Source organism: Sus scrofa, chromosome 2 (genome assembly GCF_000003025.6).
Source record: "Sus scrofa isolate TJ Tabasco breed Duroc chromosome 2, Sscrofa11.1, whole genome shotgun sequence".
NCBI lineage: Eukaryota > Metazoa > Chordata > Mammalia > Artiodactyla > Suidae > Sus > Sus scrofa.
The window spans coordinates 74,616,372-74,685,563 of NC_010444.4; the positions used below are offsets into that span (position 1 = coordinate 74,616,372).

Below are 69,192 nucleotides of genomic sequence, written 5' to 3' on the forward strand. Positions count from 1 at the left end.
GGAACTCCATAAGTGTTTCTAACATAAAGGAGGTGTAGACCCAATTTACAAATAATAAATATACAGTATCATATTATAAATTCTATATAGTCACTTGAATCTCAAAATAGGTTTTTGTTGATTTTTGCCAAATTCTTGTATCCAGAGCCAACCTGTGATTGCAAATATTGGGATAAGTGTGGTTCTGACATGAACATTGGTGATATTTTTGTTTATGTTAATAAGTAACATGAAAGTAATGACATGTTGGAATTTCACTTGCTCATTGACAATATGAATATCTTCTTTGGTGAATCAGATACCAATTTTTGAATACTGGAAAACATCTTTCCCTTTGTGTGTGTGTGTGTGTGTGTGCGCGCACATGCAAACGTGCTATTCACAACCTAAAAATGATAGACATGACACATTTTGAAATTTAATCTGGGATGTGAGAGCGATCTGGCTATGACATCTGTCACTACATTCATCACCAGGGTTGAATTTTAATCAGCATTATTAACTTTTCCCCATCACTTTTCTTTTTGTCTTTTTTTTTGGGGGCCGCACCCGCAGCATATGGAGGTTCCCAGGCTAGGGGTTGAATCAGAGCTGTACCACAGCTCACAGCAATGCCAGATCCTTCACCCACTGAGTAAGACCAGGGACTGAACCTGTGTCCTCATGGATATTAGTCAGATTCATTTCTGCTGAGCCCTGACGGGAACTCCCCCCATCACTTTTTAAAGCATGCTATGACCCACTGCCTGTTTATGTAAATAAAGTTTTATTGGCACGTAGCCACACCCATTTGGTTAGTCTGGTCTGTGGCTGCTCTCTAGGTACAACCACAGGGTTAACTACCTACAGTGGAGACTGTAGGGTCCACAAAGAAAATATTGACTAGCTGCTCCTTTACCAAAAATATTTTCTGACAATCAAAAACACAATAAATCTGGAGTTCCCACTGTGGTGCAGTGAGTTAAGAATCTGACCACAGTGGCTCAGGTCCCTTCAGGGGTGCGGGTTCTATCCCTGACCTGGTGCAGTGGATTAAAACGACCTTGCAGTATTGCTACAGATGTTATGTAGATTGAGGCTGCAGCTTGAATTCAATCCCTGGGCCAGAAACTTCCATGTGCTGCCGGTGTGGCCATAAAAATAAAAGCAAATAAATAAACCCACAATAAATCTATTCCTCACTGGTAGCATTTGCCAATTTCCATGGTGTAAATACTCCTACCAGGGCCCATTTCAATCTATCAATGTGATATAAGTGACACAAAGTTGAAAAGATACAGAAAGTAGCTCCCCTTCATGTACTATTTCCACTAAAGAGATACAATAACAAAAATAGCTCCCTTGTGGCACAGAAGGATCTGGTCATCACTGCAGTGGCTCAGGTTACTGCTGTGGCAGGGTTTGATCTCTGGCCCTAGAGCTTCCACAAGCCGCAGGCAAGCCGAAAAAAAGAAAAAGGAAAAGGAAAAGAAAGTCTAAGCAAATAAAAAACATATATAAGGGTAAAATATAATTAAGATATGGTATTTTAAGTACATATTACCTTTTAAAAAAAATTGGGGAGATCCCACTGTGGCTCAGTGGTTAATGAATCAGACTAGGAACCACAAGGTTGAGGGTTCAATCCCTGGCCTTGTTCAGTGGGTTAAGGATCTGGCATTGCCATGAGCTGTGGGGCTTGAATCCTGCGTTGCTGTGGCTGTGGCGTAGGCTGGCAGCTACAGCTCCGATTGGACCCCTAGCCTGGGAACCTCCATATGCTGCGGGAGCAGCCCTAGAAAAAAAAGCAAAAAGACAAATATATATATATATATATATATATATATATATATATATATATATATATATATATATATATAAAATTGGGGTCATTCCCGTAACCTCAAATTAATTATTTCAGAGTGAAAAATTCATTTGCATTTAGCACATTCACAATGTTTGTGACCATCAGCTCTACTTTCAAAACACTATCATCACCCCAAAATGAAACCCAATACTCACTAAGCAATTGTTCCCCATTCCTGGCCCCCAGGCCCTGGCACCTGCAATTCTACATTCTGTCTCTATGGATCTAACTCCTCTAAGGACCTCACATGAGTAGAATAAAACAGTCTTTGTTCCTCAGTGTCTGGCTTATCTCACTGAGCATCATACATTCAGGTCCATACATGTTGCAGCAGGTGTCAGAATTTCTTTTTTAGGGGTGGATAATATTCCATTCTGTGTATAGACCACATTTTGTTTATCCATTCTTCCATTGATGGACACTTGGGTTGCTTCCACCTTTTGGTGCTTTCAATAGGAGTGTATAAGTACCTGTTTGAGTCCCTGCTTTCAATTCTTTTGGTATATACCCAGAAGTGGAATTGCTGAAATGTATGGTAGCTCTGACTAATTTTTTAAGGAACTGCCATATTTTCCTTTTTTTTTTTTTACTTTTAATTTTGAAATAATTGTAGACTCACATAAAAGTTGCAAAAAACACTATGGACAGTTCCCCTACACTCTTCTATACTCAGCTTCCCCCAAATATGTAATATCCTACATAGCTAGAGAACAATATTGAAATCAGGGAATTCACACTGGTAAGATGGACATTATTCTGATTCCACCAGCTTTTACATGTACTCATTCTTCTGATATGTGTGTAGCTTTATGAAAATTTGTCACATGTTTAGGTTCCTGGGACCATCACCATAATCAAGATACAGAACATTTCCATCACTCCAAAGAAAGCCCCTCATAGTCACAACCTTCCCCAAACCTTCACCTGTGGCCATCTCCAATCTGTTCTCCATCACTACAATTTGTCATTAAAAGAATGTCATATAGGGAGTTTCCGGTGACTCAGTGGATTAAGGACCCAGCATTGTCACTGCTGTGATGCTAGCTACTGCTGTGGTGCAGGTCACTGCTGTGGCATGGGTTCATTTCCTGGCCCAGGAACTTCTGCATGTCTCAGGCACAAACAAAAAAAAAAAAAATATATATATATATATATATACATATATGGAATGAAACACTATGTCACTTTTGAGACTGCCTTCTTTTGGTGATTGCAAGGTTTTTTTTTTGTCTTTTTTTTTGCTATTTCTTGGGCCTCTCCCGCAGCATATGGAGGTTCCTAGGCTAGGGGTCGAATCGGAGCTGTAGCCACCAGCCTACGCCAGAGCCACAGCAATGCAGGATCTGAGCCACGTCTGCGACCTACACTGCTGCTCAGGGCAACGCCACATCATTAACCCACTGAGCAAGGGCAGGGACCAAACCCGCAACCTCATGGTTCCTAGTCGGATTCGTTAACCACTGCGCCATGACGGGAACTCCGATTGTAAGGGTTTTAAGATTAATCCAAGTTGGTGCATGTATCTACAGTTCATTTTGTTGTTGCTGTTGTTACTGAGTGGCATTCCATTATGTGGACTTAATCTACATTTCCTTTCTTCCTTTTTTTTTTTTTTTTTTTTTTTGGTCTTTTGTCCTTTTAGGGCAGAACCAGTGGCATATGGAGGTCCCCAGGCTAGGGCTCTAATTGGAGCTGTTGTTGCTGGCCTATGCCAGGGCCACAGCAATGCCAGATCCAAGTTACACCACACTCACAGCAACGCCGGATCCTTAACCCACTGAGCAAGGTCAGGGATCAAACCCACAACCTCATGGTTCCTAATTGGATTTGTTTCCACTGTGCCATGACAAGAACTCTTCCACATTTTCTTAATTCCTTCAATTTACAATTTGTTTATCAATTCACCCATTGAAGGACATTTGGGTTGTTTCCAGTTTGGGGTCTATTACAAACAAAGCTTTTAGAAGTTCCCTCTTTTGCTCAGCCAGTTAATAATCCAACATAGTGTCTGTGAGAATGCTGATTGGATCCCTGCCTCATTCAATGGGTTAAGGAACCCACATGGCCCACAAGCTGCAGCACAGGCCGGCAGCTGTAACTCCAGTTCACCTGCTAGCCCAGATGCAGGTGCAGCCATAAAAAGAATAAATAAACAAATAAATAAATAAAGCTTTTATGAACTTTCATGTTCACATTGTTTGTTTGTTTTTTGTTACCCTGCCACATACGTTCCCTGGCCAGGTATCAGATCCAAGCTTCAGTTGGAAACTTCACCTTAGCTGCAGAAACACTGGATCCTTTAACCCACTGCGCTAGGCTGGGGATCGGACCTGCATTCTGGTACTGCAGAGACACCACTGCTGGGTCATATATGTGTTTAACTTTCTAAGAAACTGCCAAGTCATTGTCTGAAGGGGCTGCACCATTTTTCCATCCCCACTAGCAACATACAAAAGTTCTGATTGCTCTGCATCCTTGTCAGAGGTTGGTTATTATCAGCCTTTTATTTTTATTCTAGTCACTCAAACAAGCATGTGGTAGTGTCTCATTGTGGTGTTTTGTTTTGTTTTGTTTTTCCTTAATTTTACCTTTTTGTCTAAGCTTGTGGCATGTGGAAGTTCCCAGGTCAGAGACTGAACCTGAACCACAGCAGCGACCCAAGCCTTGGCAGTGACAAGACAGGATCCTTAACCCACTGAGCGAGGCCAGGGATCAAACCTGAGTCCTCATGGATTCTAGTTGAGTTCATTACTGCTGAGCCACGACTGAAACTCCCATTTTCATTTTATAAAAATTATGTCATAGGAGTTCCTGCTATAGCACAGTGGGTTAAGGGATTGGCTGTTGTCTCTGCAGTGGTGAGGGTTCCACCTCTGGCCCAAGAACTTCCATATGCCATGGGTGCATCCAAAAAAAAGAGAGAAAGAGGAGAGTCTTCTGTAACTTTTTGTCATCTGTGAGTTTACTGCTGCCAAATATTTCTTTCAGGACTATACTGGAACATATTTTTTCCCTGTCTCTGCCACATCCATGGCTTGTGGAAATTCCTGGGTCAGGGACTGAACCCATGGCCCCACCAGCGACCCCCACCACTATAACAACAATGCTGGAAACTTAACCCACTGAGCCAACAGGGAACTTCATGTTTTTCTATTTTTTTTCCATCAATGGATATTTGTGTAGTTTCCAGATTTTTGCCACAGAGAACATTAGTGTATGTGTCTCCTGATTTTACAAGGTCAAGAATTTCCTAGGGTGCATGCCCAGGGATCAAATTGCTGGGGTGTAGAGAGTCTAAGTAGAGCTAAACTGCAGATCTGAAGGGGTCAGATTGGCCGTTCTTTCAGTTAACCCATTGCCCAGGTGAGAGAGATAAAGTTCAGGGTGCATTTAGAGATAGGCAGGGTGTACACGTGTGATATTAATAATAAATTGTGCCTGAACAAGATAAATGTCGCTTTGGATTGAATCTATCAACAAAGTTATTAAAAATTTATTTCCAGGGAGTGGGGGAGAGTTAAGAGACACCCAAGTCTCTGGGCCCAGGGGACAGATGTACTAAGAAAGATGTGATTGGAACCAATGATAAACAGAGGTAGGTAATAGGGAGAGACTGCTGAGCAAAATGTACTCACTAGTCAGGATAGATAAGGGGCTGGAGGGCCAGAGTCTGTGCTGTAATTGCAACAATAAAAGCTCATATCCTCTAACAAGTGCTGGGAATCAGGTGATTAGCAGGAAACTTGTTTGCCAAGGACAGGAACACCCATTTCATTCCTTCAAGTAGCAGGTGTTATGAGGCTTCCACTATCCAAGGAGCCAGACTGGGAGAGAAAGAAACAAATCCAGTACCTCCCTTGTCTTCAAAATATTCATAACTACACCTTCTGCAGCTCAATACCCAAAAAACCCAATGACCCCATCAAAAAATGGGCCAAAGATCTAAACAGACAATTCTCCAAAGAAGACATCCAGATGGCCAAAAAACACATGAAAAGATGTTCAACATCACTCATTATGAGAGAAATGCAAACCAAAACCACTATGAGGTACCACCTTACACCAGCCAGAATGGCCATCATCAAAAAGGCTACCAACAATAAGTACTGGAGAGGGTGTGGAGAAAAAGGAACCCTAGTACACTATTGGGGGGATTGTAAATTGATGCAACCACTGTGGAAAACAGTATGGAGATTCCTCAGAAAACTAAAAATAGAACTCCCATTTGATCCAGCAATCCCACTCCTGGGCATCCACCCAGAGAAAACCATGACTCGAAAAGACACATGTACTCCAATGTTCTTTGCAGCACTATTTGCAATAGCCAAGACATGGAAACAACCTAAATGCCCATCAACAGAGGAGTGGATCAAGAATATGTGGTACACATACACAATGGAATATTACTCAGCCATTAAAATGAACGAAATACCAGCATTTTTAGCAACATGGATGGACCTAGAAATTATCATGCTAAGTGAAGTCAGCCATACAATGAGACACCAACATCAAATGCTTTCACTGACATGTGGAATCTGAAAAAAGGACAGACTGAACTTCTTTGCAGAAGAGATACTGACTCACAGACTTTGAAAAACTTATGGTCTCTGGAGGAGACAGTTTGGGGGGTTGGGGGAGGTGCTGGGGTTGTGGGATGGAAATCCTATAAAATTGGATTGTGATGATCATTGTACAACTACAAATGTAATAAATTCATTGAATAATGAAAAAATATTTGGGGGATAAAAATAAATAAAATAAAATAAAATAAAATAAAAATATTCATAACTAGATGGGAAGTCACAGTGAGAGGGCAGGGATGCGAATCAGAATGCAGCAAGGGGAAATTCCCTGGTGGCCCAGCAGATTAAGGGCCTGGCATTGTCACTGCTGTGGGTCTGGTTACTGCTGTGGCTTTGGTTCCACCCCTGGCCAAACAAACGAAAATGCAACTAATTTATTGTTCTACAAGAAGGGCAGTCCCCCAAATACATGTGATGGAATACCATACAGCAAGGAAAAATATAAATTACTGTTACATGTTATCACATGGATGAACTGGGAAAGTGAAAGTATCATGGTAAGTAAAAGAAGTTGGACACAAGAGTACATACAGTACAATTCCATTTCCACAAAGCTCTCTAAACACGCAAAACTAATCTCTGAGGATAGAAATCAAAATCTAGGTAGCGGTGGGCTGTAGCCAGCTTGTCCTGGCTCATAGATGGCTATTTTTACCATCCTTTCCAATTTCATGGCAGCTGGAAATCAGTCTCGGTGGGAATACATACACCATAGAAAAGGACAAACACTACAGATTACAAAGCAGCCTCTCCCTGTAAATAAATAAATAAATCTCTCATTTCACAAGCCCATTGTTAAACATTTACCAGCACACTGCTGCTTTGTGGAGCAAGGGGGATTCACTGAACAGGACACTGAGAAAACTTTCTGGAGTTCAGAGTGATGGCAATGTCCTGTATCTCCGGACTTACTGCTGTGGCTCAGCAAAAACAAACCTGACCAGTATTCATGAGGATGTGGGTTCAATCCCTAGCCTCGCTCAGTGGGTTAAGGATCTGGCATTGCTGTGAGCTGTGGTGTAGGTCACAGAAGTGGCTCAGATCTTGCATTACTGTGGCTGTGGATGTGGCTGGCAGCTGTAGCTCCGATTTGACCTCTGGCCTGGAAACTTCCATATGCTGCAGGTGCAGCACTTAAAAGAAAAAAAAAATGTGTTTATTGTATATGTGTTTTGTATTATATGTTATAGCTCAATAAAGAAGACCACATATATATATACACACATATATATGGCCTAAGAAAAAATAGTAGAGAAATCACTTTGCAGAACAGAAGGAAGTTGGAAACGCCCAGATCTGGGAAAGGTCATGGCATTATTTGAAGTTAGAGGAGCATTCTGCATTTTGGGGGAGTGAGTACCAGCAATGAAAGGCAAAACTTTTAAAAGCACTGAGATTGTAGAAATGCAAGAGCAGGTGAATCTGGGATCAGTTTTCATCACTAGAAAGCCATAGTAACATCTTTGCATTTTTAGAGCATTGTTACATTTTGCAATTATATATGTTTAGATTATCTATTTTTTAAACATTGTATCTCTCAGTGTCCAGTGCAGTGTCTAACACATAAAGGAGGAGCAAATTAACTGGTAGGGTTTTTTTTTTTTCTCTTTCCCGCAGAACCAGGGGCATGTGGAGGTTCCCAGGCTAGGGGTCAAACCAGAGCTACAGCTGCCGGCCTATGCCACAGCCACAGCAATGCAGGATCTGAGCTGCATCTGCAACCTACACCACAGTTCACAGCAACACCAGATCCTTAACCCACTGAGTGAGACCAGAGATCAAACACGAAACCTCATGGTTCCTAGTCAGATTTGTTTACGCTGCTGCGCCACAATGGGAACTCCCAAGTTGACTGTTAAAAGAATGACTGCAGGGTGGCTGGACAGGAAATGGGCAGGACTTACCCAGGGCAACAAGAGCACCTTGGCTGGACCTAGAAGAGGCTGACTGAAACTTTCTCTCTCCATTTCTTTCCATATGAAGATGCACCCCACCATGAAATGCACACAAGTGCTCAGAGAAGTGACCAAAAAAAAAAAAAAAAAAAAAAAAAAAAGGCAATGTGGTGGGTTTTTCATAAAGTCGACTTTTTCCTATTTAAGTGATTATTCTTTATTCTGTGCCATGTACTACCTCCCTTTTTCCTTAAATTGGTGTTAAAGTGACCTTTCTTTTTTTTTTTTTTTTTTGTCTTTTTGCTATTTCTTGGGCCGCTCCCGCAGCATATGGAGATTCCAAGGCTAGGGGTTGAATCGGAGCTGTAGCCACCGGCATACACCAGAGCCACAGCAACTCAGGATCCGAGCCGCGTCTGCAACCTACACCACAGCTCACGGCAACACCGGATCATTAACCCACTGAGCAAGGGCAGGGACCGAACCCGCAACCTCATGGTTCCTAGTCGGATTCGTTAACCACTGCGCCACGACGGGAACTCCTAAAGTGACCTTTCTCATAAAATGGTGTAGCCACTGTGGAAAACAGTATGATGGTTTCTAAAAAAATTAAACATAAGAGTTATTTTATGGCATATCAGGTTAAGGATACAGCATCATCACTGCAGTGGCTTGGGTCACTGCTGTGATGCAGCTTCAATTCCCCACCCAAGGGCATGTCCACATGTGGCCCAAAAAATAAAAAATAAATAAACGGAGTTCCCGTCGTGGCGCAGTGGTTAACGAATCCGACTAGGAACCATGAGGTTGCGGGTTTGATCCCTGCCCTTGCTCAGTGGGTTAACGATCCGGTGTTGCCGTGAGCTGTGGTGTAGGTTGCAGACGCGGCTCGGATCCCGCGTTGCTGTGGTTCTGGGTAGGCCGGTGGCTACAGCTCCGATTCGACCCCTAGCCTGGGAACCTCCATATGCCGTGGGAGCGGCCCAAGACCAAGAAATAGCAAAAAGACCAAAAAAAAAAAAAATTAAAAAAAAACATAGAATCACCAAATGATATTCAAAAGAGTTGCAAGCAAAGATTTAAAGAGAAATTGATACACTCACCTTCATAGCAGCACTGTTCATAAGAGCCAAAAGGTGGAAACTCGCAAATGTCCATTAACAGATAAGATAAACAATGTAGGGTCCAACCATACAACAGTGTATTATTCAGCCTTAAAAAGGGAGGAAATTCTGACACACACCACAACATGGATGAACCTTGAGAACATGATGCTGAGTGAAATAAGTCTGTCACAAAAGGACAAATACCTTATCATTCCACTTACAGGAGGTCCCTAGAGCAGTTGAATTCATAGAGACAGAAGGAAGAGTGGTGGTCTAGGGGAGTAGAATGGGGAGTTGGTGTTCAATAAGGGGGACGGATTTTCCGTTTGGGAAGAAGATAAAGTTCTGGAGATGGATGGTGGGAAAGGTTGCATAACAGTGTGAATATAGTTACTGCCACTAAACTACACATTTACAATTGGTAAAATGGTAAATTTTATGTTACATATATTTATAACAACAAAAGTTTTTTAATGACCTCTCTTTTATGAGTGAATGATAGTAATTGGTAGTATGAGTTAATTGCTGGGGGGATGTGGGGGTCCGTATTGGCAAAAAGCCTTTAGTTGACTCTTAGGTCAACTTAAGTCTCCTATTTTTGAAGGTTTTACTGGTTCATGTAGTTCCAGTCTGTCACCTGTAAAGCTCTAGGGGTCTGACCGCCCCTCCTCCACTGCCGCTCCACCCCCAACACCTGTCTGTCGCATTGTCCCTCTCGCCCCACTCCCGGAGCTTGCGCAAAAGCTGTGTGGGGGGAGGCGAGCTAATACGCATGCTCCAGGCCTGGCCTCAACTAAGTCTCCGCCTATTTCCCCCTTCGGGAGGCGGCCTTAGAGTGGTGCGCACGCACCGCGGTGAGGGGTGGGATCTGGCTCGATTCCTAGGAGCTGGCTCTCGCGATAGGCCGGCCCGCGATCTCGTCACTCTCCCTCCTCTCCCCTCCCTCGGCCTCCCCGGCTCCGGCTGCAGCGTCAGCCTCGGCCAGACTTTGGTGGCCGCGCCGGCCCAGATCCCTTGACTTCAGTCCCGGTGCCCTTTGGCGCCCCTCGGCCCCGATCCGCAGCGCCGATCATCCTCCCCGCCCCGGCGCCGGCCTAGGCCGCGGCCACAGCCCCGGGCTCAAGTCGGCGTCGCCTGCTCCCGGCCCGCCCCCTATGGGCCCCGGCTAGAGGCGCCGCCGCCGCCGCCGCCGGCCCGCGGAGCCCCGATGCTGGCCCGGAGGAAGCCGGTGCTGCCGGCGCTCACCATCAACCCCGCCATCGCCGAGGGCCCGTCCCCCACCAGCGAGGGCGCCTCCGAGTGAGTGGGATGGGCCGGGGCCGGGGAGAGGACAGGATTGGGGGGGGGGGGTCCCAGAATAGCGAGATCGGGGAGAGAGGGTCCCTGAGAGGAGAGCTGAGCGGCTCTGAGGATCGACGTTGGCGGAAGGGGGTCCCTGAGTTGCGAAATAGGGCTGGAGGGGGGTTCTTACTGGGAGAAGATAGGATGAGGGGGTCTCTGCGTATTGAATCGGTCCCTACCAGGAAAAGGCTGGGGTTCGGGCCTTTTTGATATAGCGAAGCCAGGGTGATGGTGGGAGGGTTCCTGGGAGGTGAGAATGGATTAGGGGTTCCTAGTAGTGAAGTCAGAGTAAAGGGGAGGAGTCCCTGGGTAATGAGGTGGAGGTGGGGGGAGGTTCTTGCAGGCCCAGAATGGGGCGAATGGGATTCCAGAGAGGAGAGGATGGGGCGGGAGAGTGGGATCCCTTGAGACGAGCATGGGGTATGGAAGTCCAGGAAGGGGGCAAGGGGGTGTCTGAGAAATGAGGATGGGGGAGGGATCTTTGAGGGCTGAGAGGGTCTCTGAGGGATCTGGGGGGAAGGGACCTGAGAAGATCCTGCTGGTGGTGGGTGGGGCGCCTGAGCCTGGGGAAAGTGGTGAGGAAGCCTGGAGGAGGCTTAGAGGCTGGGAGAGCAAGGAGTGAGGGGCATTTGGAGGGGCAGGGTGTGAGGAGAACTGGGAGCCATTCAGGGAAGAAGTCTGGGGCCTGCCAGGACCCCTGAAAGCAGGTGAGCAGAGACTCTGAATCAAATGGATTCGCAAAACCTTGAGAAGCTGGAGAAATGCAGGCGGTTTGAGGCAATTGAGTGAGACAGGAGGACTTTGGGGCAGCAGGTGGGATCAGAGAAAGGAACATCAAGGCCTTAGGGGTTACCTGATGGCAGAGTATTGTGTGAGGTCACATGCCAGAGTGGCTCCAGAGCATGTCCGTCTGACCTCCCCACTCCTATTCTCCATGCTGGAGCAGAGCAGGACAGTCTGAGAGGCCACTGGCTAGGGTGCCTGTGCTGTGCTTGCCATATGACCCCCAAGAACCAGGTATGATGTGGGGATGGCACATTTGGTGCCTCTCAGGTATTTGGCCTCCTACGACCAGATGAAGGACCAGATGAAGGAAGCACACCGTGATGCATGCATGTGTGAGTTCACAGCTTTCTCTGTCCCCGAGGGCGTGGCTCAGTGTGGGGACATGTTCCTTATTCCCCCCCAAAGTCCACTTATTCAAAAAAAAAAGCACAAGAGCTCCTTTATCATATTCTCTTCTTTTTGTTTTACACAATTTCTGATTCCCATCCCTTTAAGAATTTGCCCCATAGAGGAAGCCAGCCATCGGAATTCCAGGGTTTTTTTTTAAATAACCACAGTTGAGTTGCCATTAAATTTAAAATGGATTAATCAGCTAACTCCAGAATGCATTTTAGATGTCAGAGGGGAGTACCAGAGACCTTCCATGGTCTGGCCACAGAAGCTGCCTCTTCAGCCCTATGGTGGCACATATATTCATTTCTTTGCCTTCCTCTGTACAACGGCGTCTTTTCCATTCCTTCTTCTCCCAGGTCTTCATTCACCAAGCATTCTGAGAACACCTGCTGGGCCCTGGTTCTGGTTCAGGGGGTCCCTACCGTGAGCACAGGCTCTGCAGGCAGGAAGGACACAGGTGTGATTCCGGGCTCTGCCACTTCCTTGCATTGTGACCCTCAGGCAGGTTACTCTGAGCCTCTTCCCTCCTGTGTGGGCTGAGGCTACAAGAGACTCACCTCCCAGGAGGATGATGAGCATTAAGCTAAATGGGTAAAGCCCTGGTACCTGCTCAGGATGTGTCACCCGGTTCCCTCTCTCCCAGCGACCTCTTCAAGGTACCAGTGTTGGTGACATCACCCAGCAGCAGGTCATCTTACTCCTGTGTGCCCTTCTTTAAGTGGTAGGCCAGTTATGATTGAACTTGAGGATTGGGAGGCTCCTGTTAGAATTCCAGTCTCCCCCTTCATCCCCTGCTTAAATTCCCCCTAAAGGGCTCCTCCAGGTGAGTGGTCAACCTTGGCTTAAATGCCCTGGAGAATGGTGCCTGGAGACCTCCAGAGGTGGCCTATGCTCCTTTGGAGACTTTTCTCAGAGCTGCACTCACTCTAAGTGAGTAGAGCCCCTGGTCACAGCCAGCACTTGAAATGTGGTTTGCTCAAATCCAGGGAAGCCGTAAGTATAATATGCATTCTACATTAAGATCACCTGATATATATTTTTTTAATGTGGCTAGAAAATTTTAAATTGCACACATGGCATATGTTCTATTTCTTTGGGGCAGCCCTGGGCTAGTCCTTGTGTGCACTGAGCTAGTGTCTACCTGCCTGTTATAAGGAGCAGCTTTTTTACTCTAGGATTTGGTTCAAAGTCAAGGCACTTGTGGAGTTCCCATCATGGCTCAGTGGTTAGCGAATCTGACTAGGAACCGTGAGGTTGTGGGTTCGATCTCTGGCCTTGCTCAGTGGGTTAAGGATCCAGCATTGCCATGAGCTGTGGTGTAGGTCACAGACGAGGCTCAGATCCCGCGTTGCTGTGGCTCTGGCGTAGGCCAGCGGCTACAACTCCAATTGGACTCCTAGCCTAGGAACCTCCATATGCCACAGGTGTGGCCCTAGAAGAGACAAAAAAATAAATAAATAAAGACAAGTCAAGGCACTTGTGGAAATAGCTTGCTGTCAAAATTTTCTTGGAAAGTTCCTTGAATCACCCAATAAAGTGCAATATACATGGTTGGTTTTTAATAACCAGCTCTAGGAATGCATGTGCATCTAAATGCCTACTGTTTACAATAACACTCAGGATATAACAAGAGCATGCTGGTTGAGCAAATGCCTTGGAATTGTCCACGCTGTTTAGTTTCTGCTCCTCTCCCTCCCCCCTCCAGTGCCTGTGTAATTCATATAAATTCGAGGCATGGATGCTGCAGCCTCTGTCATCTACCTGTTGGTTCTAGTTCTTTGCTCTGAGGCCACTCACAAGAGTGTGCTCCTCCCTCCTTGTGAAAGGCAGGTGTCCTGGCCTGGGCCTCCACTCCCCAACCCCTGGGCTTGTCTCCTCACTTCACTCACCTCCTTCCCATGTGGTCTGGAGCCCTTGTGTCAGACAGCTGGGTTCCTGGGTCTGATACCAGGGCCATTGAACTAGAGATAGTCCTTTTTTTTTTTTTTTTTTTTTTTTTTTTTTGGTCCAAGCCTGCATGTGGAAATTCCTCAGCTAGGGATTGAACCCACACCCCAAGCTGCTATAGTGACAATGCCAGATCCTTAACCTCCTGCACCACAAGGTTACTCTATCATAGCACTGGTCCTTGAGGTCCTGAGGTCTCCTAACCTTTATGAGCAGGGAGAGGGGCAGCTTCCCCAGTTCTCAGGGATTTCAGCTGTGTGTCTGCAGGTGGTCTTTCTTTCCTGCTGCATCTTGGGCCCCTCAAGCACAAGAATCAGGTCTGTCCACCTCCCAGCTACAAACCCAGGGCCCAGCATGCAGTGGCCACACAGAGACCTCCACTTGGGCTGAGTCATCTCTCGGGTAGCTTGAACGCCCTTGGCTAACCCTTGCCCTTGGGGTCTCTACAGAGCAAACTTGGTGGATCTCCAGAAGAAGCTAGAGGAGCTAGAACTCGACGAGCAGCAGAAGAAGCGGCTAGAAGCCTTTCTCACCCAGAAGGCCAAGGTCGGGGAGCTCAAGGACGATGACTTTGAAAGGATCTCGGAGCTGGGAGCCGGGAACGGCGGAGTGGTCACCAAGGTCCAGCACAGACCCTCAGGCCTCATCATGGCAAGAAAGGTGAGAGGCAACTGGCGGCAGGGTGAGGGCTCTGTCCCTGTGCTGTGTACACAGGTGGGAGTGGTGGGAGCAGTTCCCCTGGAGAGAAGGGTTCAGGCCTCTGCTTTCTGATTGGCTTCCAGGCTCAGAGGCCCTCCCCCCTAGCCAGGGGTTCTGGTTAGACTATGGCAATGCTGGCTTGCCTCATGCAGCCGCTTCCCTTTGATTCTGACTGCCCTCTGCCTTCCAGGATGGCTTAAATTGAGATTTCCAGAAACACTGGCTGGAGGAAAGGTAGCAAGTGGAGTTTTCAGGAAGAAAGCAGGAGAATCAAATCCCCTTAGACCCAGCACCACCCTGACGTCACAACCTGCCGACCAAGACTAGCTGCTGGATGCGGTAGTCACATTGAGGGGTTCCCTTGGCAACGGGAACCCAAACCACCTTGATTAGCCAGAGTTCTCCAGAGAAACAGAAGCACTAGGGGTGTGTGGTGGGGGAGATGGAGGTATTTTAAAGCATTGGCTCCTGCAATTGTGGGGCTGGCAGGCCTGAAATCTGTAGGACAGGCTGGTGGGCTATAGACCCAGGAAAGGGCTGGTGCAAAGACAGTCTAGAGGCAGAATCCTCTCTTTTTTGGGGATCTCAGTCTTTTAAGGCCTTCAGTTGATTGGACAAGGCCCACCCACTTATGGAGGGTTATCTCCTTTACTCAAAGTCTGATGATTTCCACATTAAATCACATCCAAAAAAAAAGTGTGATTTCTAGATTGACATTTAACCCAACAGTTGGGTAATGTGGCCTTGCCAAGTGGACACATCACATCAACCACCACCACCGGTTCAGTGCAGAGCCCAGAACTGAGAAGCCCCCTCATTGGAGCTCCTGTGCCACAGTGCAGCCTCCCCATTACACGCTGGTGGCAGGGTGGGTCCCTGAGAGGTGTCAGGAGTGGAGGAGAGGAGGTCACCACTTGGGGATAGTGGCTTCTATACATGTAACAGGGGGCCAGAACTTTGACACGTTATTCAGCTCATATAGATGTGTTCCTTCAGACATGGAAAGCCCCCTCTTTCCGGAAGCCCATCGCCCTGTAGTTCCCAACTGCATCCTTAGAAACCTCACTGCCCTGGCCCTGGGTGGCTCTGCACAGGACCTGCCTTTCCCGGGGTTTAGCGCTGCCTCAATTCCTCCTGTCCCAGAGCCCCGCCCTCCCCCCCAAACCTCCAGCCACATGCTTTCTATTTCTGTCTGCTTACCACAGGCTGCCTTTTCAAAACCAGAGCAGCCCCAGAAATCTCTGGTCTGCCACCGCCTGAAGCACAGGGAATGGAAGGGCGGATGAGAGGCTTAGATGGTGACAGGGGGACTCAGGAACAGAGCACCCGTCAGAGTTCTCAACAGGGTCAGGGGGTTCTCAGGCTGGCTGGGACTTTTCTAGGTGGCCACCTGCATGCCTTGTGTAAACACAAATCTGGGGGTTTGTCTATAGCTTTCTGAAAGCCTGTGAAGTACGGCTTCGGGGTTTAAAGCTTGGGGGCCAGATGAGTCCTGGAGTCTGGTTAGCAGTGCTGCCCTACTGTCAGTGTCCCGGCCTTGGTATAGCCCCCGGTCACAGAAGACGTCATCCCTAGGGGAAGCTGGAGGCAGGGTGCATAGCTGTTCTTGGAACTTTCCTGAACTTCTATAATTCTTTAAAAAAAAAAAAAGTTCTTTTCTTTTTAAATGATCCAAAAACCAGGGCAGGGCGGATCCCAGATTTTGTTTCCCAACAGTCATAACCTCCTTCAGTCACCTGTGCCCTGTGTGGCTGCACGTGGGAACAGAGTAGGCACCCACCTGCCCAACGTTGAATGCGTTAAACACAGAGGCCACCCACCCAGCTGTCTTGCAGGTCAAGGCCATCATTCCCCAGTGGCTTGGGAGCCCTCCGCCAGTCTGCAGGGGTTTGGGGCTCCCAGAGTGCCAGTTCACCCGGGAGGCCTGTTTGCCTGTATTCAACTGAGAACATGGGTGGGAAAATGGACGTGACAGAGTGGTTTTTGAGGAACAGTGCGCTCCATCCTTCCTCCACTAGCCTGGGTGGAATTCCAAATTCCATGCATTCCAGGAGGGTGTGAGCTTATCAGATCTCCAGACACAGCCTGCCACAGGTGTGAGGGTGAGGGTGAAGCTGAAGCTTCTGGAAGGCTGGTCCAGATCCTGCTGTGTGCCATTGTCCCTCCGGCCCCTCTGATGGGCTGGGGATCATCCTGACCAGTATGACATGAGCAGTGAGACCAGTTTCCTAAGGCCTGACAGAACCGGTCTCCATTTTCGTAGTCACACCTGTTTATAAATGTTGTCTTGACTCCAGGGTGGCATCCTGACTCCTCTGGCATCCTTGTGGGAGCCCTGGGGGCACAGCCTCTGTGTCACTGGGGCCAGGAGGGTTTGCGAAGAAATCCCTGAGTTGGTTGCCCCTCAGGGGTCCCCCGACTTCCCTGGGCTTAAAGCAGGGGAACGGCCTTGAGTTCGTGTCCCTCCCCTCGGCACCTTCTTGATTTCAGAATAGAGGTTATAAACCTGCCCAAGGCCACGTCTTAGCTGCCTTCTTTCAAGTGATAGCCCTGAATCAAAGCCAGGGCTAAAACCTTGACCCCAGTTCTCACTCTCAGGACCAGCAGCTCTGTTTCACAGTGAGAAACAGGCTGAGCTGGGTCATTGGGTTGGGTTTGAACTCTCTTGGGTCTGCCTTTTGCAGTTGACCTTGGCCCACTAGACACTATCAGGGCTTCTTCTCCACAGTCCCTTTTCTTCTTTTCCTAGTTTGTGCTCCCCTCCCCTATTCCATCAGCCATTGGAGCTTGCAGGGCCCAGGTAGTGACATGGAAAGAGCTAGGGTTTTTGTGTTCCGTGAGCCTGGCCCCAATCCTACCTGATCACTCACCAGCTGTGTGCCCCTGAGAAGGTGAGGTCCCGTCTCTGAACCTAAACTTGCTAGTGAGCGCAGGGGGGCAATTCTCCCACAGCATCGGGGTCGTCATCAGGGCCAATTCCAAGCACCTCTGCTTGGGAACATGGCCCTCATCCCGTTTCTGCTTTTTTTCCACATAATTTCAGTGGTGGTTCCTGGTGTGGTTCCCAGTCGATCCAGAAGGCTCACTTTACAAGCCGCAGGTATAACAGACCCATTGAAGTTGAGCTTATGTGCCGGCTGCCCCAGCATCCTCCTTTTACCATATCTTTCTCAAAAGCCTCTGATTTCCTTTGGCCTTCATTCATGTTAAGGCCCTGATTCCAGACTTCCAGGACTCCTAGGATTCATCCAGTTCCACCCAGTCTTGTCCACCCCCACTCCTGCTTCTCTAATTCTCCACCCTCCTCGCTCACTAGTCATTCATTGACAGCTCCTTTAAGGTTCTCATCAAGGGAGTTCCCATCGTAGCTCAGTGGAAACAAATCTGACTAGTATCCATGAGGACGCAGGTTCAACCCCTGGCCTTCCTCAGTGGGTTAAGGATCCAGCGTTGCCATGAGCTGTGGTGTAGGTCGCAGATGCAGCTTGGACAAAAAAAAGAGTTCTCATCAAGGACTTGCCCTGCAGCTCTCAGCATAAAGTTCTCCGTTGAGAGCTGCATCATCTATGATGGCAGTCCCTGGTCAGATGTGGCCGCCGAGCCCTTGAAAGTTGGTTAGCATGAACTGAAGCGTGCTGTACCTGCAGAAACGTAAGCCAGGTTTTAAGAGCTCTGTATGAAAAAACTCATTAATATTTTTAAGCTGATCTCACATCAAAACAGTAAATTTTTGATACATTGCACCTAGTTTACACGGAATACATGGAGTTCCCATTGTGGCTCAGCAGTAACGAACCCAACTAGTGTCCATGAGGACAGGAGTTTGATCCCTGGCCTCTCAGTGAGTTAAGGATCCTGCATTGCGGAGATCTGTGGTATAGATCACAGATGCAGCTTGGATCTGGCGTTGCTGTGGCTGTGGTGTAGGCCAGCAGCTGTAGTTCCAATTCAAACCCTAGCCTGGGAGCTTCCATATTTTTGAACTGCATTTTAGGTGCAGCCCTTAAAAAAAAAAAACAAAAACAGAATACATCAAAAATGCATGTCACCTGTCTATACTCTTAATGCAGCAGCTGGAGGATTCAAAATTAAACTGGGGGCTCAGGCTGTGTTTTTGTTGGGCCTTACTGGTCCTGCCCACAGTCTGCCTCACTGCGCCCTTCTTCCCAGCTTCCAGGGTAAACCTGCCACGCTGCACACAGTCGCCAGCACTCCCCTTTCAGCCCCCCACCTCACCCTTTCCAAGTTTGCTGCATGCACTTGCTGAGTGTCCGTCCCTTCATAGGTACGGGCCACTGGAGAAGCAAGCATCTGGGGTCCTGGTGTGATCCTCTGTCTTGTGGGGGGTGGCTGTTGGGGAGGTGTGGTATCCCGGGGTTCAAGGTTCTACTGGCTGGGTCAGGTGGGGAACCTTCAAGTGGGGAGGGGGGTCGTGAGGCTTGGACTGGGGGCAGCAAGGGCACCAGACACTGTTTTACCTGGATCTGCTGCAGTTCTCAAGTTTTTGAGGGTCACAGGCATGGGCCCCACGCATACCCTGTGCCCCCCTGAAATCGGTACGCGCCCCTCCAACAGAAAGTGCTTCGTCCTACTGCCTGGAACACCCGCCCCATCTTGTTCATCTAGCTGAGTCCTCCCTGTCCTTCAAGGCCCAGCCTCAGTGTCCTCTAAGCCCAGGATCACCTGAGCCCTGTGATTCCTCTGTCAACACCTCCGCTACCCTGTTTTACCCCAGTCTCATCCCCTCCTAATGGCTTGTCTCCTCCAAGCAGGGCCATCTTTCTTGTCTTTCTATCATTGGCCCTGCGTGTAATCAATTCTACAAAAATACTGATCCGCCTCTCCCACAAAGGGGTGGAAATCACACCCTTTTCTTATCACGACAGCTGGAGCACCTAGGACATGGGCCCACAGCATTGGCTCTCCCGCTGTGTGGTGGATCTTGGCCTATTTGGGGTTTGTGGTTGGGTGTTGCTCTTGATGCTGTGTCAGCTGTCTTTTTCTTCACCACTCTGGACACTCCTTTCCTTTCTCACCTTTTCTAAATGTTATGATGAATTTAGTGACAATGTCCTCTGTCAACTTGAACCCAAGCTAGGATTGTAGGGCAGCAACTGAACGCTCTTTGTTGTCTCTAGGCTGGAGGAGGCAGGGCTACAGAAAACCCACCCCTGATGAGGGGCAGAGGCGAAGAGGTCACCCCGTCTGACAAGACATTACCTGGTCTGCTCCTGGGAAAGGCTTGCATTTTGTATGAGTTGGTGGGAAGAAAACTCTTAACAGAGAGGTTTCCCTGTAACAAAGTGAAAAACATTGCTTCTGGTGATCCTTTTTTCAAAACCAGTTTTATTGAGATGTAACTCACATGTCATACAGTTGATCCTTTAAGTATTTAGCTATGTATTTATTTTATTTATTTATTTTTGTGTTTCCATGGCATATGGAGGTTCCCAGGCTAGGGGTTGAATCAGAGCTGCAGCTGCTGGCCTACGCCACAGCCTCAGCAACACAGGATCCGAGCCACATCTGTGGCCTACATCACAGATCACAGCAATGCCATACCCACTGAGTGAGGCCAGGGATCGAACTCACATCCTCGTGGATACTAGTTGGATTCATTTCCACTGTGCCACGGGGAAACTCGCCTTTTAAGTATTTAATTTGGTGGTTTTTAGTATATTCACAGTACAGTGCATCTGTTACCACCATCAATTTTAGAATAGTCCATCACCCCCAAAATATGCCCCATCCCTATTAGCAGTTACTCCCCTGTCCCCCAGCCCCTGGCAACCAGGAATCCACTCTCTGTGTCTATGGATGTCCCTGTTCTGGATGTTTCCCATCTGTGGAATCACACACTGTGTGTCCTTCTGTGTCTGCTTCTCTCACTAGGCATTGTCTTCTCAAAGTCTGTCCACATGGTAGCGAGTGTCGGTGCTTCTCTCCATTTCAGGGCCGAGTGGTGTCCACAGTGTGGTAGGACCACACTTTGTGTATCCGTCACCCACTAGGGACACCTGGGCTGCTGCCTCACTTTAGCTGTTGTGAATCCTGGTGCAGTGAACCTTCACGTGGGCGTCTCCGTGTGGGTGTGTGTTCTCTGTTCTCAGGGAGATAGACACCCCTGGTTTCCACCCCCTCAGCATCCCAGTCCTGAACCTGCTTCTCTCTCCCTTGCAGCTGATCCACTTGGAGATCAAGCCGGCCATCCGGAACCAGATCATCCGCGAGCTGCAGGTACTGCACGAGTGTAACTCCCCCTACATCGTGGGCTTCTATGGGGCCTTCTACAGTGACGGGGAGATCAGTATCTGCATGGAGCACATGGTGAGTTGCCTCGGGGCCCCAGGCGGCCCTGTCCCCCAGCCACGGCATGCAATTAGGGGGTGTGAGGGGGCAGAAGTCACGCAAGACAAGGAGAGGAAGTCAGCTTGCCTGTGACTCTGAAGGCCTCCGTCCTGTTCCCTAGGGGACCCTGGTGGACAGAGTTGGTGCAGCATGGCCATGTATGTGTATAGGTTCCTCTGTTCCTTAAACACCAGACACCCTCCTCCCAGTTTTGCTTTTTCCCTGGATTCACGGTGGTCATCGTCCTCTCTTGGCACAGAGCTGGCTCCATGTTTTTCCCCTCTGTCTAGCACTCTGGCGGCCCTGTGTACCTGTCAGGTGATCTGGTAAACGCTCTTGGAAGACACTGCGGTTGTTTCCAGTCTCCGCCGCGTTACAGATAATGCTGCTTCGAAAGTCCTTGTCCCTGAGCAAGCACAGCTGGGGCCTGAGGCCTGCCAGTGGGGTACACGAGGAAACACTTTCAGTTGCTCTTTCCTACGTGCCCTCCAATGCGTGCCTGGTCTGGGGAGCCAGGTCCGTACCCCAGCTTAGCCCCGTGGAATCAGACCTCTGTGGTGGAGGGCAAGCGCCTTTCTTTTTAAAACCACAGTTCGTTCTGATGTGCCCCCTTGTTAAGGAACTTTGGTCTTGAGGCTCAAAAATGGGTGGGATCGGGTATAACGAAAGCAGAAGTGGTCAGAGCCGAAGGCCCCCCGAAGGAAATGCCACCGGCCTTCAGGTAGGGCCCTGCCCTCGACTGGCTGTCCAGGCCCAGGCCCTCGGGGACCTTGCAAAACCAGGATGCCATGAGGCTTTCGGCGGGTGGCTTCGGTTACGCCTTAAATACGCTGCCCCCCTCTGACAGTTTTGTAACGAAGGCAGGAAATGGATTTGAGCAAGCGCCCACAAGGAATGCATGTGAGCGGGAGGGAGGGCTTCCCCCATCTGCCTCGCCCCCATCTGGCCACATGATCCCCGCCTGCCAGTGCCCCCTGGGAGCCTGTTCCTCACCTGGGAGAGGGCAGTCATATCTGCCTGTGTACCTGGCAACCACTGTGCAAACGAGAAAAGGATATGAAGTCACCGTGGTCTGAGGGGAGCCTCATCTCTACTGTAATCCCCTCCTCCCTCACTCCCTCCTCCCTGTCCCTCTCCCTCCTCCCTTCCTCTTCCCTCCTCCTCCTCTCTGGTGCTTCAGCCACCCCCACCTGTTCTCCCTGAATATCCTGAGAGTTTGGAGGCTCCTCTTTCCCTTGCAGAAAAGAGGCAGTGTCACAACCCCACCCCCTCCCCTCCGTTATTGTTGGTGGGGGTAGAGCGTCAGTTCCGGGTGAGGATGCAGGGGAAATGTGAGTCTCTTTGCTCTGTTCATCCTCTAAAGCTTCCTGATTGGACTTTGCTGGTTCGCTTTTTTTTTTTTTCTTTTTTTCTTTCTTTAGGGCCATACCTGTGGCATATGGCAGTTCCCAGGCTAGGAACCGAATCAGAGCTGCAGCTGCCGGCCTACACCACAGCCACAGCAACGCCAGATTTAAGCCAAATCTTCAACCTACACCACTGTTCATGGCAATGCCAGATCCCTAACCCACTGAGTGAAGCCAGGGATGGAACCCGAATCCTCATGGATAATAGTCAGGTTCGTTACTGCTGAGCCAGGACGGAACTTGTAGATTGGACCCAGACGCAAAGACATGGGCCGGGGTGTGCCTGGGCTCCTCGATTTGTGCTAATGGATTACAATCCACAGAGGTGAGCCTTAAGGAGGGGTAGGAGGGCGTGAGGAGGACAAAACAATGAGGAAGCAGCAAGAGGGTCCTACATCACTGCCATTTCTCAGTTTCTGCTATCCTGACATCCCACATGGTTGGCCTCCTGCTTAGTCATACTACCCCTGTTTAGGCTGAGGTTTCATCTCTTCTCGGGGGTTGTGTGAGAATTGGCACTTGTTTCTGACTGGGTAGATTCCAGCTGCAGCTTGTGAGAAAGACCCCTGACTGGTGACAGGCAGCCCCGATTCAACACAGAAGGCCAGAGTCACCTGGCCAGCACATGAAACAGCAAGCTGGCGGCTTCCTGGCGCCTAAACCTGTTACCGGGGACACTAGGGCCTGGACCATCGGCCAGTGGGTGTCTCAGGGCTAGAGCAGCTGACTGAGCCCTCAGAGGCACCTCTGGGTATTTCTTGGGCTCTAGTCAAATCCACGGAAGAATGCACTCCCTTGTTCTGTAATAATGAAAAATCAGGCATGTCCGTCAGCAAAGGGGGAGGTAAGGGCCGCTTTCCAGAGGAGAAATGGCACCGGCATGTATGCACCAAATGTGAGCCTCCCCTAGGAGGAAAGTATGCATAATGTGAGCCCATAGAGAGACAGACAGACAGACAGACAGGCTTAGAGCTGTATTTCTCTATGTACCTGAATGTGTATGCAAGTGCACAGAAGGATCTGGAAGAATGTTAAGTCATTCTTCAGGGGAGGCAAGTGGGATTGCTGTGAGATGAGAGTGTAATTTGTCTGCATTTGAATTTTGTACGAAAAATGTCTTCCCATGCTCCCTGCTCAAGGAAAGGAGGGCTTCAAGGACGTTTAGAGGACACACGCGCGAAATGAAAGTGTGTGGTTGTGCGTAAGGAGTGAGATCCTGACTCAGAGACCTCGCTATGATGCCTCCCATACCACATCCTGTCCCCGTGTCTTCTTAGCTGTGGTCCAGAGGTCCTCCACTGGGCGCCGCCTGAGCCGTCTGTGGTTATCATAACTAGGGAGATGCCAGTGAGGCACAGATGCTGCCCCACACACCATAGTGCCCAGGATGTGTCCCCAACAGAGAATGACCCACCCTGATAGCCACAGTGTGGGGGGCAGGCGGGGGGGCTGTCGTGGAAAAGAACAGCACTGTCCTGTGTTCTGAGTCGACTTGAGACCCCAGCCTGGGGCCTGGCCCACCCTAGCCTCTCTGTAGACATTCTCCCTGAATGAATCCAGCAAACATATCGCAACTCTCCAGAACACGAAGAATGAAAGGAGCTGTGTTTGGGAGCCGAGATCACTCATACTTTTTTATAAATGCTTTTCTGGCTGGTAAAACAAAAAATGAGAAGAAAAGGAATTCCCATCTGCCCTGCACTCAGCTTGGGGCTGGGCTGGGCTGGGCCGGGCTGGGCTGACCCGGCCACCCCTGCCACCTGTGTGCAGCCCCTTGCCCTCAGTCTGGAGCTATTCAGGAGTCCCACACAGGTTCCTAAAGCATCAGAGGGCCTGTGTCTTCTAGAACTCCTACCACAGCACTTCTCCCTGAGCATAGATGAGGCAGAGTGCCAGGGAGGGAAGGCCAGGAGTCCCTATGCTGCAGGCTTCTCCCCCTCCCTCAAGTGAAGTGAGAGGCCCCCTGAGGCAGCTGGTGGCCACAAAGTCCTAGAGAATACAGGGGCACTGGGGCTGCCTGGCCACAAGTTCAGGTTCTAACCACTTCTGCCTCCCCTAAGCCTCAGCTCCAGTCCTAGGGACACCTAGGATGCTATGAGGGTGTCTTGGGCTGGTCTTGGTGCTTTGGCGACACCCTAGGTTTTGGTCTCCAGGTTACTGCCAGGCGACCTTGCACAAGACACTTGGTTTCTGTTGTTTCCTCATTATCATTTGGCTTTGGGGCCATGCCTGAGTTGGGGGATCAACTGGGGTGACCAGTGTCAGGTCCTTTGCTGGCAGCAAGCAGTGGCTGGACCTGGGGACAGAGGCGAGGCCATTGCTCTTCCTCCTCTTCTTCCATGCCCCTCAGCCATCAGGCCTTCCTTCTGGAGCCAGGGTGCTAGAGCAGGGGAGCAGTGAAACAGTCAGCTGGCTGGGCCTCCCTTCAGTGCTGGGCGCTTGCAGGCCGTACTTCCATGCTCTTGCTCCCCTTCCTGTGGCTGCAGCCAGCCTGCTGGGAGGAGGTTCAGACTCCAGCTGCAAGCTCAGCAGCTCAGCCAGAGGCCTCGTGGAGCACCAGCGTCTGTGGCTCTGCTCCACCTGCCGCCGCCGCCGTGGCAACCTCTGAAGGCTGAGTCACGCCATCCAGCTATGGGCCTCAGTTCCAGGAAGGATGGGCCACCTGGGGAGCATGCTGGCACCCTTTTTACTTCCCGAGGGCCCATTGGTGGCAGGGGCCACGGGGGCTCCTTTTGGCAGCAGGTTGCCTTTGGCTATGGTCTGGCCTCTGTTTCCTGTGGAGGAAATTGAGGACCAGCTACCAGGGACGAGGGAAATGCTTCATTTTCCTACTGCTGCTCTGGCTTCCCCCTGAGGACCTGTCCCTTCTCTGCCAGCCCTGCCTGGCAACAAATCAGAGCAACTTACCTCTCTCCCCTGTGATGCTCCTAGGATGGCGGCTCCCTGGACCAGGTGTTGAAAGAAGCCAAGAGAATTCCTGAGGAAATCCTGGGGAAGGTCAGCATCGCGGTAAGTGTGCAGGCACCTGCTCCTGGCCCCATGTTCCTCTGGGTTTCTTCTTACTCCTGACCGCCTTCCACTTGGCCAGAGTCCGAGGAGACCCTGGAAGCCAGTGGCAGGTGTCGGCGTTGGCCCCCTGTGCTGAGGTAGAGGTGCCAGTGCCAGGCTTCTCCAGCCGCGGGACTGAGCAGGTGGCGTCCCTCCTCCTGTGCAGTGGGAGTAACGCTTCCCTGCCCTGTGTAGACAGGGTGGAGGAGACGTTGAGGCAGAGTGCCAGGCACCATCTTTGAATCTTCCCTCTCTGACTGGGTGAAATAGCCACTGCCTCCTTTACCCCTGGAGGCCTGAGCACAGTCCCCGCACCAAAGTGCCTAACAGATGCCGCCCATAGGGCTGGGGTGACCTCTGAGGCAGGGCGGTTGGCTGACTCACAGCCCTCCTGATGGGGCCTCAGCTCCTATGGCCTCTGTCCTTCCTAAGATGAGGGGGGAATTAGTGTCCGCCTCAAGGGTTGGGGGTGGTGGTCATGTGAGGGTTGGTGCTATTGGGTGTCATCGCCATCACATGGCCACTCCAGCCTGGCCCATGGGCCAGTCCAGAGGCCAGTCCCCCACACGGCCCACCCCCTGTGACTTCCCTGCAGGTTCTGCGGGGCCTGGCATATCTCCGGGAAAAGCACCAGATCATGCACCGAGGTAAGGGGTCAGGTGCCTCCCGGCCGGGTGGGGCTGGCAACAGCCTGGAGCGTCCTCACGGCCAGCTCTGCTCCCAGATGTGAAGCCATCCAACATCCTTGTCAACTCCCGAGGGGAGATCAAGTTGTGCGACTTTGGGGTGAGCGGGCAGCTCATCGATTCCATGGCCAACTCCTTCGTGGGAACACGGTCCTACATGTCTGTGAGTCTTTCAGGAGGCGATTTGCATCCCGTTCCGCCCCCACCCCCACCCCCGCCCCCATCAGCTCTTCCCCATTTTCCAGAAGCTTTTCTAAAAGCCTATACTGCCCTGTAGTACAGTTTCTGTCTTTGCTGGAATTTTCCTCTCCTTTGATTTCCTAGCTTCTATCATCATCTCACTCGGGTTTTTGTCTCTCTGGAGATGCCTGCCTGCTTCCTCTCCGCTGCTAGTAGAAGTCCACTCAGGGAGAGTAGTCAGTTAATTTCTGAGCCAAGGAACTAGCCATCCATTATTTTAGGAACTAGCTAGGTGATTTTAGGAGCAGATTCTGAGAAGTTAGTCTTGGCATTGTCCTGAAAAGGAGATATCCCGCTGTCTGTCTTTCCTGGGCCAGTCGCTCTCCAGAAGCACTAAGGGTTGTTGGGCTTTAAGGAGCTGCTGTCAGCACAGCTGGAAGCAGGTATTGGAGGGGGGTGGGGAGGGGATAGAATGGCTTTCTTTCTGTTGCTTAGCCTCTGGAGGGGTGGCGTGGGAGGATGGGGCTGCAGGGGAACCGCAGAGACCATCTAGGGCGCCAGTCCCCCTCCATCTCCCTGGGGGCGTCTCTCTCCCCTTCTCACCCACAGCCGGAGCGGCTGCAGGGCACTCACTACTCGGTGCAGTCGGACATCTGGAGCATGGGCCTGTCCCTGGTGGAGCTGTCCATCGGAAGGTACCCCATCCCCCCACCGGATGCCAAGGAGCTGGAGGCCATATTTGGCCGGCCCATGGTTGATGGAGGGGACGGAGAGCCTCACAGCATCTCGCCACGGCCGAGACCCCCTGGACGCCCCATCAGCGGTATGGCCTGAGGATGGGACTTCCGATTTGGATGGAGCACACTGCATCTGGGGATGGCAGCTGCCTCCCATCCAGCCCCTCTCACACCAACTGTCCCCTGGGTCATGCTGACTTTGGTCGGCAGTCCTCAGATGGTCCTGAAGCTTCTGGGGACAGCGCTGCAAGCAGCGCCCCAAAGCATCCCATCTGGGGCAGCTGCACCTGTTGCTGCCAGCTGGCGGGGTCCAAAAACTCATTCCTCAGCCAGGCTGTGGGATGGGTGGGTGGTTTTCTCAACATTTTATCCCCAAAACATGCAAGTGTACAGGAAGGCTGAAAGAATGGCTCCACTGGCACCCTTGTGCCCACCACTTGGCCTCTGCAGTGGCCACTGCTGTACTGGGCCGGGCCTTTCAGGGACCCCAAATGGAAAAGAACTCAGGGTCTCCTTTGGGGAAAGGAGAGCCTAGTTGGATTCAGCCCCGATACAGCGGAGGGGTGGGGGACGGTGGGGGACGGTGGGGGACAGCCGGGCACTGCCTCTAGCAGCTGCTTGTGAGGTTCAGGCTGATGCTTCCACCATGTTGTGGGCTGGCAAGGGGTCACTGTCACAGCTCAGGGCCACCTCTCAGGTGGCATAACTAGGAAGCAACGCTTGGGACGTGGAGTTTTTTGTTTTTTTAAGTCAAGAGACAAGAAGAAACTTGAATTGAGACTCCAAAGGAGCAGGCTTCAGTTGCTCATTTGATTGGTTTCTAACAGTTTTATTAGGATAGAATTCACCGTATGATGCCCTTAATGCAGGCATACAACTCAGTGGATTTTTATATCTTTACCAGGTTGTCCAAAGGTCACTTTCTCTGACTCCAGAACATTTTCTCACCCCAAAAGGAAACCCTGTCCCCCTCCCCTCCCCAGCCCCTGACAACCATGAATCCATCCTCGCTCTCTCTGGATGTGTCTGTTCTGGATGTTTAAATGGACTCACACGCTCTGTGTCCTTGTATGTCTGCTTCTCTCACCGAGCGTCACATTCTCAAGGTCTGTCCACATTGTGGCGAATGTTGGTGCCTCACTCCTTTTTATCGTTACCTAATATTCCAGCACCTGAATGGATGGTGTTTATTGGTTCACCACTGACAGACATTTGGGTCATCAGATGGTGATTTTCAAGGTGTTTTCAAGCCCGGACCCTCTCCTTTCCTGCTGGGATGTCCTGATTTCCTCTGAAGGGACAACACCCCCGCCCACATCTGTGTCCTCAGGCCCCGGCCCCACCCCTCCCAAGCTGACTCCCAGATGGCATCGGGGCCTTCCAGGCGGGGAGGAGCGGTGGGCTGTGCCAGGACATGCAGGCAGCCAGCACCTCCCCCAGCCCCAGCCCCGGCCCACATGCCCATTTCAGGACAGGGGACAGAAGGCGAAAGTCCAGCTGCCAAATGTAGGCCTAGCCAGCTGGGTCTAGGACAGGGGTCAGCCACCCTAGCCGGCCACTGTCATGAGCAGCTCCAGGGCCCTCGGCCGTCTCCACCCTTGGTTCAAAGTAAGGTCACACTGCCACCCTTGCCTGCTCAGCCCCCCTCACCGCGCCTGCGCCCTGGAGCTGGGGTTTGACTTTGGCACAGCCCAGATGCGGCACCGCGCCAGATATGTGCCTTCTCAACAAACGTTCCTGTTCGTTTTGGTGGTTTGTTTTTTCTGTTCACCAGAGGCTCAGGAGAGAACTTGCTTTCCCAGGAAAGCAAGCTCAGTCTCCAGGAAGCTGGGTGGGGGAAGGGCGCTTGGCTTCATTCAGGGCGCTGGGGCCTTGGCACCCGACAGAAGCGCAGTGGCTACCTGCCTGTCTCACCTGTCATTTTTTCTGCCCGGGGCAGGTCACGGGATGGACAGCCGGCCGGCCATGGCTATCTTCGAGCTGCTGGACTACATCGTGAATGAGGTGCGTGCGTGCCCGGAGCCCCACTGGCAGGTCTCCACACCAATGAAATTAAGCCACTTCTGTTGGAGATGGCTCACTAAAAAGAAGAGAATTCAACATGCAGACTGTGGGTTTTGCTGGGGAGGGGCCGCAGGGGGAGATGGAGATGTTTTCAGTAGGATGTTCTCAGGTGTGAAGATATGTGGCCTCACTTCCTCCCACACTACACAGACCTCCCCGCCCTGAGGGACTTTTTTTTTCTCTCATAGAGATGAACCTAGAATTCTCTGAGCCCAGAGGTCAAGTGCTGGGGCTCAGGAGCCCGGCCCCTTCCTGGAGCTCTGTCACCAGCACCCGTTTCTCTGAGCATCTTGGTGTCTCTGATAAACCCAGAGTTCATAAACAGAAGTCATATGCCCCAGAAGTCATAAACCCCACTTCATCAGGGAAAGTTCAGGCATCACCTACCTGTCTGGGAAAGAGGCACAAAGCACCCACCCAATCCTTGTCCCCACCCCTGGGAGGGCAGGGTGAATAGTCCCATTGTACAGATGGGTAAATCCAGGCATAAGGATGGGAGTGGCCTCCTTAGGACCTGACCCCACCTTCTCTGACTGGAGTGTGTTTTCGGCAGTTGGGGTAGCCAGGCTTGGCCGAGGGTGAGCTGAGCAGCTCAGAGCAGGGTCAGTGATGATAGAACAGGGTGGGGTGGTTCTGGCAACACAGCTCTCCTTGCACCTGGCAGCACCACCCATGCCCATGAGCTCGTCCTCCCAGGAAGGCTGCGGGCCACTCCCACCCCTAAACCCGAAGACGGCCTGCTGCCCCCCAAGACATGGCCTGACCCTCACATGGCTCTGCCCACCCTCTGACTTGTGCTTGGGCTCCCCCTCTTTTCCGGCCCATACCCCCAGAGCCAGCCGCCTCTCTGAGGCCCAGGCCCTTAGCTCACTCCAAAATACCTCCAGAGCGGGTGGCTCAGGCAGTAAGGCCTGTGGTCAAGAGTAACCACCCCAGAGTTCCCATTGTGGCACAGTGGTTAACGAATCTGACTAGGAACCATGAGGTTGCGGGTTCAATCCCTGGCCTCGCTCAGTGGGTTAAGGATCTGGCGTTGCTGTGAGTTGTGGTGTAGGTCGCAGATTCCACTTTTATCCTGCATTGATGTGGCTGCAGTGTAGGCCAGCGGTTACAGCTCCGATTGGACCCCTAGCTTGGGAACCTCCATATTGCCGTGGGTGTGGCCCTAAAAAGGAAAAAAAAAAAAAAAAGTAACCACCCTCATCCATAAAATGAGAATGAGCCTTGCTCTTCCCTCAGGAAGCAGTTACGATCCCCCAACAAGAGCTTTGGAAAGAAAACCTAGAAAGAGCCCGACCCAGTTGGCAGGGCAGGCAGTAGGGCCACCTGGGAAGCTGCTGGAAGGAGTGGGGGTGGGTGACCTCTGCCTCCAAGAGGGGTGCCTGAAAGTGCCAAGCTGTCCACACAAGTGCAAGACTAGGAAGCATCTTTCCCCTGATTCCAGAACCATTCTTGAGCTCCAACCCATGCCCTTCTGTTCTGTCCCACAGCCACCTCCCAAGCTGCCCAATGGCGTCTTCACCCAGGACTTCCAGGAGTTTGTAAATAAATGGTAAGATGCCACAGGCTCCAGCACAGGGCGGGGTCAGGCCGCCTGCTTCCTGAGACTGACTGCCTGTCCTCCCTGGTCCCAAGCCTCAGCAGTGCCAGGTGACGGCAGGTCTGGCGGGATCAGAGCACACCTGAGAACCCAGGTTTCCTTCCCGAGGCTGCTGAGTCATGGCATTCGGCTGCCATCCCCAACTTGTCTCCAAAACCCTGAGCAAACAAGGATTTCAGGCTCTTTGGAATTACCTCTGTTCTCGCCTAGCCTTCTGCCAGCAGGCACCCCAGTTTCCTAACCCTTCAAGCTGTAACCCACCAGCTCCCAAGCAGACCTTCTGAGCTAGTTTCTGGGAGGTGCCAGCCGTCCCTGCCCTCCCGCCCTCTGAAGTCAGAGACGTGTCTGGGTGACACGGCCTTGGGCCAGTGGGCTGTGGACCCAGAGGGCCAGCCAGCTGGGTGCCCTGTGTGTCAGGACTCAGACCCTGCCAGCAGCTGCAGCCCCAGGCTGCCTCACTCACAGCCAACCTGTCACTGTGGGTCTAGCCATTCCCCTTCAAGCCCCTCTGTGCCCTGTGTGGTTGTCTGTGTGTTTGAAGAACTGCCACTCAGCCCTGAGCTGCCTTGAGCAGCTGCCTTTAGACAGTTCTGCTTTTTTAAAGGAAAAAGTTCCACTTTGACATTTGGACTCCCTGACTTGGGGGTTTTATTGCAATTCAACTGCGGTTGCTGCTGGGCCTCTGACGAGCAGCAGTGAGGGGGTTTCCCACCCTCTTTCCCTTTCCCTCTCGCCCTGCTCTCAGACTCTTGGCTTCCCTCCCGGGTGTCCTGCTATCACACCCAGGGGTGCAGTGGGGCCCCTCACCCACGGGGACCAGGCAGCAAAGGTCAGCAGAACACGGGCATCTGACTGGCCAGGGCTGCCTGGTCCCAGATCTCCTCCCCCGGCCACTGATTCCTGCCTGTCTTGTCTCCCCCACCGTCTGACCTCTCTCCCTCCTCCTGGAACCCGCAGCCTAATTAAGAACCCAGCAGAGCGAGCGGATCTGAAGATGCTCATGGTGAGTGATACCCTCAGGTTTTGGAGTTTGGGGGGTACCAGCTGTGCCCGAGCCCCTGGCAGGCCTCCTTGCCCCAAGCAATCCCCTGAGCTAGTTCTGATGTTGCAGGGAGCATGGGGAGCTCGACCAAGATGGAGAACCCCTATGGGTCTGCCTGCTTGGCTGGAGGGTGCCGTGCAGAGCAGCCATGGTCCTCTTGGCTCCCTGCGTGCTGAAGGGCCTGCGTGCTCCGGGCTGGAGCTGTGTCTCAGGAATCACTGGGCTCCAAGGCAGCAGCGGCACCATGGGGCTGTTTGCCTTCCTCTAAGCCCACACTGTTCTGTGTCCTTGAAAACCAAGGTGGTCCCCAAAACCAGCCTTCCCCTAGCAGGCCTGCCAGCCAGCCTCAGGGCAATCATCACAGTGCCTTCCAGCCACATCTGCTGTGAGTGATGGGCCTCCCTCCACCACCAAGTCTGACCACCTGAGTCACCCCCGATGCTAAGACAGCCCCTTATTTACATGTCCTATGTCTCCAAGAGAAAATATACTGCCAGTTACAGGCATAAGATGATTCTCACATGGGATTCTCACATGAGATTGTCCACATGGGAGAGAGGGAGCCTCTTAGGGCGCTTGCGACTTGGTACTTTGGATAACCGAGCCATGCCATGTGGTAGGCCCTGCAGGACCACACTCTCCCCTCCATTTCCTCTGCCAAGCCTCCCTCCCACCATCCACCTCAGGACCTTTGCACAGGACAGCCCTCCCTCGAGGACGTGTCCTGCTGTTCTCTCCCCATCTGAGCCTCCGCTCTCGCGCCTCCTCCAGGAAGGCACGCTGTTGGCTGTACTACAGTCCGTGTTCTTCTGCTGTAGTCAGTTTGCTGTTGTCTGAGCCTGGCCTGGAGCGCCTTGTGGGAAGGGGTCTACGTCCACCTGCTTCTTTCTAGAAACTCCTTATAGAGTCCAGTGATGTGTGTTCAAGGCATGCGTGACGTGACAAGTACATGTTCATTGTAGAACATACAGACCCACAGAACAAGGGAGTTCACCTTGCGGCCCCCATAGCCTCCTATACCCCACTCTGTCCCCCCCGAGCACTGCACAGTTCACATGGTGCAGGAAGACAGCTCCAGGTCTCTACCTGTGTGACACCACATGCCATGTAGGGCTCATTGTCCCCCTGACCGCAGGAGTTCTGTTCCCTTGATTTGGTGTTTCACCCAAGTCTGCTGCTCCTTGAGGAAGGTGAGGGCAATCTCAGCTCCCCCAACTGGCATGAGAAGCAGCAGTTGGGGCCTTGATGTCATGCAGGGGGCCTGGACCCTCGCCATTCTGAATTAGAACCCTCTGGCACTGCAAGAACCACTTCCAGGGTGGCTGTTTAAGTTAGTTAACCTGATGGAGGAGGCGCGCTTCTGCTCTCCAGCCGGTGGCTGCTGCCCGGACAGAACGTGTCCTCACAGACAATTCCATTATTCCAGAGCAGACATTCTCACCTGGGACACTCTGCCCCCAGGGGACATCAGCCATGTCTGAGAACATCTGTGGCTGTCACAACTGGGGGGCTCCTGGCATCAAGTAGAGGCAGGGGCCAGAAAGGCCACTACGCAGCCCACAGCGCCCAGGTCGGCCCCCAGAGGCTGACCCACCCCAGAATCAGCAGTGCTGGGGGGGTGGGGGGAGACCCTGGGCTCCAGGGAGCACGGAGAAGCCTCCCTGTCACCTAAGACCCCGTCCCAGGCTGTGTGACCTCAGCCCTGGCACCTCCCTGCTCTGAGTTTGGTTCCTCGGCCGGGCCCCATTGGTGCCTTCCTGGGCTGGGAGCCTGCCGGGCTGCTCACGCAGGTTCTTCCCTTTCAGAACCACACCTTCATCAAACGGTCCGAGGTGGAAGAAGTGGATTTTGCCGGCTGGTTGTGTAAAACGCTGCGGCTGAACCAGCCCAGCACGCCCACGCGCACCGCCGTGTGACAGTCCCCCTCCTGCCACACCCTCCACGGGGACACTCGTGTGGCCCTCGGGCTGGGGAGGCCCAACACTGCTGTGCTGTCTTCTCAGAACCTGCTTCCTTAGGTTTAAAGAAAAAAAAACAAAACAGGGAAAGAAAAAGCTAACGTGCCCTTCGTGCTTCTTGTTCCGCTTGTCCTTGAGGTGTCAGCATCTATCCAGCCTGGGGTGGGCGCCTCCCTGAGGGCTGCCTGACTCCCAAGAGATGGGGGTGGCATCGCATACTGAGTTTGCTCCTTTCCAAGGGGTGAAGCCTCAGAGGGACCCCCCAGAGGATGGCAACTTTCGCCAGAAGAGAAGGGGGTGCTTCCTACAGGTTCGTGGGTCCCATTTGCCTGACGTCTGCTCCTTGGAGATGCTCCTGCAGACCCCGAGGACCAGTCAACCCAATGGCTATTGTGGGTCCCCCTTCCCCCCACCCTCCCCCAGCCACCCCAGCCTCTGGCCACGCAGCCTGTCCTCAATAGAGGGACCCTCTTGTCCTCTCTTGTGCTTCGGAGAGCAGAGACTGACAGTTCGCAGGGGCACGAGCTGACACTCACTCGGCAGAAAGGAAGCGTTTGGTTTCTAAGCTGTCGGTGTGGTTGAAACCCCAGCAGATTCTGTAGATAAGGCCTGCTCCCCCACGCCTGCAGGCCGACAGATGTGGGCGGGTGGCTGTGTGTCACCTCCACTCGCCCGGCAAATCAGAAGTGACCACCCAGGGCACGTCACTCTTTCGGGCCTTGAACTGTTCAGCCGCAACTGGTTGGAACTGAAACAGCAGGGGTGAAGTTATATTTCCCAGTGTCCATTGGGGTGTCCAGCCAGGGCCCCTGCTGTGGTCTGCTCATGGCCTGAGACCCAAGGCCCAGCTTTTCCACCTTCAGGGCTGGGCCCCCTCCAATGGAGATGGCAGCCTCCAGGCGGTAGGAAGTGGCACGGAGGGCAAGGCTGCTTCTAAGGCTTCCCTTCCTCCAGGCTCTCTGAAGATGAAGCTGTGAGCAACCCCCCCAACCCCAATACTTCCTGAAGGCTTGAAACAAGCTGATATTTATCTGTGATAAATTGCAGAGAAAGGGTTCTCCAAGAGCAGTGAGCCTGGTACGAGCCACACTGGCCCTGCTTTCTGAACAAGCAGAAGGTGGGGATTTGTGGTCCCGTGGGAACTACTGGATCTTTTTCTTCTTAGGGAGATACTTCTAGTCTCTGGTGGCTTTTTCTGTGGTCAGTAAAGATAAGACAAGGTGGGAGCTCCTTCACCCAGCTTTCCATGTTTGCCACTTCAGAGTGGCCCCCGCAGTCTCACCTGATTTAGAAAAGAATAAAAAAGATAACTCAAAGTAATGGAGGTGTCGCTCTGTGGGTTCCCCAGCTCCCTCCAGAGCTTTGGAAGGGAAAATGGACCCAATGTGTGAACTGTGACTCAGCATCTTGGCCTGCGGGTGCCTGGCGCTGGCGGTCACAGACAGGCACATCTTTGGGCCAGTCCCATACACATCAGGCCCTGGGCCTGTTAACAGCCAACTGCCATCTGCGAGGAGTAAGGAACCGCACTGACCAGGGTCCTAAGAGAGTTTGGGGTCGTTGGGGTGAGGCCTCCAGGGTTGGTGAGGGAGGTGGAGGAGGATGGCTGGAAAGTGGGCACTTCCCCCTGCCCATCCATTCCACCTGTCCACTGTCCTGCGGTGCCTTAGGAAGGGACCAGAGAGACAGGTGGCTTTCCCTTCCCCTCTGCATCAGCCAGAGATGCCAGAGCCTTGGAGACCATGATGACCATGTCTGACCCCTGACAGCCAGGGGTCTCCATCACTACCCTCCTCTCCCTGCTCATAGATTTGGCACCCTTGGCTCCAACACTCCGTCTCCCCAGTTCAGTGATCCAGGCCTGGTCTGGCCAAAGGTGGCCACAAGCATCCCTGGGGTTGGTGTTCCCCCTCCTATCCACGTGCTTTGGGTTCCTCTGTTGTGAGGGGGCAGCTCTCCCTGAAACTTGTCATGTCTGTTGGTTTGGGGGTCTCCAGGCATGTGGGGATCTAGGCGGAAGCTGGGCTCAGGTGCTTCCAGGCCCCTCCTGAGCTTCTTGGGAGACACTGTTCTGTTCCAGGTTCCTTGTAGCTGTTCCTTAAACCCCGAGATGACCAAGTGCATGAAATGACACAGCCACCATGTTTCAGGGACTCCCAGTGCCCCTCTCTCTGACCTCTTTGTCCAAAAACAAATCCATCAAGAAATGAATCCCAGAGCTTCGCCCACTGCGTGTTCTTTTGGTTGGGTGGGTTTTGGGGTTTTACAGGGGTTTTTTTAGGGCCACACACATGGCATGCGAAAATTCCCAGGCTTGGGGTCTAATCGGAGATGCAGCTGCCAGCCTCTGCCAGATCTGATTTTTTTTTTTTTTTTTTTTTTTTTTTTTTTGTCTTTTTGCCTTTTCTAGGGCTGCTCCCGTGGCACATGGAGGTTCCCAGGCTAGGGGTCTAATTGGAGCCGTAACTGTCGGCCTACACCACAGCCACAACAATGCCAGATCCGAGCCACATCTGCGACCTATACCACAGCTCAGGGCAACGCCAGATCCTTAACCCATGGAGCGAGGCCAGGGATGGAACCTGTGTCCTCATGGATACCAGTTGGGTTTGTTACCACTGAGCTACAGTGGGAAATCCCTTGGTTGGGTTTTGAGTTTCCTTTGATCCTGGATTTTGGGCTCTTTTTCAGTTTTGGTTTTTAGCACTTGGTTTGGAAGAAGAAGATATCTAGCATCTTGTCAGTGTACGTTTCTCTTCAGCTGCACGTTTTCATCATATTAAACTTTTGGCAAGACTGTGTGTGCTGTCCGCAGAGAGCAGGTTCTGTCCCCATGTGGTTATTCACCCTGAGCAGCACAAAGATGACCTCGGAATAAATGAAGACCCAGAAAAGATGGCCCAGCTCATTCAGAGCGCCACAGTCTTCCACCCCTACCCCCAGCCAGCAGTGTGTGGACCCTGGGACAGGAGCCATCTAAATACTCCATTTACTGATGGTTCCCATTGTGGCTCAGCAGTAATGAGTCTGACTAGTACCCACGAGGGTGCATGTTTGGTCCCTGACCCAGCTCAGTGGGTTAAGGATCTGGCATTGCTGTAAGTTGCAGTGTAGCTTGCAGACATGTCTCGGATCTGACCTTGCTGTGGCTGTGGTGTAGGCCAGCAGCTGCAGCTCCGATTCCACCCCTACCCTGGAAATTTCCATATACTGCACCTGTGGCCCTAAAAAATAAATAAATAAATCCTCAACGTATCAAGCTCGAAGCCACAGACAACTGCCTGCCCACTTCCTCCAGTGGAATTCTTGGGTCAGATCAGGGCAGAATTCTCATATAGGATCAGGCCCTGGGACCATCACAATCCCTTCTCTGAGTGTACCAAGTTCTGAGGGAAAATGGAAGAAAGTGTGAAAACCAGCAGGCAGACTACAGGCAGGTCTCAGCCACCTCTCCCCATCCCCCACCCTGCACCCTAGCTGCAGGAGCAACTTAAATTTCCTCTTGGCCACATGTAAAATAACAAAACAAGTGAAGGTAATTTATTTTTTATTTTTACTTTTTTTGCTTCTTAGGTCCGCACCCACGGCATACGGAGGTTCCCAGGCTAGAGGCTGAATCAGAGCTACAGCTGCCAGCCTACACCACAGCCACAGCAACATGGGATCCAAGCCACGTCTTTGACCTACACCACAGCTCATGGCAACACCAAATCCCTCACCCACTGAGCCAGGGATTGAACCCGCATCCTCATGGATAGTAGTCTGATTCGTTTTCACTATGCCACAACGGTAACTCCAATAGTATGTTTTATTTAACCCAATAAACTTCTTTAAAATTTCACTTTGCAGTCAATATGAATACTTGTGTGTGTGTGCAAAGTCTCTGTGACATGGTATTTTGCCCTTGTGGCTCATCTCAGTTCAGACAGCCCACTTCTCAAGTGCTTAATGGCACATGTGGCCAGGGGCTGCCAGTCAGGTATTACAGGTCTCAGCCTCTCAGTGCTGGGTCATCATTGATGCCTGCTGGGTCTCAGTGGGGATAGGCTTGCCCCAGACTCACATCTGTGGTCATCACAACTGGGGGGCTCTGGGCATCCAGTGGGTGGGGCCAAGGATGCTGCTCAACAACCCCCTCCAGCAGCAGTGAGGGGAGGAAGCTGGTTTAGCCTGCACCCCTCCCAGGAGGGATCCAATGGTATAGGAGGCCGTAGTCACCCAGTAGCAGAGCTCAGACTCCGGGCCTTCTATATCCAGAGCAGTCCTGCCTGAAGCCTCCAGGTTTCCTGTGTCCAGAGGCTGGGACATGGTGTGGCAGGGGGCTGTGGACAGGAGCGGCCCAGAACCTTCTGAAAGGTGGGGAGTCAGAAGCAGTGTGCTCATTAACCGCTGAGCCATGAACCTGACTAGGATCCATGAGGAGGTTCGATCCCTGGCCTCGATCAGTGGGTTAAGGATCCAGTGTTGCCATGAGCTGTGGTGTAGGTTGCAGACACAGCTTGGATCCCGTGTTGTTACGGCTGTGGTGTAGGCCGGCAGCTGTAGCTGATTCAACCCCTAGCCTGGGAACTTCCATATGCTGTGGGTGCGGCCCTAAAAAAAAGAGAGAGAAAAAAAAGAAGCAGTGTGCTCAGCCGGCCCCCGGGGGTGGAGGTGTGTGCCAGACAGGAAGCCTCAGGTCCGGGAGGCGGAACTCAGTGGACTCTGGGTTAACAGAGTTCAGAGGAAGCTGCGATAGAGTTTCCCAGAAAGCGGGGGTCGGGCAGAGTGGGAGTGAGGAAGGGGAAGGGACTGGCCTCAAAATGAAACCAGCAGGGGCCCTCCGTGCCTTGCCCCTCCTCTCATGGGCTGGAGCTGTGAGCTGACCAGGTGTGCAGGCCCTGGGCCGCCTGGGGCTGGAGGCCACACCTTGAACCGCAGGCCAGGTGGGTGGAGGGCCTGCCTGGTCTGCAGTCCCCGTGGCAACGACAGGGTGGCTCTGGAGGAGGAAGGAGGGAGGGCAGAGGGAGAGACCAGGGCCCCATGGCAGCCTTAACCCAGGCTGAGGCTCGGGTTTCTGCCCAGGCTTCCCTGGGGACAGAAGAAGCAGAGGGAGCCACAGAGAAACACCTGGAGAATCAGAGCGAGACCTCAGATGAGGGAGGAACCTAGGCCCTCAGCTGAGTCTCCTCTCCATACCCACCCACCCCCACCCCCTTGCACTAGCACCTGACACCCACCCCTGGGGGAGACCACGCCCCCTGAAAGGGAGTCATCACAGCTAAACCTGATGGCAACTGCTGACCCCCTGCAAGGAGGAGACCCTCTCTTGAGTGTCCTGAACCTCTTTTCTTTCTTTCTTTCTTTCCTTTTTTTTTGTCCTTTTAGGGCTGCACCCGCAGCCTATAGAATTTCCCAGGCTAGGGGTCCAATCAGAGCTGTAGCCACCAGCCTATGCCACCGCCACAGACACAGCCATACCAGATCTGAGCCGAGTCTGTGACCTTTCACGGCAACGCCGGTTCCTTAACCCCCTGAGTGAGGCCAGGGATTGAATCTGCGTCCTCATGGTTACAGGTCAGATTTCCACTGAGCCACAAGAACTCCCTTTTATTTCCCCCTTCTTTCTTTCTTTTTTTTTTTTTTTTTTTTGGCTGTCCCGCCTCATATGACACTCCCCGGCCAGGGATCAGATCCAAGCCAAGTCGCCAACTAAGCCGCAGCTGTGGCAACGCCACCATATCCTTAACCTGCTGTGCAGGCTGGGTTGGAACCCGAGTCCCAACACTCCCACGGTGCTGCTGGATCCCTTGCACAACTGGAGCTCCCTGAACCCCTTTTTCCTTCACCCTGGCTACATCCCATGAGGTGGGCAGAACAGGTCTCTGTAACCTCATTTTTCCTCTCTGAGCCCTGGTGACACACAAGGGACCTGGACCAGGCTCCAGCCTCCCCAGGCAGATGCTGGCCCTCCCCCATCTCCAGGTCCTGCATGCTGGGGAGAGTTCACAGCACTTGTTCAGGCTGAAAGCGCTTGGGGCTGAGAGCACCCTGGAAAGGGGAACCCACCTGGGGAAGAGTGTGGCTGTGGAACCAGGGTGTAAAATCTTTAACCAGAGCAGTGACCACTCCTAATGGGCTTGAAGGGGGCCTCTGCTCAGAAGTGGGTCAGGTCAGCCTCCACTGTGCCTCGTGTCGACTGTCCAATTTCGGGGGTGGGGGACATAGGGCCTGGGGTGTTGGCTACCTACCTGATGAATAGAAGCCTGTCAACATTTCGGTCCCCACTGGCCTTGGGTGCAGGACTAGGTGGCCAATTTGGATGTCTGGCTAAGAAACCAGAACTTTACAGAGGGTGGAGTGGCCAACTGTGAGCTGCGTAGTGACCTCAGACAAATGGGTTTGGGAAGATGAGTTCGTGAAGGAGCCAGTCCCCACCATGGTCATCCTCGTGGGGTCACACCAGCTAGGAGGACAAAGACATCCAGGGAGGAATACAGGGCCACAGGGGAGCAGGCCTCAGGTTACAGGTCCTCCTGCAAAAAGTCAGTGAGCCAGGCCACCTGGCAGGGCAAGGCCTTAGACTGGAGGACACCCCCCATGGCTTCCCCAGTCCTTAGATGTGTCACCACCCCCATCCTGATGGCCCATCTTGGTGGAGGTAAAGGCTGGATCTTTACCTCCTGTCCTCTATCCCCTCTTCCTCCCAGGAGACCAAACCCACCTACCCCTGGGGATATTTCCTACTCGGCTCACCTGTGAGCCTTTTCATACCTTTCTGTCTGTACCTGCCTAGCTCCTCCTTCATTTGTGGGGATCTCTTGGGGAGGCCTCCCCACCTTCCCTGAGCCCCCCAACCCTTCCCTGTGGCTGGGATCCCCCCCACACTTACCTACAGATTCACCCACAGGGTATCCCTGCCGCAGCATCCATCTCCTTTCTTCCATAACAGCCTTAGATTTTGTGGTGGCGACCAAGGAGCTTTCTCAGTGCAGCTACATCACCCCCCACCCCTGATTCCCAGAGGCCGGGGACACAGTGTAGAGGGGTAGAGGCTGGGCAGGGTTCAGAGCCTTGGAGTTGGGAGGGGAAGGAGGAGGGGCAAGGGAGGGGAGGCAGAGGAAAGGGGAGAGGGGAGGAGGGGGAGAGGAGAGGAGGAGAGGGAGAAGGCCAGAAGTCAGGCGGGTGGCAGCGGAAGTTTTCACTTACTCTTGGCTCCCTGTCTTTGCACCCGCTGTTCCCCGTTAGAGAATTTCTCTTCCATCCCCTCCTTGCCACCCCTAACTCCTACTCAAACTTCCGGCAGCCTTTCCTTTCCCCCTGCCAAGGGCTGCCAGACACCCAACCATATAAAACTCTCAGCAAAACAGCTCTTTTGACTTTCCCATCACCCGTCTTCATGGCCTTGAATTTGGCAGTGGATTCTTCAACATGACACATACTCATGGGCAACAAAGAAAAAAATCGATGAACTTGGACTTGATCAAAAGGAAAAACTTGAGCGCATCAAAGGACACCATCAGGAAAGTGAAGAGTAAGGCAACAGAGTGGGAGAAAGTACTTGCAAAGCCTGTAGGGGAGATGAGTAAGGTCTAGTGCCCAGAATATATAAAGAATCCTTACAACTCTTACAACAAAGAAAAAAATAATAGTAAAGGAATTCTTATAACTCAGCAACCAAAAGACAGTCACCCCAACTAAAAAGGTGGGCAGAACGCAGCTGTGGCATAGGTCGCAGATGCTGCTCAGACTCAATCCCTGGTCTGGGAACTTCCATATGCTGCGGGTGCGGCCAAAAAAAGAAAAAAGATTTAAATAGACATGGCCCCAAAGATAAATGATATGGGAGCCCCATGAGCCCGTGAGGAGCAGCTGGACGGGTCCCCGACACCTGGAGTTGGATCGAAGGAGGGGGCGGGGCGCGGGGGATCAGCCTCCACACAGGGGGCGGGGCCTGCCTGGGATGCTTAAACTGAAGGTGCGCCGTCTCCAGCTTTCACCCCACATTAAAGTGCAGGAAGTGGCTCCAGAGTGAGAGGAATGGGATCCTAGTGACTCCCTCTCTCCCCTCTGCCCCACCCCACTCGTCCCCTGCCCCGGGGGCTCCCCTCCAAAGGGGAGGCAGGAAGCCAGGCACAGGTGCAGGGAAGCTGGGGAAGCCGCCTGCCTACCTACCAAAGAGGAAGCCCCTCCCCTGCCCTCCTCCCCACCCTGCGTCTCCCCTCCCCTCCCCCACCCCCAGCCCAGCTCCTCATTAAAAGGGAGGGACCATTTTCCTGACGCCTGTGTCCCCTGCCTGCAGGCCCTGCTGCTCTGTGCTGGCCCCTGAGGTCAGGCCCCTGAGGTTCTGGGAGCTTCTCAGACTCCTCCCTTTTGAAGTTCCGGGTTCACAATGGGGCCAGTATGGGTGAGGGTGGGGAAGGGGTTTCCCCAGCATCCAGCAGTGACCCAGGGAGACTAGGTGCTGGGTGCCCCTGGGGGAGGGGGTACTCCTCCTCTCTGTGCATTTTAGGGTGTACTTAACTCCAGAAAACGGCAGGGCCCTCAGACATCACTTATGGTGGGTGGACATGTACTAATCAACACCTACTGTGGTTAACACCCACCCTCATTCACAGCGGCAAGATTCCCAGCAGCTCAAAGTGGAGACAAACCATATGTCCATCGGCTGAAAAATGTATAAGCAGAACACGGTGTGTCCACACACGGGAGCATCACTCAGCCAGGAAAAGGAGAGAAGCACCAACACTCTCTACCACGTGGACGGACCTGGAGCCCATGATGCTCAGCGAGAGAAGCAGACACAGAAGGACACACAGGGTGGGATTCCATGGATGGGAAACGTCCAGAACAGGCACAGCCACGGACACCAATAGTGGGTTCCTGGTTGCAGGGGCTGGGGGAGGGGAGAGGGGTGATGCTAATAGGGACAGGATTTCCTTTTGGGGTGATGAGAATGTTCTAAGATTAGATAGTGGTGATGTTTGCACAACACTGTGAATCTCCTGAAAACCCATGAACTGCACACTTTAAGTGGGGGAACTGCATGGTATGTGAATTATATCTCAATAAAGCTGTTGTATTAAAAACAAACCACCCTCTCTCACTGGGTCTCACACTTCCTACCTTGCTGGGCTGTGTTCTTGACATCCCCAGGGTAACTCCCCTGTCCAGTCCCGGGAGTCTTTTAACAAGCCATGAGCAGGGTGCTGGAACGAGGTGAATGGGCCCAGCTCCTGCCCTTAAGTGGCCCTCAGCCAGGCTCAGAAAGCAGTGGCTCTGTGGCCCAGACTGTGGACCCCACCCTTCAAGGAGAATAGAGACAGGCAAGCATGCTGGAAAGCAAGCAGAGCAGCTGGGCCTCTAGCCCCAGTATGCCAGACCATGAGCCCCAAGCTATAGCAGGTGGCCTTGGGGGACACTGCCCCCCTCCAACTCCAGGCCCAGCCCAACTCGGGCCACATGGAGCCTCCTTCCTGGTGGTTTCTGGGCCAAGGCAGCCGACATGACATCCTGTTCTGCTTTGGACCTTGCTCCGCCCCCTCCCAAAGGGGACCTTGTGGGACTGCCCTTGACATTCGCTGGCCCTGGTCAGTGGTCAGCAGGGCTTTGTTCTTGCCAGAACCCTGTGAGGTGGACCTCAACTTTCATGGCAGAAAGTGGGGTGGGGAGGGCAGGGAAAAGAGCCCAGGACAAGGAGGTGGCTTGCCCTGCCCAAGGTCAGGCGGAGGAAACTTGCCCTTGACCCCTTGCCCCCTTGCCCTTGGCTCTGAGAAGCCACAGGCCAGAGGAAGTTCAGGAGAGGGAGAGGCATGTGGTGACCCTGAGGACAGGGTGGAGGCTGACCCTTCACCTAACACGGCCGCCCTCCCTCTCTCCCTCTCTTTACTTCTCTGTCTCTCTCTGTCCCTCTTCTTTCTCTCCCTGAAAGTGAAACCGGTGACACCGAAGTGAAACTGAAGCTACCGCCTCGCTGCGGCCGCCAAGCCAGCCCAGGGAGAGAGAGGGTGAGCGGGTGACTCCTCCGGCCGGCCCACGTGGCAGGCCGGGAGAGAGAGGGAGGAGTCGCTCCTTAAATTGCGGTGATTTTAAAAAAAGAAAGATCCGAGGGGGAGGTCTGGCCAACCAGAGATGCTGCCACGTTCTCCTCTCCTGCTCCTCCATCACCTTGCTGGCTGTGAACCCCTCTGCTCTGCAGGCTCCCCAGGGGGAGCCATCTTGGGGAAGGCCCTTGGGGCAGGGGGCGGGGGGTGACAACAGGACTGGTCTGGTTCCACTTGGGGTCCCTGGGGTGACGCTGATCCACAGGGACCTGTCTGCGTCTCCACTGAGCATCCAGCCTCAGGCGCTTGACACAGATGGAAAGCCAAGCCCCCCCCCCGCCCCAGCGTGGAGTCAGGCTGCCTGGAGCAGTGCAGGGGGGACAGCAAGGAGGAAGCTTTGCTGGAGGAGTGGGGAGGAGGAGGGCAGCGGGATGGCTCCAGTGCTGAGACTGGGCCACTGGTCAGGCGGAGGCCGCCAGGCAGTGGTTTTCTGTCTTTGCAGAGCTCAGAGAGGGAGAAGCAAGAAAACAAGCTAGACCCAGGCCTGAGCTTCTCCCCCTGGGAGCTGTGGACTTTTGGGACCAGTCATTCTCTGGGGTGGGGCTGTCCTGGGCACTGTGGGGTGTTGGGCGGCCAACTAGCCCTGGCTTCCACTAGCTCCATGCAAGGAGCACCCCCAGTGGTTGTCCCAAAGGGGTAGGGGAATCACACACCCCCTCCCCTCCTCGCCCCCTCCCCCCACCACACACTGTCCTAAGCAAATTTCTGTACTATGGGGCCCTGCTGTGGAGCAAGTGACAGAGACAGCTTTGGACGCCAAAGGCAGGCAGCCTGCCCCCCAACACCCACCCGGGCTTTAGAGCATTCCTTCAAGGTTCTGAAAGGCCCCTGGGAGCTGTCATCCAGCCTGGATGTGACCAGCCCTCAGGTGGAGAGAGGAGCCAGGGCTGGGCAGAGACTGGGAGTTTCCGGCATAAAGGGCCCATTGCACAGACGGGAATCCTGAGGAGTGAGTGGAGGGAGGGAGGCACAGCAGCACCAGGTCAGCCCTGCCTCTCCCACTTCGGGAGGAGTCTAAGCATCCTCTTAAGTGAGGTGCACTAGCTCCCCCAGATACGCCAGACGATCCCCCGCCCCGCCCTCTGCTAGGCTGCAACAGTGTCTGCTGTTTAGAACACAACATTTCTCCATGTGGCTAGGGGCCCTCGGTGCTCCGTGCAGCTGCTGAAGTATTTCGATACTTGCACACCTGGTTTGGCCACCCCGGGGTGTGCTGGTTAAACGTTAGCTCTGCCCGAGAGCACGTCTGGGCGGGGCCCGGGGACCTGGGAGGAGCTGGGTGGGAGGAGGCGTCAGCCCGCGGAACCTGAGGGGCTTCCGGCGGCTCACCTGGCCTGCCCCGCGCCGGGGATCTAGTTCCTGGTTTACCGAGCACCCAGGACCGGGCAACGGCCCTGCCCACAACGCCAGCAATGTGCCTGTGAGTGATCACGGCAAGGTTTGAAGCTTCCAGAAGCCGAGCTGGGAGCAATTTGTCTCTGTAGTTGTGGCTGGTGGCTCTGACATTCTTTTCTTTCAAATGTCATCACTTGCCAAAATAAAAAGGCTGGGCTCTATTAGGTTGGACCCCAAAATAGTTTCTTTGCTTTTTTTGGTAGTCTATTTTTATTGCAGTAAAATATATGTAAAAGTTACCATCTTAATCATTTTAAAGTGTACAGTTCAGTGGCATTAGGCACATTCACACTGTGCAACCATCACCATCATCCATCTCCAGAACTTTCTCTTCTTGCTAAACTGAAACTCTGTCCCCATTAAACACTCACTCCCCATCTACCTTGCCCAGCCCCTGGCCCCACCATCCACTTCCTGTCTCTGTGGATCTGACTCCTCTAGGGACCTCCTGGGAGTGGAATCAGACAGTGTTTGTCCTGTGTCTAGTTTCTCTCACTGAGCATCATGTCCTCAAGATCCATCCATGGTGCAGCAGATGTCAGAATCTCCTTACTTTTTAAGGCTGAATCATATTCCTCTGTATGGATGGACCACAGTTTGTTTATCCACCATCTGTCGATGGACATTCAGGCTGCTTCCACCTTTTGGCTACTGTGAATAATGCTTCTATGAGCACAAACACTTACACAATTTTAGGAATTGAACTTCGCCCAGCTTCTCTGACTTACGCTTCAGTGCCCTGTCAGCACTTTGACTGAATGAGTCTGGTGGAAGGACCCCCACAAGGCTTCCAGGAGGTTTTCCTTCCTGGCGGATACGTGCTGATTTGTTGCTCTGTGAGCAGTGCATCAGCCATTGACTGAGCCTGGTGCTGTATGCCAGGCAGTGAGAGGAAGCTCAGATAGGACCAAGACCAGGTCTGATGTCCTTCCCTCCCTTGTGAATGCCCCAGAATCAATTCCGCCTTCCACTTATAAGCTATACAGAGGGTTCCTGCAACCCAGGCCTGGCTGTTGGTCTGTCTTTTCTTGTGGGACATGGCTCCCTGTTTCCTTTCATCATCCTGGTCTGGTCCCTTGAATTTTTTTTTTTTTTTTTTTTCTTTTCAGGGCCGCACCTACAACATATGGAGGTTCCCAGGCTAGGGGTCTAATTGGAGCTGTAGCCGCCAGCCTACACCACAGCCGCAGCAACGACAGATGCCAGCCACGTCTGCGACCTACACCACAGCTCACAGCAACGCCAGATCCTTAACCCACTGAGCGAGGCCAGGGATCGAACCCGTCAACTCATGATTCCTAGGCGAATTCGTTAACCACTGAGCCATGACAGGAACTCCTCAAATGGTTTGATTAGACCACTATCTCCCTTGAACTGAGCATTAGACCTCCATTAATGTGACCTGAAATAACATTAGCTTTTTTCAGAATCCTAGCTGCACTACTAATTGCCTGGTTTGCCCATTCCAGCCTTTGGTGGGCAGAATAAGGGATGTCCACGTCTTAATTCCCACAACCTGTGACTATATTCCCTTACATTCCCATACTTGCTGATGGGATTAAGTTAAGGACTTTGAGATGGTAATGACTGGATTCCGGGGGTGAGGGGATGGCATCGAGTGGGAATGTTATCACAAGGGTCTTTGGGGAGTTTCCTCTGTGACATGGCAGAAACGAATCCGACTAGTATCCATGAGGATGCAGATTCGATCCCTGGTCTTCCTCAGTGGGTTAAGGATCTGGTGTTGCCATGAGCTATGGTGTAGGTCACAGACGAGGCTCAGATCTCACTTGCTATGGCTGTGGCCAGCAGCTGCAGCTCTGATTCGACCCCTAGCATGGGAACTTCCTTATGCCATGGGCATGGCCCTAAAAAGCAGAAAAAAAAGGGGGGGGGAGTCTCTAGGAGTTTCCTTGTGGCACAACCGGTTACAGATCCGGTGTTATCACTGCTATGGCTCAGGTGATTGCTGTGGTGCAGGTTCGATCCCTGGCCCAGGAACTTCTGCATGCTGTGGGAGCAGCCAAAAAATAATAAAATAAAATAAATAAAATGTACTTGTTTGTAACCCACTTTCTAATTACTATAACATGACCATCTCAAAATATTTCCTTCGGATCTCTGAAATCTCTGTGCTAAAGGCTATGGATATTTTTAGGCATTTTCAGTCAAACTTTTCTTTTCCTGGGATTTTAATTTCTGTATGTTTTTTTAAAACAAAAGTATAGTCTACATATGGTAAAACGTATAGATGTTACAACATAGTTGGATGAATTTGACAAATGTATACACCCAGGTAGCCTCAATTTTTGCTCTCTTTTTAAAGGCCATACCTGCAGCATGTGGAAGTTCCCAGACCAGGGGTTGAACCCAGGGCAGAGTGGTGACCTGCACCATAGCTGAAGCAACACTAGATCCTTAACCTGCTGCGCCACAAAGGAACTTCCAATTTTTGTTCTTTTTTTGGTTGTTAAATAATTGTTTTATTTTTGGAAAAATTTTAGATTTGCAGAAAAATCACAAAGATTCCAGAGAGGTTTCCTGTATACCCTTAACCCAGCTCCCCCTAACACTAACGTCATATAGCAACTTGGTTTATTTGTCACAACTAAAGAACTAAGACCGGTAAATCACCACAAACAGAACCTCACACTGTATTCCTGTTGTGGTTCCTAGTCGGATTATTTTATGCTGTGCCACGACAGGAAGTCCCAGCATCCTAGCATCTTTATTAAAAGCCTCTGGTGAGGTAGTTCCCGCCGTGGCTCAGCGGAAACGAATCTGACTAGCATTGATGAGGACGGAGGTTCCATCCCTGGCCTCATTCAGTGGGTTAAGGATCTGGTGATGCTGTGAGCTGTGGTGTCAGTCACAGACGTGGCTCAGATCTGGCATTGTTTTGGCTGTGGTGTAAGCTAGCAGCTACAGCTCTGATTCAACCCATAGCCTGGGAACCTCCATATGCCACAGGTGCCACCCTAAAAAGCCAAAAAAAAGTCACTGGTGAAAAAGATTGGATAGACAGACGATGGATAGATAAAGTTTAGATATGTGTATAGATGTATATATAAACATATACACATATGTAGGACATGTTTAAGTCCTAACTTCCAGTACTTTAGAAGCTGTCTTTATTTGCAAATAAGTATGCTGAAGATGTAACTAGTTAACACAAGGTCATGCTGGAGCAGAGTGGGCCCCTAATCCAATATGACTTCTGTCCTTATAAGAAGGGACATTTGGGAGTTCCTGCTGTGGCACAGAGGGTTAGGGATCTGGCATTGTCTCTGCAGTGGCTTGAATTGCTGGTGAGGCAAGGATTCTATCCCTGGCCCGGGAACTCCCATATGCTGCAGACAGGAAAAAAAGAAAGAGGAAGACATTTGGACACAGAGACATACGTGCACAGAGGTAAGGTGAAGGGATCTGGGGGAAGTCATGAAAGCCTGAGGCTATTGGAAGGAAGCCCTGAGAAAGGCCTGGGATGGATCATTCTCCAGAGCCTTTGGAGGGAGAATGGCCCTGTGGATACCTTGACTTTAGACTTCTGGACCACACAACTGAATGGGAATACACTTCTGCAGTTACCAGCACCCAGTTTGTGGTACGCTAGTACAGCAGCCCTAGGAAACTAATTTATATAGATATTTCATAGGGTTCTTATAGGAGGGAGAGAGGAGGGTCAGGGTCAGAGAGAGAGGAGAGGATGTTAAGCTGCTGGGTTTGAAGATGGAAGAAGCAGGTCAAGAGTCTTTAAAAATTAAGTATAGGAGTTCCCATTGTGGCTCAGAGGGTTAAGAACCCGAAATAGTGTCCGTGAGGATATGGGTTCTATCCCTGGCCTCATTCACTGGGTTAAAGATCCTGCATTGCTGCACACTGTGGTGTAGGTTGAAGACGTGGCTCGGATCTGGAGTTGCCATGGCTGTGGTGTAGGCTGAAGCTCCAATTCACACCCTAGCCTGGGAACTTCCATGTGCCACAGGTGCAGCTGTAAAAATAAAAAAAAAAAAGTATATATTCTACTGTATAGTCCAGGGAATTCTATCCAGTCTCTTGGGGTAGGACATGATGGAAGACCATGAGAGAAAACAAATGTGTATATATATGTATGATTGGATCACTTTGCCATACAGCGAAAATTGGCACAACATTGTAAATCAACTATACTTTAAGAAGTTCAAAAAGGGTATATATACATATCATTTATATATAGTTACATAAAATTAATATTAAAAAATAAATGATTAGGAGTTCCTGCTGCGGCACAGTGGGTTAAGGATCCAGCTGGAGGGAGTTCCCGTTGTGGCTCAGTGGTAATAAATCCGAATAGTATTCATGAGGATTCGGGTTCCATCCCTGGCCTCACTCAGTGGGTTAAGAATCCGGCATTGCCATGAGCTGTGGTATAGGTCACAGATGCAGCTTGGATACCTTGTTGCTGTGGCTGTGGTGTAGGATGGCAGCTATGAAAAAAAGCAAAAAAACCAAAGGATCCAGCTGGAGCTGTGGTGTGGATAGCAGCTCAGGAACTCGCATATGCCTCAGGTGTGGCCAAAAAAGAAAATATAAGTAAATAAATACAGAAATACTGAAATAAATAAATAAGTAAATAAATGTTTATGTGCAGTCTAGGACATGCCATATTTACTGTGCTGTATTTGCTAATCAACGTCCCTTAGGAATTTTTCTTGCAAACTCTCATTTACTACCCAGGCCACAATTTGCTGGAGTCCAGGTAACCCTCTGACTGCCATTCTGTATTATTTTGTCCAACAGGCATATGAAGATTCCCCATGCCGTGACTTGTCTCTAGGGAGCCCACACGGGTTCCTGATGCTCACTCTTTTTCTTGTCAGAAGGTTTAGAGATAAATTTTCATTCCTTTTTTTTTTTTTTTTTTTTTCTGCACTCACAGCAAGCAGAAATTCCTGGGCCAGGGATTGAACTCAAGCCACAGCAGTGACAATGCCTAAACCTTAACCCACTGAGCCACCAGGAAACTCCCAAATTTTAATTCTTTTGAAAGGAAAAAAATTTTACTTTTTTTTTTTTTTTTCTTTTTAGGGCTGTACCTGCTACATAGGGAAGTTCCCAGGCTAGGGGTCGAATCAGAGCTACAGCTACTGGCCTAGCCACAGCCACTGCAACACAGGATCCAAGCAGCATCTTTGACCTACACCACAGCTCACAGCAATGCAGGATCCTTTACTCTCTAAGCAGGGCCAAGGATCGAACCTTTGTCCTCATGGATACTAGTCAGGTTCCTTACCACTGAGCCACAACAGGAACTCCAAAATTTTACTCTTAAATGACCACACTTCATACTAATGGGATGTGCAAAGTCATTAAGCACCACACAAGTTCCCAGACTTTGGAATAAGATGAAGCAGTGCCACCTTCATATCCTGTTCCAGGTCGACTTTCCTTTTTAACTTTTTTTTTTTTTTGGCAGTGCCCACAGCATGTAGAAGTTCAGGGCCAGGGTTTGCAACCACACCACAGCTGTAACCAGAGCCATGGGAGTGACAATGCTGGATCCTTAACTCACTGACCCACCAGGGAACTCCATCATTTTCAACTTAAAAAATTTTGGGAGGAGCTCCCTGGTGGCCTAGCAGTCAAGGACTCTGCATTGTCACTGCTGTGGCTCATTGTCACTGCTGTGGTGTGGGTTTGGTCCCTGGCCTGGAAACTTCCACATGCCTTGGGTGCAGCCAAAAAAAATTTTTTTTTGGTAACATATATATGACATAAAATTTGCCATCTTAACCATTTTTAACAGTACATTTTAACCATATTTATTTTTATTTATCTATTTTTTTTTTTGTGTTTTGTCATTTTAGGGCCACACCTGCAGCATATGGACATTCCCAGGCTTGGGGTCTAATGGGAGCTATTGCTGCCAGCCCACACTGGAGCCACAGCAACACCAGATCCGAGCCTTGTCTGCAACCCACACCACAGCTCATGGCAATGCCGGATCCTTAACCCACTGAGCGAGGCCAGGGATAGAACCTGCAACCTCATGGTTCCCAGTGGGATTCATTTCCTCTGTGCCACAACAGGAACTCCCATTTTAACCATTTTTAACTGTACATTGTTGTGCAACCATCCCCACCATCCATCTCCAGAACTCTCTCATCTTCTCAAACTGAAATTCTGTTGCCATGAAACACTGACTCCTTCTCCTCCTCCCACGCCCCTGGCCCTACCATCTACTTCCTGTTTCTGTGGATTTGACTCCTATAAGGATCTCTTACAGGAGTTCCCACTGCGGCACAGTGGGTAAAGAATATGACTGTGGGAGTTCCCGTCGTGGCGCAATGGTTGACGAATCCGACTAGGAACCATGAGGTTGCGGGTTCGGTCCCTGCCCTTGCTCAGTGGGTTAAGGATCCGGCGTTGCCGTGAGCTGTGGTGTAGGTTGCAGATGTGGCTCGGATCCCGCGTTGCTGTGGCTCTGACGTAGGCTGGTGGCTGCAGCTCCGATTAGACCCCTAGCCTGGGAACCTCCATATGCCGCGGGAGCGGCCCAAGAAATAGCAACAACAACAACAACAAAAAAGAATATGACTGTGGAGGCTCTAGCCACTGTGAAGGTGTGGGTTCAAACCCCAGCCCAGCACAGTGGGTTAAAAGGATCCAGCCTCACTGCAGCATATATATGGCTTGAATTCAATCTCTGGCCTGCAAACCTTCATATGCTGCTGGTGCAGCCATTAAAAGAAAAAAGATCTCACATAAGCGGAATTAGACAATATTTGTCTTCTGTGTCTCATTTATTTTCACTGCACATCATGTCCTCAAGTTTCATCCAGGTTGTAGTAAGTGTCAATATTTCCTTCCTTTCAGTTAATTAATTAATTAATGTATTTATTTGGCAGACAAGGCTGTGGTGTAGGCCGGCGGCTACATCTCTGTTTAGACCCCTAGCCTGGGAACCTCCATATGCCACGGGAGTGGCCCTAGAAAAGGCAAAAAGACAAAAATAAATAAATAAATAAATAAAAATTGAGAAGTTGGAGTTCTCTTGTGGCACAGTGGGTTGAGGGTCCAGTGTTGTCACTGCAGCAGCTTGGGTCACTGCTGTGCCATGGGTTCCATCCCTGGCCTGGGAACTTCCACATGCTGCAAGCACAGCCATAAATAATAAATAAGTAAATAAATAAATGAAATAAAAGTTGAAATGTCATTCACATACCAGAATATTCACTTTTTTTTTTTGTCTTTTTGCTATTTCTTTGGGCCGCTCCCGTGGCATATGGAGGTTCCCAGGCTAGGGGTCGAATCGGAGCTGTAGCCACTGGCCTACGTCAGAGCCACAGCAACGCGGGATCCGAGCCGCGTCTGCAACCTACACCACAGCTCATGGCAACGCCGAATCGTTAACCCACTGAGCAAGGGCAGGGACCGAACCTGCAACCTCATGGTTCCTAGTCGGATTCATTAACCACTTCGCCACGACGGGAACTCCCAAAATATTCACTCTTTATAATAAGTGCAATTCAGTGGTTTTCGGTATATATATATATATATATATATATATATATATATATTTTTTTTTTTTTTTTTTTTTTTTTTTTTTTTTTTTTTTGCTTTTTAGGGCCAAACCAGTGATATATAGAAGTTCCCAGGCTAGGGGTCTAATCGGAGCTGTTGCCACTGGCCTACACCACAGCCACAGCAATGCAGGATCCAAGCCGCATCTGCAACCTACACCATAGCTCACAGCAATGCCAGATCCTTAACCCACTGAGCGAGGCCAGGGATCGAACCTGCCTCCTCATAGTTACTAGTCAGATTTGTTTCCGCTGAGCCACAATAGGAACCCCGCTCTCATGACAATTTAAATAAAAGAACTAGCCCCTCAACAAAGCTGAACATTGTCTGATTCTATGGGGTCTCTTGTCTTTTGCTGTCTTTGGGTTATTTTACAACTACGTACATTGTAGAAAACTGATATTTAGGGCAGTGATTCTTGACCACAGAAATACAAATTAAGTGTATAGTCGTGTTTTTTTTTTTCTGTTTATAAATTCATTACACTCCAATGTTCATTGCAGCACTATTTACAATAGCCGAGACATGGAAACAACCTAAATGTCCATCGACAGAGGAGTGCATCCAGAAGATGTGGTACATATACACAATGGAATATTACTCAGCCATCAAAAGAACGAAATACCAGCATTTTTAGCAACATGGATGGACCTAGAAACTATCATGATAAGTGAAGTCAGCCATACAATGAGACACCAACATCAAATGCTTTCACTGACATGTGGAATCTGAAAAAAGGACAGACGGAACTTCTTTGTAGAACAGATGCTGACTCACAGACATTGAAAAACTTATGGTCTCCGGAGGAGACAGTTTGGGGGATGGGGGGATATGCTTGGGCTGTGGTATGGAAATCCTGTGAAATCAGATTGTTATGATCATTATACAACTACAGATGTGATAAATTCATTTGAGTAATAAAAAAAACAAATAAAATAAATTCATTACATTATTTCTCATCTGTCTCTACATGACTGTTTGGATTTTCCTTTGAACCTGTTGTAACACCTCACTGCTTCCCTTATTAATTAATGAGAAAAATAAAAAATCTTTTGACACATATTCATTAAAAAAATAATACTGCTTGGGGAGTTCTCACTGTTGCACAACAGGATAGGTGGTCTCCGCAGCACTGGGACACAGGTTCAAGTCCCTGCCTGGCACAGTGGGTTAAAGGACCCAGCATTGCCTCAGCTGAAGTGTAGGTCACAACTGCAGCTTGCAACTTCAGCTGGGATCTGATCCTTAGCCAGGAACTCCATATCCTGAGAGGTGGCCCAAAAGGGCGGGCAGGAAACTAACTGGAAGTTCCCTTATGGTGCAACAGGTTAAGGATCTGAAGTTGTCACAGCTCACATTGAAACTATGGTGTGGGTTCGATCTCAGGCCCAAGAAGGACTACATGCCACAGGAACTGCCAATAAACAAAACAAAAGAAATACTTTACTGTACAGAAGAAATTATACAATATTGGTTTTTTCGTTGTGTTTGTTCGTTTGTTTGTCTTTTTGCCTTTTCTAGGGCCGCTCCCTTGGCATATGGAGGTTTCCAGGCTAGGGGTCTAATTGGAGCTGTAGCCACTGGCCTACGCCAGAGCCACAGCAACGTGGGATCCGAGCATCGTCTGCAGCCTACACCACAGCTCACAGCAATGCTGGATCCTTAACCCACTGAGCAAGGCCAAGGATCGAAGCAGCAACCTCATGGTTCCTAGTCAGATTCGTTAACCACTGGGCCATGACGGGAATTCCTATACAATATTGTTAATCAACTATAATAAAATTTTTCTAAAAATAAAAAATAAAAAGTCCTTAGGCCCTGATTGCTGTCTATTCTGTTCCTCTGGTAACTGTCTTCGCTGAACTCACTGATAAATATCTGATATTATTTAATTTATGTGTCTGTTTGCTTATTATCACGATTTCCCACTAGAATGTAAGCTGAAGCTCAGGGACTTGGCCCATGGGAGGTGCTAAGGGCTGGCTAACTGGGTTTCCAGGCAGAACTAGCACTGAGCAGAATGTTCTAGAATCATCATGGAGTCCTCATCAGGCTCAGTGACTCCTGGGTTTTGTTTCATTTTATTTTATTTTATTTATCTTGGCCGTGACTGTAGCATGAGGAACTTACCAGGCCAGGGACTGAACCCGATCCACAGCAGTAACAAGAGCCATAGCAGTGGCAACATGGGTCCCTTAATGCAAGGAATCACCAGGGGACTCTGCCCCTGGGTTTTAGAACCTGCCTGCACCACCCCCCACATTTTTGAAAGCAGAACACTTACCCTCAGCTTGCTTTCCCAGAACATCCTTCAGAAATATTAACTAGGATTCCCAAGGCCTGTGGGCAAACTGTTTCAACAGCTGGAGCTATGAGCTCTCTGGATTCAGCTACAGCCTCCAGTTCACCCAGAGCAGCCAGAGAAGGCCTCTCATCCACTCCCTCTTGGGTCATGGTTGAGCCAACCGTCAAAACCTGTTGAAAAACCTAGAGATATTTGATCCAAGTTCCCCAAAGCACCTCACCTTGTTTTGCAGCTGCTTTGTTAGTCCTCGAAAGAGGTATGGCACTCAATGCCTTCAATAAACCGAGGCCCAGAGCAGGATTGAAACAAAAGCATTGGTGTTAAGAAATGCCAGCTTGGAGTTCCCATTGTGGCTCAGTGGTTAACGAATCCAACTAGGTACCATGAGGTGGCGGGTTCAATCCCTGGCCTCACTCATTGGGTTAAGGATCCGGTGTTGCTGTGAGCTGTCGTGTAGGTCACAGACATGGCTCGAATCTAGCATTGCTGTGGCTGTGGTGTAGGCTGGTGGCTACAGCTCTGATTAGACCCCTAGCCTGGGAACCTCCATATGCTGTGGGTGTGGCCCTAAAAAGAAAAAAAAAAAGCACAAAAAGACAAAGAAATGCCAGCTTCAGGGGAGTTCCCATCTTGTCGCAGCGGAAACAAATCCGACTGGGAACCATGGGGTTGGGGGTCCAATCCCTGGCCTCACTCAGCGGGTTGGAGTTCTGGAGTTGCCGGGAGCTGTGGTGTAGGTTGAGGACGCAGCTTGGATCCTGCGTTACTGTGGCTGTGGTGTAGGCCAGCAGCTGCAGCTCTGATTAGACCCTTAACCTGGGAACCTCCATAGGCCAAGGGTGTGGCCCTAAAAAGACAAAAAAAGAAAGAAAAAAATAAGAGAGAGAGAGAAAAGGAAAGAAACTCCTTAGATGGCAATTAACATCCTCCCTCTACTTGAAAATCTTTACAATTCCCCCCCCCCCCCCGCACCCTCTGGCTTCTGATGGTGGGCCTCATGACAGAGGTCGGACCCTGTGGGGTGTGTCTGTGGTGAACACCCTGAACTCAGGAGACCTGAACTCCAGTCCCCCTTCAAAGCCGAACTTCTGTAGTAACTGAGATAACTTCTCTTAAAATAGTTCAGGCATTTGGAAGGTTAAATGAGATAACAAAGACATAAGAGTCCTGAAGGCTGCAAGATGTTCTTCCATCAGGAAGTAGCAAGGTGGAGTTCCTGTTGTGGCTCAGTGGTTAACAAATCCGACTAGAAACCATGAGGTTGAGGGTTCAATCCCTAGCCTTGCTCAGTGGGTTAAGGATCTGGTGTTGCCCTGATCTGTGGTGTAGGTCGCAGACTTGGCTCGGATCCTGTGTGATGTGGCTGTGGTGTAGGCCAGCAGCTACAACTCCGATTAGACCCCTAGCCTAGGAATCTCCATATGTCATGGGTGCAGCCCTAAAAAGACAAAAAGACCAAAAAAAAAAAAAAAAAAAAAAAAAAAAAAAAAAAAAGAAGTAATGAGGAGTTCCTGCAGTGGCTCAGTGGGTTAAAAACCCAAGTATTATCCATGAGATGCAGGTTTGATCCCTGGCCTTATTCAGTGAGCTAAAGACCCGGCGTTGCCACAGCTGCGGCATAAGTCACAGACTTGGCTCAGATCTGTCATTGCTGTGGCCGTGGTGTAGGCCAGCAGCAGTAGCTCTGATTCAACCCCTAGACTGAGAACTTCCATATGTCTTGGGTGCGGCCCTAAAAAGACACACACACAAAAAAGTAATGATATCATAAACCAACTACTTCAATAAAAAATGTAATGATAGGAGTTCCCTGGTTAAGAATCCAGCATTTTTACTGATGTGGCTAGTGTTGCTGCTATGGCACAGGTTCAGTTCCTGTCCTGGGAACTTCTGCATGATGAGGACAGGGCCAAAAAAGAAAAAAAAAAAAAAAAAAAAAGAAAAAAGAAAATAATCAAAATATCAAAAAAAAAATTATATATGGTATTTTGTGTGTGTGTGTCTTTTTAGGGCCACCTATGGGGCATATGGAGGTCCCCAGGGTAAGGGCTGAATCAGATCCTTCAACCCCCTGAGCAAGGTCACCGATAAAACCCAGATCCTCATGGATGGATACTAGTTGGGTTCTTAACCCACTGAGCCACAATAGGAACTCACTATGTAGGATTTTTTTGTTGAGATATAATTCACATGCCATACAACTCACCCTTTTAAAGTGTATAATTCAGTGGTTTTTAGCCTAGTCACAGAGCTGTGTAACAATTGCCACTATCTAATCCCAGAACATTTTCATCATCCCCAAAAGAAAGTCATGTCTGTTGGTCCCGCTCCGTTCTCCCCAATACCTCCCAGCTCCAGGCATCCACTAGCACACTTTCTGTCTCTGGATTTGCCTCATCTGGATATTTCATATCACTGGAATCACACACATGTGGCCTCTTGTGTCTGGCTTGTTTGACCGAGTATCATGTTTTCAAGGTTTGTCCACATTGTAGCATGTGTCAGTGCTTGATTCTTTTTTTTTTTTTCCTTTTTGTGGTCATGCCTGCAGCATGCAGAAGTTCCCAGCCCAGGGGTCAAACGACGCCACAACAGAGACTTGAACCACAGCAGTGACAACACCAGGTCTTTAAGCCACAGAACCACCAGGGAACTCCTTTCACTCCTTTTTAAGGCTGAATAATATTCTATTGTATGGATGGGCCACATTTTATTTCTCCATTAATCAGTTGATGGAGGAGTTCCCCCTGCAGTGCAACGGGTTCCACGTCTCTGGAATGTGGGGGCACAAGTACGATCTCCAGCCCTGCACAGTGGGTTATGGATCCAGCATTGCCTCAGCTGGGGCATAGGTCTGGTCTTATTCCTGACACAGGAACTTCATATGCAGTGGGGTGGCCAAAAAAGAAAAAAAAATTAGTTGATGGACTTTTGGCTATTAGGAATAATGCTCTTATGGATATTTGTGTTGTCATTTCTATTGGGTAGACACCTAGGAGCAATTGCTGGATCATATGGTTACTCTCTGTTTCACCATTTGAGAGACTGCCAAACTATTTTCCACAGCAGCTGTAACATTTTGCACTCCCTTCAACTACGTATGCGGGTTCCAGTTTCTCCCCATCCTCATCAACACTTGTTATGATCTGTCTTTTTGATTCTAGCCATCCTAGTAGGCGTGAAGTGGTGTCTCCTTGTGGTTTTGATTTGCATTTCCCTGATGACTAATGATGTTGGGCAACTTTTCATGAGCTTGATTGGTCATTTATATATCTTTCTTTGAGAAATGTCTATTCAAGTTATTTGCCCATTTTAAAAAATTAGTAATGTTTTTATTGTTGAGTTCAAGATTTCTTTATATATATACTGGGTAGTGGACCCTTATCAGATCTATGATTTGCAACTCTTTTCTCCTATTCTGTGGGTTTTTCTTTCACTTTCTCAATGGTATATTTTGAAGCACGAGTTAAGGAATGTGTTACTTTAGAAGCTTTTTTAAAATGTTATTATAAGTAATGCATGCATGTTACAAAATTCAAAAGATCAGAGAGTAGATAGTGAAAAGAAGCTCTCTCACTCTGCTCACCCTTCTCCTTATTTGCCCACCCCCGAAGCAGTCCCTCTTGGAGTTCCCTGGTGGCCTAGTAGTTAAGGACTTAGCATTGTCACTGCTGTGGCTCGAGTCACTACTGTGGCAAGGGTTCAATCCCTGGCCTGGGAACTTCGGCATGCCATGAGCATCCCCCCCAGCTACCCCAAATGTTATATAACTTTGTAGCCTGGCCAACTTAATTCAAATTCAAGTCACCTCACTGGATTGCTATATATCTTTTGCAAGTTTCCTACCCTCTCTGGGTCTCTGTGTCTTCATCATGTGCATCAGGGACAATAACCCCTGCGACACAGATAGACTAAAATAACACACAAAGGTGGAACTCAGAAATGAGAGCTGGTGCTACTACTCACCCTAAAACAAATCCATTTGAAGACAAGGGCCAAGTATTCATCAATTTTTATATTGTTTTATTGCTAAGATGGAGCTGGTCCTGATACATTCCAAAAACACTTTAGCCAGGCATTTGGTGGGGGGAGGGGGGAGGCGGGGGTCAGCCAATGAGGAAAAAATGCTTGAGTGTGTGTAAATTTTTCACCTTTGGAAATGAATAATAATGACAGCAATACCAACATAATCATATCCATGTGCTGTTTAAGTATGTTACATGTATCATTTTATCTCTCCTTTGTCACAACCCTAGGAGGTCTCTACCATTATTCTTTCCAGAGGACTCTAAGGATCAGAGAAATTAAGTAATCTGCCCAATGTCACACAGTAATTTAATCTTTTTTTTTTTTTTTTTTTTTTTTTTTGCTATTTCTTGGGCCGCTCCCGCAGCATATGGAGATTCCCAGGCTAGGGGTCGAATCGGAGCTGCAGCCACCGGCATACACCAGAGCCACAGCAACTCAGGATCCGAGCCACGTCTGCAACCTACACCACAGCTCACGGCAACACCGGATCATTAACCCACTGAGCAAGGGCAGGGACCGAACCCGCAACCTCATGGTTCCTAGTCGGATTCGTTAACCACTGCGCCACAACGGGAACTCCTATTAAGTCTTAAAATAGTATCTACTTGAGAGTTCCTGTTGTGGCTCAGTGGGTTAAGAACCAGCATAGTATCCATGAGGATGTGGGTTCAATCCTTGGCCTCACTCAGTGGGTAAAGGATCTGGTATTGCCACAACCTCCGGCATAGGTCACAGATGCGGCTGGGATCCGATGTTGCTGTGGCTGTGGTGTAGGCTGGCAGCTGCAGCTCAGATATGACCACTAGCCCCCCTGCCCCAGGAACATCCATATGCCACAGGTGCCACCATAAAAAAAAAAAAATTATCTACCTGGGTTTCTTGGGGGGTGGGGAGGAGAGGGTTGGGGTAGGGACAGAGGAATAGGGGTCAGGACAAAGCTTTGCTCCCTTCTCTCTCTTTTCATTGCAGGAGCAGGACTGGGCATAGGGTTGGGGTATGCAATCCTGGCATTTCCTGAAGGACCCACCTTCAGCCCCTCCGGCAGGGTCTAGAGCCAGGTGAAGCTGGATTTGACATCCTTGCTCACTGTCCCTCCCTTGGCCTCAGTTTCCTCAAATGTAAGATGGAAATTATATAACCCTTGTTTTTTCCTGGGGCCTGATAAGGATTAGATTCAATGCTAATCTTATATATGAATTCCCTGCCCCTTCTGAGTCAGGTTATCTGCGGCAGAGAAGGGTGCCAGAAATCTGAGGCTGGGTGGTACAGGGGGGACACTGAGTCACCCCTGCTCTGGTTGAATGGGTGGACATTGGGGGGATGGCAAGTAAGACTGCTTAGGATGAAGGCCTGAACTTCAGTTATCTCCAGTACCCAATAACTATCCTGGGACCTGCAAATTGTGTTTCTGCTTGGCCCTTCTTGTCCCAAGGCTGATGGCAGGGTGGTTTAAGGAAGGAAGAGGACTTATATCCCAGGCAGGGTCGTTAGAGCAAAGTCCCTGGGTTCCGCCCTCACTCTGGACCCAAGTGGCCCCTCCCTCAGTCCTTTTCCATCTACCCTGGGGGGTTGGTTTCAGGCTGCAAGTCCTGGGGCTGTCACTTCCCTTCTGGGGGCCTCCCGGGTTTCCCCTTGAAGCCAAATTACTATTACAAAAGCCAATCCAACCCGTTTGGGAGTTGAAAGGCACTTTTAATACGTGTGTGAAGAGGCAATGAAGTGCAGGAAAGCTTTGAAGTCACAGAAGGACAGACGGGGTACATTTCACCCACGGCAGTGGAAGTTTCCTGCCTGTAAGGTAATGGTGGTAAAAATGATAATAACAATAAATAATGATCATGATAATGGCATTAGATGTTAGAATGGAGGTAAACAGGACCCCGGACAGAGCCAGCCACTCGAGAAGCGCTCAGCAAACGACGCCGAAGCAGGTGCCAGCCTTCTCCGACCGAGGGAATGCAGACAGGGAAACTGAGGCTCAGAGATCCCCAGGGGGCTGATTGCACCAGAGAGCCCTCCCCCAGCGCCTACTGTGTGCAGCGGGCAGTTGGCCGGGGCGGGTCAGGCAGTTCTCACTGCTCGTCCCCTCTTCCCCCTCCCCCGTCCCCCGCCGGACCTCTCCCACGACCGGGGAGGAAGTGGGAGAAATGGACAGGGAAAAAAAGTTGGGCTGAGCCAACGCCTCCCCACTCCCCACCTTCGCCCCTCCCAAGCCATGCAGACCCTTGCGGGAACGAACCGCGGGACCTAAGCGTCCGGTGCCGGGTCTCCGTCCCGCCCAGTGGCCCGCAGTTGGGTGGGGGAACTCGGAAAGCCGGGAAAACAACAGCCCAGCCCGCCCCTAGCCAACCCCTTCCCCCGCTACGCCCCTGGCGCAGCGGGCAGAGGCGACTCCTTTACATAATCGCAGGCGGGCAGGTTGGCTGTTTCATTTACAGACCCGGGAGCCCAGCGGACCCGAGCCGTCAACCCAAAGCCCGCCCCCAGGTCCCTTCCGCAGCTGGACAAACTGAGGCCCGGGGAGGGCCGGCGTCCGGCCCGCAGTCTCCACCCCTCGCCCCCCACCCACCCCCAGCAGCCCGGGCAGCCGCGACCCACGCCCGCGTCGGTCCTCGCAGTGCGCATAGCCCTCCCCGCCCCCGCTGCCATCCTGCCACGCCCCAGGCGTCGGGGGCAAAGCCCGCGCCCCCCCCCGCACCCGCCTCTGCGTGGAGGCTGGGGGCCTGTTTATCTGGAGTCCCCCACCCCCTCCACCCGGGGGGCCCGCTCCCCCCGCGCCCCGGGGAGCTCTGGGGACAGATAAGCTGGCAGGCTGGCACGGCGCCGCGCAGCGGGGCGGAGAGGTCAGAAGAGGGGGGGCGCGCCGGGGGCGGGCTGGACCCCCCCTCAACTTGACAAAACCTAATAACAGCCCGGTTTCTCCGGCGCAGCGGGCGAAGCCCCACGGGAGGGCAGAGACGTGGCAAGAGGGGACCTGCCGAGCCTGTTCTGGCCTCTGAGGCCGGGGTGGGGGGGCGGGCTGGGCGTGGGGGGGGCCGGCGGCTGCGGCACCTTTAAGACAAGGGAGGACCCCTCTTGCCCTCGGAGAAACCAGGAAGGGAGTCGCGAGCATCATACGGGGCTTTGGCTGTACTGTACAGTTACTGTAGGGGCAGTGACGCCGCCGCCGGAGCGAGGGAGCGAAGAGGGGAGAGCCAGCGAGGGGAGAGCTAGACGCGGACCCCAGAGGCGAGCGGCCGAGGAGCCCAGTCCCAACTCCGGGCCCCGGCCCCGCGCGCCCCGGCCCGGCCCGGCCCCGCGAGGTAAGTCAGCGCACGGCGCGGCCCCCAGCATGGGGTGCAGGGTGGGGAAGGGCTGGGGTCTCTGCGCCCACCTTTGCCCTCGCCAGAAGGGGCGATCCCGGGAGCCAGGGACGTTCCGCAAGTTTCAGAGGAGGGGGTGGCTGGCAGCTGCCGGGAGGCTGGAGGCGCCCTGGATCCCGAGCGCGGGGAGGGGGCGCCGCCAGGGAAGGGGTATTAGGGGCGAAGTGCATAGGCTTGTGCGCCGGCCGCCCCCCCCCGACCCCCCTGGTGCATGGTTTTTTCGGGGCTCCCAGGAGCGCGAGGAGAGGGGGAGGGGAAGCGGGGCTGCATTGAGGGTGGGGGGAGCCGGCGTGGGGAGATAGGGGGGCGCGTCGCGTGCTAAGTTTGCAGCTGGGTACTGGGGGCGCTCTCGCCCCCCGGGGGCCTATTCGGTGCTGCGTGCATACGTTGGAGTTGGCCAGGATTGAGCTCCATGGGGGATGGGGGGGAGGGGGCTGAAAAAACAGGGAGGGGGGCTTTGCAAAGGAGGGGGAAGGGGTGGGGTGTCCGGGTGGGCGGGCGCGGCCGCTGGGGCCTCTGGGCGTCGTAGTCCCCCCGCGCTTGCAGCTGGCAGGTGGCAGGCTGCTCGGACTACAAGTCCCAGGGTGCGCCGCGCCGCCGTCCCGCCGCGGCCCGCGGGTAGGGGCGGTGCGGAGGAGGGGCGGTGAGTGGCGGGCTAGCGAGCCAATGAGCGCGGGCTGATCGCGCGGCGCGGCCCGGAGGCGGGGCCTGCCGGCCCGGAGGCGGGGCCTGGAGCCGGGCTCCCCTTGCCGGGGGCCGGTGGCGGTCCCCGGCTTCCGGCTGCGCGGCCCGCGGGCCGTCCCCCTCCCCGCCCCGGGGCCCCTCCCCGCCTTGGTTGTGTAACCGTCCCCAGCCCCCCTCCCCTCAGCCCCCCGTCCCGGGGGGGGTCACCCACCCCGCGCTCCCTGGGGAGGGCGGCGGCCCAGGCGGCCGCGCGGTGCAGGGGAGTCCGGGGATGAGCGGCCTAGTGCAGACTGGGCCCGGGCGTGGGGGAGGCGGGCGGGCGGACCCAGATCCGGGGTAATTTGCATCGCCCTCCCCCCAGCCCGGGTGGGGATTGGCCGCCGGCGGCGGGGGGTGGCGCGGGGCCAGGCTCACTGCCGCCTCCCGGCCCCTCGGAGGGAGCCAGCCCAGCCGCAGCCGCCGCCACCGCCGCCGCCGGGGCCGGGCCCCCTCGCCGCTGCCCCGGGAAGGAGGTAGGAGCCCCCCGCGCGGGCTGCGCGGTGGGGGCCCGCGGGCCGGAGCGGGGGCCGCGCGCTGCGGCCGGGGCGGGGGAGGGGGCCGCTTCCTGCCCCCGCCCGGGCCTGACTCAGCCCTGGGTGGGGGGACTGGCCTGGCCCCTTGCCCTGCCCGCGCGGCCGCCTGGCCCTGGCCTCCAGGGAGGGGACAGAAAGCACCCCTCACCCCTGCCCGCGCCCCCAGAGCGCGTGACCCTGTCTCCTCTGGCCCGGACCCCCCTCCTTCCCCTTGACGCCACCACCACGTGCGAACCCTGAGCCCAGGCAGAGGAGGGGGTGAACTGGTGGGATCCAGCCACCTCCTTCTCCCTCCCTCCCTCCGTCCCCAGCCGAGGAACGGGCCCCCTCCCCCAGCTCCGGGCCTGAGAACCGGGCAGGGGCCGGAGCTGAGGGCTGGGGCTGGTGCACTCTCTTGCCCAGGCCTTTGCGGGTCCTGGGAGGCACTGCCCTCGCTGGCTGGCCGGCCGGCTGGCTGGCTGGCTGGCTGGCTGGTGAGGGAGTCCGGTGGACCGCAGCAGGAGACTGCTGTCCATCCAGGCCCAGGCACCCAGTGGGCGCCCACTAAATGTTTGGGGAATGCAGCCAGCAGTTGGTGGGGTGGCAGGGAGAGGTAGGCAACTCCTCTCTCCCCCTAGCCAGGGGGCGGAAGTGAGAGAGGTGTTGGTGCCCCTCCACCGGGTGTGCCCACCTGGCTCACCCATGGGTGGCAGGCTTCGTTTGCTACCCCCCCTCCCTGCCAGCTGCCTCCCAGATCAGGGCCGTAGCAGGCCTGGCTGGAGAGGGCGTCCAGGATTCCATGTCAGGCCCCCCCCTCAACCGGGCCAGGGCGTAACCCAGAGTGTGCCGCTCCCACACTGGGGGGGCCCTCCCTTGGACCAACCGATCACTTCCTATTGGCAGTGCTGGGCTTGGGAGAGGTCTGGGGAGTCCACACTGGGCCCTGCTGCTTCCTCCCAGGCCCCCAAGACTCCAGGCAGGGGGCATTCTCCCCTGAGGGCCACCCCCAGTGGGGCCCTTAGAGCACACCAGGCCTGGCACTTATCGTCTGGGCTCGGGGCTCTGTTTACTGCCAGCCATCGCTGTGGAGACGGGAGCCTAGGGGAGAAGGGGGGGCAGGAGCTAGTGACTGGAAGAGCGAAGCCCTGGGATCCGCATGCCTAATGAAGGAAAGAGGAGCCAACGGGGACACTGAAATTTTAATTCGTGGGTCACTTTGGGGGGGGGTATTTATTATTCAGTTCTGATTGGCTGCGTGGTGGCCAGTCAGCACCCTGGCCTGGGCGGGGAGCCACGCAACTCTCAGCAGAGGCCCTTAGCAGCGGGTGGCTATAGGCTGATGCACCCTTTTCTCTGTGTGGGAGACTGAGGCCTGCCAGAGCTCAACCTTCATCCAGTGAGGAAGGTTCCTGAGACAGCAGCCAGTCTTTGTGTTGGCTTTTTTCCTTCTTTTTGCTCCTTGGAACCTTCTGATCCATAGCTGGTTGGGCTGGTGGCAGTCCCCAATGCTATATGAGGAAACTGAGGCCAGGAGGGGAGGTCAGACACAAGTATGGGGCCTCAGGGGCTTAGAGCAAGCCTCTGAGCAGTGCCATATGGGGCAAGGGCAACTGAGGCCTGGGGGAAGCAGAGAGCAGCCCAAGGTCAGCCAGCCAGTGCTGGATCTGACCCTTGGGGTCCTGCCTCCCAGCTCAGGACGTGTCCAGAGTCCTTTCTGTCACACCTGGGGGGTACCTGCCCACCTGTCTTCCAGAGGGCCTGGAGGTTTGATGGCAGGCACCTGTCAGCCAAATGGAGCCTTTGCCTGAGGAGAGCAGTAAGGCTCAGAGAGGGCCAGCAAAGTGTCCAAGGTCACACAGCAGGAGACTCCGTCTCCCTGCCTCCCAGTCTTCTGAGGCAGGCCCTTCCCATCCCATCTGAGCTGCAGCCCCGCCCCTCGGCACCTTGGCCCCTGGAGACCAGCAGGGCTCTGGGTTTTTACAACCCATTATTTCCGAGGAGACCCAGGTCACCTCATAGAGCCCAGACTCAGGGCCAGTCCTGCTGAAACAGAACTGGCCTAGGCGGGGGTCCACTGGGGTTTTAAATGCTGGCTCACTTGCTCTGTGACCTTGGACAAGCCCAGTGGCCTCTCGGAGGCAAATATTCCCCTCTGTAAAATGAGGTTGTTGAAGGGTTCCTCCAAATGCTTATGGCTCCAACTGTTTCCTTTCCTTTTCTCCCTCGTGGAGGAAGAGCCTGGGTCAGCTCAGGGCACAGCAGGGATTCTGCTGGAGTGTGTCTCTGAGACACACACTCGGCACCTTCCACCTGTCACCTTGTGCTCCAGGCACCTGATAGACCATAAACCGCCTTGCAACAGCCCTGGGCGGTGGAGACCAGAGGAACAGGCTTGGGTGGGGGCCAGTGTGGTCCAATCTCAGCCCGGACCTCACCTCCACCTGGGGTCCACCTAGAGCGGTCACTTCCCCTCTGTCAACCTCAGTTTTGCCGTCAGTACAACGGGGAGATTACCTTTAGCCCAAAAGTGTTGTCCTGAGGATTTACTCAGTGATTCCTCAGGAATGTTTGTTGAGTGACTGCTGTGTGGTGTCAGGGCCCCGGGGAGCCCCTCCTGCATCTCTCTTCTGATGTCCTAAGTTCACAGATGTCAGCTGGTCTCTAACCCTGTCCTAGCTCCCTGTGTGACCTCAGGCAAACCTCTCTCTTTTCTGAGAGGAAAAAAAGTAAAAGGCAGTGCTCCCCCCCAGGGGGTGTGAGAATCAGCTGTCCTCTGCCCCAGGGCCCCCAGGGTGGGGGGGATTTAGTCCCCTGCTGGTATTTGGGGGCAGTGCAGAGGGGGAGGGGTGTGTGGAGCCCTCGGAGGACTAGTTAGGCAAGATGGAGCCGAATGGTTTGTGTTCGAATCCAGCTCTGCTGAGTGATCCTGGGTAAGTCACTTGCCCTCTCTGAGCCTGTTTCCTGACGTGCAAAGTGAGACAGTGATTACAGACCTTGCCTCCCAGAGCAATGAGGATCTATGGTTAGATGATGAAGACCAGCCCCCATCCCCCACCAAACCCCATTGAGGAGCAGCCCCTGCTCTTGGGGCCTGAGTCCTGAGTTTGGAGCACCAAAGCACGGAAGGTGCCCTGTGGAGAACCTGGCCAAAGGACCAGCCCCTCCATCTGTCCCCCCAGCAGGCTGTGGACGGCCACTCAGTGGAAGCGTCCCCACCCACGCCTTTCTGGTTTGACTGGAAAACAAGGCTCCGTCCCACCTCCCATCAGGATGTGTTTGATGGGAGGGAACTGGCTGGATTTGTAGGCACAGGACCCTGGGGCCACAATAGGCTAAGCGCCCCTTTGTCTGGGGCTTCCAGGCTGTGCCCTCCACCTGTTCCGGCTCTGGGTCAGGGTGCGGGTGGTGCAGGTCCCTCCAGGTGACAAGCCTGCCTCAGAGGGAGGAAAGGAGCAGTCGGGGTAGAGAGGGGTAGGGCTCATCGAGGTCACCCAGGCCTCTCCTGGGCATCTTGGATAAGCAGATGCAGCCTGAGCTGAGGGTGGGGTAGACACCGGTGGGATTCTGTGAAGCCTGGCTTTGGTTACCCTCGGTGATGGGAAGCTCAGTCCTTCCACCTCCACTGAGAATGGCTCTGTCTTTGCAGAGCTTCCTCTTGGAACCTGATCTTGGTGTCAGGGCTGTAACTTCCTGGCCCATGACAGCACTCAGAGCGTGGGAACAGGGTGGGCCTCAGCCCTACCCATTGGTTGGGGGTCAGATGCGATCCCCATGACCTTCCTAATCCCCACCCCCCACCAGCCTCGACACACATACTTCCCACTGGGCCTGCAGCCTTCCTGCCTCTGGCCCTTTAAGGCCCGGGCAGGAAGCCCCTCCCCATTTAGGGCAATAAATGGACACATAAAATGGCCGAGGGCCTGTTTGCCAATGTCTGGCCCGGAGGAAGGCTTGTGAGGACAGGCGGGCAGGGGGCAGACTGGCAGCTGGCAGCCAGCAGTCACCCTGAGCCGTTGGTGCCCCCCACCCCCTAATCAGGACACTGCATTCCTGTCCCATTAAACCCGGGGCCGGGGACTGGGCCAGGCAGGGATTGGCACCAGGTCAGGGCGGGGTAACCCGTCAGGACCAACCTTGCAACACAAGCTGCCAGGCTGGGAGGGGGCGGGGGCGGCTGGGCGCTGGCCTGGCAGCTGCACCTGGGTGCCAGACTTGCTGTGTGACCTTGGGCCAGCCACCCACCCTCTCTGGGCCTGGTTTTCCCCTCTAGATGATGGCTCAGCTTCCTTCTGGGGCCCACCACACACTTCCTTGGCACATAGTCGGGGGTGGGGGGCGAATTCATGGAATAATGTTCAAAAATGAAGCTCAAAGCCACCTACCCACAAGGGGATGGTGGTAAACGGCTTCATTGGGGTTTGGGGCACTGTCACTGGCGCATAGTAGGTTCCAGGCCAAAATTCGCTGATGGATGAAGGTGGGATTCTTTGCCACTGTCCCAAGGAAAATAAGGCACAGAGGGTGCTGTTTCTTGGCCCAAGGTCACCCAGCTTGGAAGTGGAGGAGCCAGGATACGGCCCCAGGCTGCTGTTCATAGCATGTAGTAGTGGGTGTTGGAGGTCCCTTATTTAATTTCCTTTAATTCTCTTTCTGAGTGGGTGGTGGTGGGGGGCCTTAACCCCCATTAAACTGCCCTTGTCAATGGACACTCCTCCAGGAAGGCGGCAGGTGGCAATTACCTACCAACTCCCTGCTGGTCACCCCCCTTCTTAGGAGTGTGGGTGGGAGGAGGAGGCCTGGCCTCAACTCTCACCTTGCTCCTGACCTTGGGGAGTCTCTAGCCTCATTCCCCAGCCCCTCCCATGCGCCCACCTCCAGGCCTCTGCCCCTGCTCCTCCCCATGCCAGAGACACCCTTCCTCCAACCCTGGAGTCCTTTCTGGGTGACCCCTGCTGCTCCCTGGACCAGGTCAGGATGCTTCTGACCTCACCTTGCATCCCCAGTAATAGATGCTCAGGTGAGAGCATCTGAGTCTCAGCCTGGCTGCTGGTCTGCTGTGTGACCTTGCCCAGGTCTCATCACCTCTCTGAGCCTCTCCTCATCTCTAAAGTGGAGGGCTTTATAATGGGGATGAAATAAAGGTGCCCGGTTCATTCTTGAAAGTTCCAAGGCTCAGAGGAGGCCTCTAGGAGAGCTGTAAACAGGCCTGGGTCCTGCTGCCTTGGAAAGAAGGTGCAGCAAGTGACCCTAGGTTAGATTGGAGGTGGGACTGGCACCTGGTACGGGGAGTGCCTGCCAGGTGGGCGGGGCTGGGTGTGGGCTCTCTAGAGCACATAGCTCTTTGGTCTTTGGTTCCTCCTGTTTGCTGCACCCCTACTGTGTGCTGCCCAGGGAGTGTTGGGCGTGGGGGCCTGGGAGCAGCCCAGAGGGAAGAGGGTGCCCCACCTCCAGCCCAGGAGGAGCCTGCCGAGGCCTGCCCCTCGGCCCGGCCGCCGAGTCAGCACCGAAGGGCCCCGGAAATCCCATGGAGGCGAGTGTGGGGGTGGAGCTGTGATG

The 69,192-nt window shown here is 52.3% G+C and overlaps 4 protein-coding genes across 8 annotated transcripts in view; 3 read left to right on the top strand and 1 right to left on the bottom strand.

Moving 5' to 3' along the window:
• On the top strand, positions 10,368 to 34,981 carry MAP2K2 (mitogen-activated protein kinase kinase 2). The gene is made up of 11 exons (NM_001244550.1): positions 10,368 to 10,729; positions 14,347 to 14,557; positions 20,777 to 20,923; positions 25,282 to 25,359; positions 25,994 to 26,045; positions 26,123 to 26,247; positions 26,874 to 27,087; positions 28,941 to 29,005; positions 30,556 to 30,617; positions 31,623 to 31,668; positions 33,513 to 34,981. Exons 1-11 carry the CDS (start codon positions 10,638 to 10,640, stop codon positions 33,621 to 33,623), a joined length of 1,203 nt encoding a protein of 400 aa, NP_001231479.1. The 5' UTR covers positions 10,368 to 10,637; the 3' UTR covers positions 33,624 to 34,981.
• LOC110259362 (vegetative cell wall protein gp1-like) lies at positions 59,919 to 62,271 on the top strand. The gene is made up of 2 exons (XM_021084088.1): positions 59,919 to 61,882; positions 62,180 to 62,271. The coding sequence occupies exons 1-2, from the start codon at positions 60,996 to 60,998 to the stop codon at positions 62,250 to 62,252; spliced, it is 960 nt and encodes a 319-aa protein (XP_020939747.1). The 5' UTR covers positions 59,919 to 60,995; the 3' UTR covers positions 62,253 to 62,271.
• ZBTB7A (zinc finger and BTB domain containing 7A) overlaps positions 61,922 to 69,192 on the top strand; it is a 21,055-nt gene continuing 13,784 nt past the window's right edge. The window contains exon 1 of one of the 5 annotated variants that reach the window (XM_003354008.4): positions 61,922 to 62,341. Coding sequence is in view for 1 of the 5 variants with exons in the window: in XM_005661340.3 (XP_005661397.1) it covers positions 69,161 to 69,166 (6 nt within the window). In the remaining 4 variants the exon portion in view is untranslated. The other 4 variants (XM_021084085.1, XM_021084086.1, XM_005661341.3 and 1 more) reach the window with 4 other exon arrangements.
• LOC110259661 (basic proline-rich protein-like) lies at positions 62,766 to 68,048 on the bottom strand. Its single transcript, XM_021085143.1, has 4 exons — positions 68,019 to 68,048; positions 63,297 to 63,769; positions 62,942 to 63,181; positions 62,766 to 62,835 (listed from the first exon to the last, which is right to left on the bottom strand). The coding sequence occupies exons 1-4, from the start codon at positions 68,046 to 68,048 to the stop codon at positions 62,766 to 62,768; spliced, it is 813 nt and encodes a 270-aa protein (XP_020940802.1).

Excerpts from the sequence above, each read along its gene's own strand:
- MAP2K2 (NM_001244550.1), top strand. The coding sequence starts at position 10,638 with ATGCTGGCCCGGAGGAAGCCGGTGCTGCCGGCGCTCACCATCAACCCC. Across the intron at positions 14,558-20,776 it reads GCCTCATCATGGCAAGAAAG|CTGATCCACTTGGAGATCAA; the intron begins GTGAGAGGCAAC and ends TCTCCCTTGCAG. Across the intron at positions 30,618-31,622 it reads CAGGAGTTTGTAAATAAATG|CCTAATTAAGAACCCAGCAG; the intron begins GTAAGATGCCAC and ends TGGAACCCGCAG.
- LOC110259362 (XM_021084088.1), top strand. The coding sequence starts at position 60,996 with ATGCAGACAGGGAAACTGAGGCTCAGAGATCCCCAGGGGGCTGATTGC. Across the intron at positions 61,883-62,179 it reads CCGCGCAGCGGGGCGGAGAG|TTACTGTAGGGGCAGTGACG; the intron begins GTCAGAAGAGGG and ends TGTACTGTACAG.
- LOC110259661 (XM_021085143.1), bottom strand. The coding sequence starts at position 68,048 with ATGAAGCCGTTTACCACCATCCCCTTGTGG. Across the intron at positions 63,182-63,296 it reads CCCTCCCCAGGGAGCGCGGG|CCGGAAGCCGGGGACCGCCA; the intron begins GTGGGTGACCCC and ends CGGGCCGCGCAG. Across the intron at positions 62,836-62,941 it reads CTGCCACCTGCCAGCTGCAA|CCCCCTCCCCCCCATCCCCC; the intron begins GCGCGGGGGGAC and ends CTGTTTTTTCAG.